Source organism: Gopherus evgoodei, chromosome 5 (genome assembly GCF_007399415.2).
Source record: "Gopherus evgoodei ecotype Sinaloan lineage chromosome 5, rGopEvg1_v1.p, whole genome shotgun sequence".
NCBI classification, from domain to species: domain Eukaryota; kingdom Metazoa; phylum Chordata; order Testudines; family Testudinidae; genus Gopherus; species Gopherus evgoodei.
In genome coordinates, this window is record NC_044326.1 from 7,326,879 (window position 1) to 7,398,967 (window position 72,089).

General features: G+C 46.2%; 1 protein-coding gene across 2 annotated transcripts; it reads left to right on the forward strand.

Moving 5' to 3' along the window:
* The first annotated feature begins 19,718 nt into the window (after nucleotides 1-19,718).
* LOC115652874 (5-hydroxytryptamine receptor 7-like) lies at nucleotides 19,719-38,473 on the forward strand. 2 transcript variants are annotated; one of them, XM_030565486.1, is made up of 3 exons: nucleotides 19,719-19,841; nucleotides 20,755-21,326; nucleotides 36,555-38,473. In XM_030565486.1, exons 2-3 carry the CDS (start codon nucleotides 20,818-20,820, stop codon nucleotides 37,324-37,326), a joined length of 1,281 nt encoding a protein of 426 aa, XP_030421346.1. In that variant the 5' UTR covers nucleotides 19,719-19,841; nucleotides 20,755-20,817; the 3' UTR covers nucleotides 37,327-38,473. The 2 variants fall into 2 exon arrangements, with proteins under 2 accessions (XP_030421346.1, XP_030421347.1); XM_030565487.1 differs by lacking the exon at nucleotides 19,719-19,841 and adding an exon at nucleotides 20,306-20,382.
* The last annotated feature ends 33,616 nt before the right edge of the window (nucleotides 38,474-72,089 follow it).

The following is a 72,089-nucleotide window of genomic DNA, read 5'->3' on the forward strand; positions in this document are numbered from 1 at the left end:
GTATAGAGAATTTATTCTTCCCTTTTCTAAATGTAGTTGTGCACAACACAGCTTGAAGAGCACCACTGACTGTGCAGGTAAGTAGCCGTTTTTTACCCGGTGTTCTCTGACCCTTCTGCCCAATGCCTGACACAGAGAAGAAACATGGCTGCTATCACAATTAGGCAGAGAACTTGCCTCCAAAGCTTGAGCTGAAGGATTGTGAGCTTTGGCTTGGAAGGTCCTGGGTTCCTATGCAGGAGGTCAGGCTAGGTGTTGTGGTGCTCTTGTCACAGCCTGGTGGCCTTTTATAGACTCATAGACTCATAGACTCTAGGACTGGAAGGGACCTCGAGAGGTCATCGAGTCCAGTCCCCTGCCCTCATGGCAGGACCAAATACTGTCTAGACCATCCCTGATAGACATTTATCTAACCTACTCTTAAATATCTCCAGCGATGGAGATTCCACAACTTCCCTAGGTAATCTATTCCAGTGTTTAACTACCCTGACAGTTAGGAACTTTTTCCTAATGTCCAACCTAAATCTCCCTTGCTGCAGTTTAAGCCCATTGCTTTTAAGAGGGATGAGGCCGGTGCACCTGTAACTGGTCAGTTGACCCTGAATTAGGCTTATGAGAGGGCACCTGGGCCCTGGAGGGCAGGAGACTGGGCAGCCAGGCACAGTCAAAGCTGCTGGAGACTCAGAGAGACAGGAAGCAGCCAGGAAGAGGAGGCATGAGTTGCTGGGGCAAGAACTACAGGAGATCCAGTAAAGGGAGCTGAGCTTGGATGGGAGCTGGAACAGGGCTGTCAGTGAGAACCAGCCAGCGCTGGGGGGCCCTGGCGAGTGAGCATGTCAGGCAGTGCCCCCTGGGCAGAAAGGGAAGATCCAGAGTGGTCAGGGAAGCTGAGCCCAGAAGCAAGAGGGTTGTTGCGGGAGGGTGGCTCTCCCTGACAGGCCTGGAGGAGAGGAACATTATAAGAGGAAGAGCCCTTGGGAGAGCCCTTGGGGCAGAGAGCTGCAGGAGGACTGGTCAAGCTCAGGCAGGGAGGGTTGGGGAGCGGTACCCTGGAATCAGGGTGATGCTATTGACTCTCGGGGGGTGATCTGGAGGTGGTATCCCCAGAGAGGGCAATGGAAAATCTGCTGTATTTCGCATGATTACTGTGGAGAATTGTTCTGCCAGGCTTCCAGGGAACTGCTGAACTGGTGTGTACCAATAAATTACACCCAGAGGTGGGCTTTGATTCTGACACTGAGAATGTTCTTTTCAGGGGAGGACAAAGGGAAACTGAGACAGGCTCTGTCACAACCTGACTCCTGACTGCGACCCCAACACCAACCCCCAGCTCTGACCACTAGGTAAGACTGCCCTGTTATGGGCCCTGAGAGCTCCAGAGAGCTCTATTATGCATTCACTGGTAAGATAAACGCAGCTCCTAGCTGAGTTCTTCTGAGTGCCAGGGATTTGTAGTTGAATTCTTCTGTGCCTAGGCTCCATGGAAATGAGACCTTGCCACCAAGCTTCATCCCAGGCTGCCTTTGTCCTCCGCCCGACATTCCCCAACAGGATTTTCTCCTCCCTAATCCATCACCCCGCCTGCCATTAGGCACTGCCATGTCCTTACTACCTATAACCCTCCTTTGTTCTGAATCCAAGATCCGTTGACATCAGTGTGCGGGGGCTTTATTCTTTGCATCTTGCAGAAGGCCCCTATATTAAATTGTTGCTCTAAATCTATTTACCTTCGTGGGTTGCATCCAATACTATCTGTATGGCCCTGAGGATGCCACATGGGCTGCAGCTGTGCTCTGACTGGGCCACAGGCTGAGAACCGCTGCTCTAAAATATTTCTCTTACTCCCACCAGTGCAGGCGGAGAAAGGTAGAGAAAACTATCAAGGCAAATGTTTGCCTTAAGGGTGCAAGGTCGGGCTCTAAATGCCTAGGTTACGTAGAATGAACAAGCTAAGGAAAGCAGGGTTGGGTTGGAAGGGTTCTTGGATGTGTGACCTCCAAGAACCATTGAGGTTCTGCAGGAATTTGGTACAGGTAGTGCAACAGCTGGCATTCTTCTCTCTGAATCAGCACTCAGAGCTCCAGCTTTGGGCCAGTGGAGGGGCTGCCTTTCAGATGAGTCATTAAGCTGTGGGCCTGACCAGTTGTCCTCAAAGACCCCCGGGCAATGTTTGTAAGAGTACAAATATGAACTAAGTACTCTTAGCCACATTCCAGTGCAGGTGATTCATGGCATAGTCTGTCATAATTCCCCTAGCAGTTTCAGCTGGACACAACACTAGTCTTTCGTTTCTATCCTGACCTGTTGTATAGTGTCGCTCGGCTTTATTGACCCCAGTGCTGGGCAAAGTGATTGCTTTTATTACTTGCCTAGTAGGTTTAGCTTTAACCTGCTTTCAAAGTGGATGAAGCTGAACAGGAGCAAGACACTGTTATTCTGGAATCAGAGTGTCCACACATGAAATTAATCAGGAACAGTGAAGCAGGAATAATGCCATATGTAGAGGAGCCTGTAGGGCCTGTCTATGCAAGGCAGGCATTGCAAATTCCATTGTGGTGTGAATTTGAAGTGTAATAGCTATTTCCCACTAGCTCCCTGTGAGGATACTCTTATTCTGCTCGCCGACTGCTTTTGAGCTTAATCTGCTTCCAAAGCAGACAAGCCCTTGGTTAATGTTAGCAAAGCGCTTTGAGATCCTCACTTGAGAAGTGTTATAGAAATGCAAAGTAGGAATAGATCAAAGGCAGTGGAAATGAGACGCTTGGTAAATTTCAGGGAGAGGTTCCTCTGTCTGGAAAAAATGCCATCAAATGGGGAGACAGAGAAGATTGCTTTTGAAGACTAATCCTAAAAACATTGGGAGGTTAAAGACTTGGGATTAAGGAGATTTTTTTCAGAATTTGCATATTAATAACTATGCACATGACTTTGTCATTAAAATGGCTAAACCCTATTAACTCTAATGTATTTATCTATCTAAAGTGTAACAAGGGGACTGCACGGAAAGAACCAATGCTGGCAGAAGACCGCATCTCCTGGAGGATGCCCCGTTTGTGTAGCAAGAGCTCTTAACTCTTATCCGAAAATGAACACAGGAACCAGCATTTGCTGAAGAGTCTGATTCTGCCCACCCTGTGGCACGAGGCTGCTGCAGAGCAGAAAAGACTACAGATTAAACCGGAATCAATCAGGATTAGTGCCACTTGGTGGGCCCGTGAGATAATTGACTTGGTAACATGGCAGGAACAGGCAGTAATGGAGATAGTGAGCTGGATGGAGGAGGGAAGCTGCAGGCTACGTTCTGCCCTGTTTGGAGGGACCTAGGATTGAAGGTCCTGTGGTGGAAAAGAAACAGACTGTGTGTATTTGGGATAATTCCTTTCAGTGGAAGGTGAAAAGATCACCCAGACAGTCCTCTTATGCTGTTTATCTTAGTTAGTGTGAGTTGTGGCCTAATGGATAAATCATAGAATATTAGGTTTGGAAGAGACCTCAGGAGGTCATCTAGTCCAACCCCCGGTTCAAAGCAGGACCAGGACCAACCCCAACTAAATCATCCCAGCCACGGCTTTGTCAAGCCTGAGCTTAAAAACCTCGAAGGATGGAGATTCCACCATTTCCCTAGGTAACTCATTCCAGTGCCTCACCACCCTCCTAGTGAAAAAGTGTTACCTAATATCCAACCTAGACCTCCCCGACTGCAACTTGAGACCTTTGCTCCTTGTTCTGTCATCTGCCACCACTGAGAACAGCCAAGCTCCATCCTCTTTGGAACCCCTCTTCAGGTAGTTGAAAGCAGCTATCAAATCCCCCCTCACTCTTCTATTCTGCAGACTAAACAATCCCAGTTCCCTCAGCCTCTCCTCATAAGTCATGTTCCCCCCCCTAATCATTTTTGTTGCCCTCCACTGGTCTCTCTCCAATTTGTCCACATTCCTTCTGCCCCCCCCCCATCCCAAGGAGGAGCTGTGGAGGGACTAGTCCTATGACAGGGCGTGGCACGGCCACCTTGCCCCATCCCATCCCACTTGCTCCTGACCACCTGCCTAGGAGAAGGATGTCGTGGCAACAAGCCTGAGCCTGCTTCTCCTGCTGTGCTGGTGCTCGGGACATGGGCAGCCTATCCCCAAGAGTGAAGAGTGTCTTAGAATGATAGAATGTAGGGCTGGAAGGGACCTCAAGGTCGTCTAGACCATCCCTTGCACTGAGGCAGGACCAAGTAAACCTAGATCATCCCTGACAGGTGTTTGTCCCACCTGTTCTTAAACACCTCCAATGACGGAGATTCCACAACCTCCCTTGGAAGCCTATTCCAGAGCTTAACTTCCCTTAGAGTTAGAGAGTTTTCCCTAATATCAAACCTAAATCTCCCTTGCTGCAGATTAAGCCCATTACTTCTTGTCCTACCTTCAGTGCTATGGAGAACAAGTGATCCTCATCCTTTTTATAACAGCCCTGAACATACTTGAAGACTGTTATCAGATACCCCCAGTTTCCTTTTCTCAAGACCAAACCTGACCAAGGTTTTTAACCTTTCTTCAGAAGCCATGATTTCTAAACTTTTTATTCTAAACTTTATTTCTCTGAGGAGAGAAATTAAGACAAAGAAGAGAGATGTCCAAATGAGGTTTGAAAATTGATGGAGAGAGACCGGTGCTGCTGCTTAGAAGAATTCTGGAAAACAGAGCCATGCCCTGCACTGCCAATGCTATAATGTTACTTTGCAATGGCTGTTCGGTGGATTAGATGAGATGATTTGTGGGGGGTCTCAGGTAAGTACCTAACTGTGGACAGGTGTCGGGAGTGCCAAAAATAATCCCAACCTCACCACCAGTATAGCATCATTACTGGCATTCTCAGCAGAGGCGCAGAGGACTGAATGGGTCACAGAAATCAAATCCCGCTCTTATGTTGGTAGTGCAGGGGATGCTTGCTGTATTGAGGCCTACGCTGTTCCTGTTCTGTGGGATAAATACAGGACACCAGCTCCCTGGGGCTGTCAATCTGACTCCATTACTGATGATGAAAATTTGCAGTAAAAACATGCCCCCCCCCCCAGCCACTTATCTACAGTTCAGAAAATAGCAATCAAACTGATTGCAGCCTCACTATGCTGGTCTTCGCAAAGGGAATACACAGAGGTCTGTCCCGTGTTCCTGTTCAGCCCGCGATGTGCGTGTCACATGCTTTTTATTATGCACCAAAATCCCTTCAATGGACTCTTTTGAAAAGAGCTCTTCCTAAAAGTCATTTACATACAATTATGCGTAGTTCAGACAGTGGACAATGTGGACGCTGAGAGTAGTTTTGCTTCATGAAAGGCAATAATGGGGAAGCATTTACCTTCCTTTATGGAGACTGAGAGCCTATTCTGCAGGGAAGCAGGGCCAGATTCTGCAATCTAGCGGTTACATTACCCTCGAGTTTACAAGTGAATTTGTATAAGTAACACTGGGTGCAGAAATGGTGAAATGCGCCTGTCCTTGCCCAGTATATGCAGGAAATGGATATTCTCGAAGGAGGATTTTTATTTTTTTTTCTTTTTACTGTGCTATCAGAGGCCTTTCTGTAGGTTGTGACAGACCCAGGCCAGCTGGAAACAGCAGAGTAGTAGAAGGGAGATATACTGGCCACCGGATAAGCAGTTTTCTGTTTCCTGATTGACCAGAGCAGGGGCTGCTCCAGGCTAATGAAAACACCTGACTCCAATTAACCTGCTAAGAGTCAGATGAGGCCATTAAGCACCTGACTCTAATTAAGGCCCCTCTGATGCTATAAAAGGGCTCACTCCAGTCAGGCCAGAGCGGGCCAGAGGAGAAGAAGTGTGTGTGGAGGAACTGGGTGCAAGAGGCACAAGAAGCTGAGAGTGAGTAGGCACACTTCAGGAGGACTGAGAAGTACAAGCGTTATCAGACACCAAGAGGAAGGTCTGGTGGTGAGGACAAAGGAGGTGTTGGGAGGAGGCCATGGGGAAGTAGCCCAGGGAGTTGTAGCTGTCATGCAGCTGTTACAGGAGGCACTCTAGACAGCTGCAATTCACAGGGCCCTGGGCTGGAACCAGGAGTAGAGGGTGGGCCTGGGTTCCCCCCAAACCTCCCAACTCCTCATCAAACACAGCCATGAGGATTCTCATCCTTGGTTGTTTATTTTTCTATTACAGTGGCACCTAGAGGCAGGAATTTACCAGGGAAGGCCACTTCATGGCCAGTGATCACATGGTCTCCAGAAAATTTGGTGGCATAAGATTGCCAATGATCAACATAAACTAGATATCCAACCAGAGCACCTTAAGGACCTAACTAGAGATGGAGCCGGGTTGCACACAATTTTCAGAGAGTCTTTGGCCCTTTGGGGTTTGCATGATGATGATGGTGAGCACATAGAAGCCTTAACTGTGATCAGGGCCATATGGCGCGGTATAAACCCAGTGTGTGAGGCAGTCCATGTCTTGTCAAGCTGATGATCTAAATAGACTAGAGGGATGCAGGAAGGATGTACTGTCTCCATTTTACTGCTGGAGAATGGAGGCTCAGGCAAGATTGTGATTGGCCCAAGGTCAGACAGGGAGTCTGTTCCAGAGCTTGGAATAGAAGCCAGATCTTCTGTATCCAGTGTCTTAACCATAAGGCTGTCCTTCCTCTCACCTCTAATGAATGCCTCTTTTCTATATCACTTGTAGCTGCTGATCATCTCTGCCAGTTTTCCAGGATTACACCGCCCTTCTGATTCCATGTCAGAGAAAGTTCACACTGTGCAACCATCTCCATTGTGTAGATTCCTTCTCCTTACATTGCTCCCAATGATCCTTCTATTCTGGCTAGTCATCCTGGAAGCTGGGCCAGCTTGAAAGTTGAAGCTGCCATGAACATAGTTTCCAATATCCCCCTGGGACTGCAACTCAGCTTAATGGGCTTTGCTTTAGTAAATGTACCGTAAAGTTCACCAGTTTTTAAAAACAACTCTTTCCTCCTGCCTTTTCTGTGAGATGCTGACAGCTTTACTTCACGCCATGAACTCTGCAGCCTTGAGCTACCTGGAATCATAGCTGTTGTTTGCAAATGGTGCAATTAAAAAAAAAATCCACAGCCACTCAATGTGTAGTCCACTCAAAATACAGGCAGTGCTGTCTCCTCCAATACTATATTGGCTGCAATAGGAGACTCCAAGGTTCTGGGGGATGGGCGGGGATGGAATATTATTCTGAGCATCCTATAAATCTCTGGCCAAAAATAATCACACAAGAGAAAAGCAAAGCGGAAGGTTGCATTGTGTATGTGTGAGACTTTGTCCTGTTCTTTTCATCATTGGTGAAGTCAGAGCCTTTGCCACCTCCTCTCACACTCTCCTAACATCACCACTAAAACAACCCTTCCTAGAACTTCAGGGAAGCAGAGCAGAACCCAGTGTAGCTGTGCCTTTCATGGAGAATGTTGTGCATGTAGCATGTTCAAATGACAAGCTGTCACTTTCATTTGTAAGTGGTTTCCTGGTCCTGCTTGCAGGCAGGGGGCTGTGTAGGGAAGCCTGCAATTAGAATCAGTTCTGCAGAGAGCCAGCTTCAAGTAAAGTGGGGGTGAGTTGTACCTCTGTTTTAGGGAGCAGTCTGCTTTGTCTTTCTCTGCTTATTGTTCTGAATTCTATGAAATAAAGTGGTGTTATGGCCAGGGCGGGCACAACCCATTAGGCGACCTAGGTGGTTGCCTAGGGCACTAACATTTGGGGAGCAGTGACCGTGGCAGCCAGATCTTCGGCCGCCCCATTTGTCGTCAGTATTTCGGGGTGGGACCTTCCGCCGCTTCTGTCGGGGGCACCATTTTGGGGGCGGGACCTTCTGCCGCCTAGGGCACCAAAAAAGCTGGCGGCGCTCCTGGTTATGGCGCAAGCTTTCAGCAAGAATAGTTTGTTTTTATCTAACTACTTGGTGTGTATACTGTGAACGTAACAATGTGAATGTGAGCAGCTATAATCTTGGGCCTGGATAAAGCCGGCATGAACACTTAAGGGACAGATTTGTGAATACCTTTGTGAACTAATGCGTTGAGTTTGACTTGCTGATCTTCACAGGGTCATTTTTACCGCTAGCGAATATTAGGAAAATGTTTGTGAAACCCCCAAGTTATATCTGGAAGAGCATCATTTGCTATTTATCAGTCATTATTCTCACGTTTGGAAAAATTTCTTCTGCCTAGATGGAGAGCAGGAAATATAACCTGTGACCAATCACCCACCACAGACTATGACTATTAGAAATGAACTGTTTGGGAAACAGCCAATAGCATGGAATATACATAGTCAAGTTAGTTAGCACATACTTCTGAATAACAGATACAGTCACAGGAATGGCTCATGAGCCAAAAGCAAGGCCTAAATTTCTCAAAGGTTCAACAATACTGTTTGACCAGCTTTACCTCTTCCATGCATTAGCGATGGGCACTCTAGACATACGTGTGACTGATAGAAAACCGTTCTCCAGTATGCCAGCCAGACCAGTGCTTAGGAGCACTTTCTATCTACTATAAGTATAATCAACTTAGGTAGAGAGATTAAATGTTTGGCCATCGTTAGTGTGCCAGACTGCTAGGCGTGCTTACAGCAAGCTGCATCTTTAGTCCTTTAGGCAATGTTAATGGAAAACTCCACTGTCCTGAGAAGCTGAAGTAAAATAGAACTTTCTCTGCTTTGTGAAGGAAAGATACAACCCCTGAAAGAGGATCTGCCCCTGATTCTGTAGGCAATGAGAATGCTACCGAACATCCATGGTCACGGTGGTGGGGCATGTTGTTTATTCTGCAGAAATGAGGCTGCCAGTTAAGAAAGGCAGGTGCAGTTGCTGATCAGTAGCAGGTCTTTAACTGGGACTGTCTGCTCTTTGCCTGTCTCTAATCAGAGCACAGGAAACACAGGAGACATTGCACAAATAGGTTCCTAGGCAAAATCTTGCAGCAATGAAGAGCCTTCCTGTGGCTTGAAGTCCCACTCTTACAATCTCCTAAGAGGCGAACAACTGCACCTCAGTGGTAGCAGTGCCGCCCAGAGGATTCAGGGGGCCTGGGGTCTTCGGCGGTGGGGGGCCCTTGAGTCCGAAGACCCAGCACTGCAGCAGGGGGTCCTTCCAAGCTAGGACCTGCCGCGGGTCTTTGGGGCACTTTGGCAGCGGGTCCCGGAGTGGAAGGACTGTCCTAGATTGTGTTATGTATCGTTCACTGTTAACCACTCAAACACTATATATGTTCATCATTAGCTGGACATCCACCCAGCACGCCAGCTAATGTTCCCCAGCTATAGGGCAATTGCATGATGCTCTTAAGCTACGATTGTGGTATTGTAAACTGATGTGCGTGTCTCTCCCCCTTTTATCCACATGTATTTCTGTGTCCCAAGAATGGTGCTATTGGCTGCTCAGTATAATTTTTCTCCCACATGCTCGCAAAAGCTGTTGGGCTCAGCAAACCTATGAGACAGAAATCCTGTGTGTTTTCACCACAGTGTCCCAGGACAGTCACTAGCAGTGCAGGCTTTTCCATGCCACCCTGTGACTCCACAACCAGCTCTTATGGGGTGGGATTATAGTGTCACCGTGCCAGCATTCGTGCCCCAATCCTCCTCCGCCCTGGATGTCTCTGAGGAGACAACCAACAAGGATGATTGTTTTAAGGCTGCAAACCCCTTTTCATTATGAAGTAGGACGAGGGCACCCACTCAGTTAGTGTTCATTTCGCACTCGCCATCATTACCCACACAGGCAGCATTTGAACCAGCCACCATGAGGTGAACACCTCTAATGGCTATGCCCAAACCTTTTACCATCCAGTTTTCCAGTAATACGCACCCCGAAGGCGTATTTGATGTGGATTTCAAAGCTGTCCTCTATTTTACATCATCGAAGGGAAGAGCATGTGTCTCACTGTAAAATAGTCAGTGCTCTCCCACGAGAAGGCACTTCTAGCAGGAGGTAGGGCACCGGACCTTCCAAGAAGATGAACAGTAAAATTGCCTCAATGCATCCCACATCTCCTTTGCTCAGATACTTGCACATTCTTGGGGAAAAAGAAGCAGAACACACCCTGGATATTCCCACCATCAGCATGCTTGGTGTGTACAAAAAGCCCAAGCCACGGGAAGTGCACCAGACTCTGTCCACTGCCCTGACATGGCTGGCCAGGAAATGGGTTTCATTGACTTTAAACCCTTCCCCTGCTCAGGATCGTAAAATGACTGAAGACATTGCAGCATGGATCTTCGAAGGTATCCAGGCACCTAACTCCCATTGAAATGGATGAGAATTAGATGCCTAAATACCTTTTGAGGAGCTGGGCCTATTTCTCGAGCCAGGAATCTTTGGAGAGATGGTTGTTCAGTGGTCCCCTGGGCAGCTGGTTCTATTATCTAGCTGCTCTTTTTTAGTTGCACAGACAAATCCTGCTCTCAGCTATGCCCCGTCTTTGTTCAGAGTTGCCTGGGTGTAACTGAGTGAGCGTGGTCCATAAAACACTTCCTCTCGTTTAACCTGAATTTCCCGGCTGCATCTGAAGCCCGTTTCAGCTGTGTTTTGTGCACATCTTGCTGAATGACAATAACGGTGCCCTGTCCTCTGTATCACAGCTGGACAGCTTCATGTTTCCCCCTCTGTCTTTCTCCAAACTGTACCTGCTCAATTCTTCCTAACCTCCCATGGCAGGTTGTATTTTCCGGCCCCTTGATCAGTTTTGTGTCTCGCCTCGGAAACCTCTCCAATTTGTCAGGCTTCTATCTGGTGAGCAGCGGAGCTCCGTATTCTAATGGCATCGTAGCGAGGCTGCCTAGAGTGGAATAACTCCCTCACTTGTTTCACACATAATACAACCCAGTGTAGCATTTGCCTTTTTGTGCAGCAGCGTTGCCTGCTTAATGCAACATCCTTTCTGTGGGCCATTTGTCCAGCAATGTTTTCCTTTTCCATTGTCTCCAGTCACACTGACTCCCGCAGTCCATCCAAAGGGCAGCCGTCAACATTATCTTCCTCACCTGTCCATCTGACCACATCCCACCCCCTCTCTGGATCCTTCCACTTGCATGAGCACTGCTTCCAGGCCAGCTGAAAATTCTCAGCCTTCTCCCCATTGCCAACAGCTCAGAGCGGGTCTCTCATCAGGTCTCCTCGCCCCCTGAGCCCTCCACTCCATCCCTAATGTTGATCTTGATGCTCAGTTTTGGTTTTTCCTCCACACTCATTATTCAAATTCTAGTGGGGCCAGCTGAGGTCCAGGCTCCATTGCACCAGAAGCTGTGCTAACTCATAGTAAAAGACAGCACCTCTCTGCATTTTTTCCGTGCTGTCTTTTAATCTCCTCTCACCCCAGGCCACCATCCTTCTCCATTCAACTCCCTGCTAGTCATTTAATATTTTTCTTAAGAGACATATGTCGATTGTATGTTCTGTCCTTGTCTCCTCAGACTGTGAGCTCTCAAGGGCAGTGACAATTATCCTGTGTGTGGACAGTATCTAGTAGATTGCGGGCGCTGCTGGAATCCATGGTTAATAGCGCCCTGCAAAAAACAAAACAGCGTCTTTTGCAATGTTCACCAGCAGCAGCATTAAAATAAAATAGAAACCCCACCCTAGGGCTTCCCACTTGAGCCTGTCTTCTCCATCTTTGGTCATTCTAAGGAGGCCATTACCAAGGTATCTGAGCACCTCACAATCTTTGATGGCTTTATCCTCATCCGCTGTGAGATTTGACAGACGGGGAACTGAGGCACAGAAAAACAGAGTGATTTCTACAAGGTCGCAAAGAAAGTCCCTGGGGGAACAGAGATGAACTGAGAACTTGCAGGCCCTAGACTAGTGCCCTAACCACTGGTCCATCCTTCCTTTGTCTAACTCCTAGGGCTTGTCTGCATGGGGCGTTATTCCTGATTGACTCCATAGATGGACGCTGTAATTCCAAAATAAGAGCATCTTATTCTGAACTAGCTTAATCCACGGTGCTTTTACCTAATTCAGAACAAGGCACTCTTATAGACTCAGACTTTAAGGTCAGAAGGGACCATTATGATCATCTAGTCTGACCTCCTGCCCAATGCAGGCCACAGAATCTCACCCACCCACTCCTGTAACAAACCCCTAACCTATGTCTGAGTTACTGAAGTCCTCAAATTGTTGTTTAAAGACCTCAAGCTGCAGAGAATCCTCCAGCAAGTGACCCGTGCCCCATGCTGCAGAGGAAGGCGAAAAACCTCCAGGGCCTCTGCCAATCTGCCCTGGAGGAAAATTCCTTCCCGACCCCAAATATGGCGATCAGCTAAATCCTGAACATGTGGGCAAGACTCACCAGCCAGCACCCAGGAAACAATTCTCTGTAGTAACTCAGATCCCACCCCATCTAACATCCCATCACAGGTCATTGGGCATATTTACCTGCTAATAATCAAAGATCAATTAATTGCCAAAATTAGGCTATCCCATCATACCATCCCTTCCATAAACTTATCAAGCTTAGTCTTAAAGCCAGATATGTCTTTTGCCCCCACTACTCCCCTTGGAAGGCTGTTCCAGAACTTAACTCCTCTGATGGTTAGAAACCTTTGTCTAATTTCAAGTCTAAACTTCCTGATAGCCAGTTTATATCCATTTCTTCTTGTGTCCACATTGGTACTAAGCTTAAATGATTCCTCTCCCTCCCTAATATTTATCCCTCTGATATATTTTATAAAGAGTAATCATATCCCCCTTCAACTTTCTTTTGGTTAGGCTAAACAAGCCAAGCTCTTTGGGTCTCATAAGACAGGTTTTCCATTCCTCGGATCATTCTAGTAGCCATTCTCTGTACCTGTTCCAGTTTGAATTCATCCTTCTTAAACATGAGAGACCAGAACTGCACACAGTATTCCAGATGAGGTCTCACTAGTGCCTTGTATAATGGTACTAACACCTCCTTATCTCTGCTGGAAATACCTCGCCTGATGCATCCCAAGACCGAATTAGCTTTTTTAATGGCCATCTCACATTGGCGGCTCATAGTCATCCTGTGATCAACCAATACTCCAAGGTCCTTCTCCACCTCCGTTACTTCCAACTGATGCCTCCCAAGCTTATAACAATAATTCTTGTTATTAATCCCTAAATGCATGATCTTGCACTTTTCACTATTCAATTTCATCCTATTACTATTACTCCAGTTTACAAGGTCATGCCCAAGCTGTATCAATGGGCAAAAATTGTCTGGGCAGTTTGAGCAATGCAAGTGAGTGTTGAAAGAAAGTTCCCAGGCCTCAAAAGTATCTTTTCACTGCTGAGTCCAATAGGAAGAAGCAAATGTTTAAAGATGTTACTTTAGGTGATTCAAACAAATTGCTTATTACAAAAATCAAGTTTTTCTGACAACACATAACACTTGGAAAACTCATATAAAGTTAAAGTTAAAAATAAACAAACAGTCAAAATCAAACCTGTTTTCATTTGAAGTTGCAGCTCTCTTTTATCAATTTACCTCTACCGAGATTAAAATAGGATTTAAACCAGTGCCTGAACTTCTGTTTGTGTTTCTTTGGGTGGCCAGAACTGGAAATGAAACTGAACATATTGAATGTAACTGAATCCGAACCTGAACCAAATCAAAACAAACAGCAGCAGGGCTCCTTGCCTGCTGTTGCTCTCAGTGACTCTGGTAGGACACAGAATCCTGCTCAGTCCTGTCAGCCTCAAACACGTCACATTCAGGAGTCAGACCCCAGAATAATGAGATTGCCTGGAAAAAAAATCAGAGACTAAACTGGGAGCAGTGGGGGGGGGAGAGGCGGGTGATGGGATATTTGCCTTGTTGGGAATAAGAGCATCCACATGTGACGTTAATCAGGAATAGTATCAGAGGGTAGCCGTGTTAGTCTGGATCTGTAAAAGCAGCAAAGAATCCTGTGGCACCTTATAGACTAACACGTTTTGGAGCATGAGCTTTCGTGGGTGAATACCCACTTCCTCACATGCATCTGAGGAAGTGGGTATTCACCCACGAAAGCTCATGCTCCAAAACGTCTGTTAGTCTATAAGGTGCCACAGGATTCTTTGCTGCTAATCAGGAATAGTTAATCTGCTTTAAATTCACACCCTACCTTACTCTGGATAATGCCGACGTGTAGACAAGCCCTAGACAGTAGCCCATTCAGCACACAGCCTACACTAACCAAATCTATAATAAGCTTCACTGAAAGGGAAGGGAATAGTGATTAAAAAAACTGGAGTGGTATCACGGGCCAGTCTCTGTGACCTTGTTCAGCAAGTGCTTCAGTTCATCCCAGCTCAGTGCTAAGTTCACTTAGTGCTTCAGTTCATCCCAGTTCAGCAAAGCACTTAAGCGTATGTTTAACCTGAAGTCCCATTGAAGTCGTTACGACTTAAGCACAGGCATAAATGCTTTGCTGGATCAAAATTAGATACCTGCCATTGTTGTTTGTAGTGTAGCTGTAGCTCTGCCAGTCCCAGGATATCAAAGAGAAACAACTGTTTCTCTCACCATCAGAAGCTGATCCAATAAAAGCTATTACCTTGCCCACCTTGTCTTGCTGAATCAAGACCTGTAAAACCAAAGGTGTTACCCTGGTCATCAGGCTAAATTATATCTTCCGGCTGTAGCTTCACTAGGATCAAGTGTTCGTAATATCCCAGGGAACTTCCCCCTGCAGCCTGGGGTACAGATAAAAGAGAGATTCCATGCTACAGCTGCTATCTTCCAACACAGTATAAAAAGAAAGAAAGAGTTTATACACTGCCCCCCGTGCATGTTGGGATATATCTGAGCGTTTGGCTAGTGCAGTGTGAATGCTGCTCACGTCTGCACTGCATGAGTATGGCTCAGAGTCTCAGTGCTCTGATTTAAAAAGCGCCTGCTAGTCTTCTTCCCTTTCTGCCCTAAACTCCCTGGGTGGTTTTGCCATGTGCTGTTACGCAGCTGCTGTTTTTCAGCCACTCTGGACATGGCTCCACTGCAGCAGTGAATGAAGGGATCTTGGTGCACGTCTGGCCAAATGCCACTTTTTTATCAAATTTTTACAGCGCACATGAGGCCTGGTCTACAGGTGGCGCACACCTAAAACATAGCTTGAGCTAGCCACATCGCTCAGGGGAGAGAAATTGACACCCCTGAGAGATGTAGTTAAGCCCCGGTATAAACACAGGTGGGGCAATGGAAGAATTCTTCCGGCAACCTAGCTATCGCTGCTCTAGGGGATGGATTTACTACAGTGGCCAAAAACCCTTCTGGTGCTGTAGCAAATGACTGCAAACAGTCTACACTAAGTAAATCTACAATGGCATAGTTGCAGTCCTGCCGCTGTAATGTTTGTAGTACAGATATGCCCCGAGTTTCACCCAGTTTGGTCCAGTGTTTGTACAGCTATTTGTTGTGTTGGCAAAGTGCTGTGGGATTCTTTATGGTTCAGAAGTGTCCCATCTGCACCCCTGGACAAGAATCCTACTGCAGTGAATGGGCATGTTGGCTGAGTAAGAACTGCAGGACTGGGCCCATGGATTTCTCATGGAGCTTGACAAATTTATGAATAATATGATGGGGTTGCCCGTGATAGTTGGTGTCTGGACTTCTGATGACCTTTCCTGTCCTATGTTCCTAAACGTAAGGTCAGGCTCATTTCCTGGGAAAATGCAGCAGATCCCAGCTAATCCCACATTAGTTCACTTCCGTAACAATCAACTGCAGCAACAGCTCAAGGGTGCTATGTTCAAGCAGAAAAAGAGTTAAGTTACAGCTGCATTTCTCATGCACTGATTTCTTGCTGTGGTTAAGTACGGTGGCAATCTCAGGCTCAGTCAAAATGCACGTGAAATGTCTGACAGAAAGGGAAGGTGGGTAAATCAGATCTTTATTCACTTGACTGATTCATTTGTTCTACTTGTTGAGATTTAAAGAACACCCATTAACTAGCACCTACCCCAGGCTCTAGATTCCCTTCCCATCTGTTCTCATTACTGGATCAAACCTACAGCACCTTCCCCCACCGCTTCAGTCAAACAATTAAAAACCTTCCAATTCCCATAGGTAACCCCACCCCCAACTCTCTCAACTGTGCAGCTCAACCACAAGGACTATGCAGCACGCGGCGAATGTCAGCACAGTTGGGCTATTTCTGCCCAGCGTGCAAAATGAAGTACAGAGTGGAGTGGGTCTCATAGCCTATACCTGCCACCATCTCTCCTCTGTGCCAGGGGAGCTCAGGTGCCTCTGCTGTGGCAGCAGGGCAGGGGCAGAAGGGCATCTCTCAAGTACGAAAGTCCCAGACTATTTTAGGACGTTGTAGGACAATTGCAACACCTTAAACTCCACCTGGAGGCCAGCAAGGCTCCAGGTGGGCTTAGGGTCTGTCAAAATGGGTCTGACTGCAGGAGCAGGGCCTAAATTGAGACAAGATGTAATGACTGGGTGTAACAGACTTGGAAGGCATGGAAGAGGGAGGCCTAGTGGATAGACTCAGGAGAACTGGGTGGATAGACTTAGGAGTACCGGGTTCTACCCCTAGCTCTTCTGCTGCCCTGCTGGGTGATCTTGGGCAACAGGGCCGGCTTTAGGCCAATTCACCTAATTCCCCTGAATTGGGCCCCGTGCTGCTGCCTAAAAGGGCCCCACGCTGGTGCCTTTTTAATTTTTACTCACCTGGTGGTGCTCCAGGTCTTCAGCAGCACTTCGGCGATGGTCCCTTCACTCACTCCGAGTCTTCGGCAGTGGGTCCTTGAGTGCCACCAAAGATCTGGAGAAAGTGAAGGACCTGCTGCCAAAGTGTCACTGAAGACGCAGAACGCTGCTGGGTGAGTACAAATTGGGCCCCACACTTGCTAAAGCCGGCCCTGTTGGGCAAGTCACTTCACTGGCTTGTGCCTCAGTTTTCCCATCTGTAAAATGGGGATAATGATACTGAGGACCTTTGCGAGATGCTTTGAGACCTACAGATGAAAAATGCCGTATAACAGCTAGGTGGTATTATGAGGGTAGCAAGGACAGGAACAACTGGCTACATAGACTCTGCACAATTAGCAGGTTTCAAGTCAGAAGAATTATTTTATAACCAAGAAATATTCAAGTGCTCAGTAAGCCCTACTGGCCGCCAGCCTTGGCAGTGTGGTCCAGGGGCCAGAGCAGTGGTCTGGGATTCAGGAGAGCTGTATTCAGTTCTCACCTCTGCCACTCACCAGCTGGCTGACCTTGGGCAAGTTACTTCTCTTCTCTAGGCCTCTGATGCCCCTCACGTATGTTGCTTACCTTGTCTATTTAAATTTTAAGTTCTTTGGGGCAGGGAGTGTGTCTTACGGGGTGTATGTACAGCGCCAAGCACAGTGGGGCCTGTAGGCACTACTGTAATTATCATAAAGGTACCGATTTTAGAATCATCAATGAAATGTGGATGGGTCCTTGAGAGATCATCACATCCGGCCACCTGCGCAGGCCCAAGTAAACCTAGACCATCCCTGACAGGTATTTGTCCAGCCTGTTCTTAAACACTTCCCATGACAGAGATCCCACAGCCTCTCTTGGAAGCCTGTTCCAGAGCTTAACTCAGGGCCGCCCAGAGGCGGGGGCAAGTGGGGCAATTTGTCCTGGGCCCCACAGGGGCCCCCATGAGAGTTTTTTGGGGCCTCTGGACTGGGGTCCTTCACTCACTCCGGCGGCCCTGGAAAACTCTCGCAGGGCCCAGGCCTATGGAGCTTCTTCCGATCCGGGTCTTAGGCGGCAATTTGGCGGCAGGGGGTCCTTCTGTTCTGGGATCTGCCACCAAAGTGCCAGATCTCAGGGTCAATTTGGTGACAGGGAGCCCCCAGGTCCCCTGAATCCTCTGGGTGGCCCTGGCTTAGCTCCTCTTACAGTCGGAAAGTTTTTCCTAATATCCAGCCTAAATCTTCCTTGTGGCCGGGGAGGCCCATTACTCCTTGTCCTACCTTCACTGGACAGGGAGAAGGATTGATCCCCGTCCTCTTTATAACAGCCCCTACCGTATCTGAAGACTGTCATCAGGTCCCCTCTTGGTCTTTTCTCAAGACTAAAGGCTCAGGTTTTTTAACCTTTCCTCAGAGGTCAGGTCTTCTAAACCTTTTCTCATTTTTCTTGCTCTCCTCCGGACTCGCTCCAGTTTATCCACATCTTTCCTCGAGTGTGGCACTCAGAACTGGACACAGTCCTCCAGCTGTAGCCTCACCAGTGTCGATTACCTTCTATGTCTTGCATACAACATTCCTGTTAACACACCCCAGATCATAAGCCCTTTTCATGGCTGCATCACATTGCTGAGTCTCAGTCATTCCGTGGTCCACTGTAACCCCCAGCTCCTTAGCAGTACCACAACCTACCCAATTATTCCCCATGCTGGGGTTGTGCGTTTGCTTTTTCCTTCCTAAGGGATTTTGATGCAGAGGTCACGTTTTCAGGGTAAGTGTGAATTTTAATAAAATCTGGGATCCCCGCAGTGGCAGCTCTCATAGGCCCGGAACCCTGCTCCAAGCATCATAACCTGGCACCTGGGTTGCAATGCCACTCAGGCTTGGCGTGTCCACCTCTCCAAAGATGGGGGCTTTCCCCCCACTCCTCTGCCATGAGGTTTGCATGACAAAATCACAGCCTTAATTATTACATAACACACAGTCAAGTAGTAAAACATACCTAGAAAAGGACAAACACGTTTTAACCTGCACCATCAGTGAGACGCTGTGTCAGTCAGGGCTGCCTGAACTTATTTTCATTAAGGTAAACTGGCTTCTGCTTGATCTGCAGTCACTTCCAAGCAGTGATGCTCTCCCACAGAACAGCTAATACTGTCGCACTGATTGTAAGTCTGCTCTTTTTGTAGAGTTGTGCTGGGTTTTTAAAAAAAAAAAAAAACATCATCAAACCCTTCTGGGTCTTGCTTTGCTGGCCCAGGGATTATCCACCAGGATAATGCTCTGAACCTCCAGCCTTGCTTCTGATGAGATGTCTGCGAGCAGCTTCACTTAACAGACATACGCTGTGCTCCCTGGGGCAGTTTTAGTAAAAGCTTTTCCTTTAATAGTCAAAGAAGCTGCTATTCCTTATGTCCATTGCTTCTTTTACCTTGCTCCTCTTTGCAGCCCCTCCCCACACCCTGCAGGCTTAGAGGTCAAGAAGGGGCTAAAAAGCATCCTTAGATACCATCATCCTCATGGCATGATTGTGTCTCTCCCTAGCCTCAGCTAAATTCGCAGCAAACCCAGCCGGATCAGGGATCTACCTGTGTAAGCCTTTCTCCTGCTGCCCCCTCTCTTCAGATCCCAACCGCCCCCAGCTCCCCCAGGCCTGGCCCTTGCAGAGGAACCTGTGCTGGGTTTCAAAGCAAGGCACTTTTCTTGGCGTGTTTAAGGAGGGCTGAGGTGGGGAGAGGGAAGAGAGCCTCCCACCTCCCCCTCGGATCGCTGGGAAGGCACTGGTAAGAGGGGGAATTTTTTTTTTTGCAAGATCCCCCTCCCTATACAATGTCTTCCCCTGCTGGGGGGTCCAGGAGGAGGCTGGTAGGGCAGGGGGCGTGGGTGAGGGGGGAGGAGTTTAAGCACCACCCCAGAAGTGCTCTGCTGGGCGGTGAAATTGACACGTCCCCTCGGCTCTCCAGCCGCCGCTGGGGCTGGCTCTGGGGCGCGTGGCGGGTTTCTCGGGGGGCTGGAGAGCCCGGCGGGGGCGGCTGCTGAGCGGCGCTCCAGGGTTCCTCGCCCTGCCCGGGGAGGGAGGCTGGGACCAGCCGGGCTGCTCAGCAAGGAGCCGGGGGGGACCTGGCAGGCGGCTCCAGCGAGCGCCCGGCCCGTGGCTGGAAGATGTCCCCGGCAGGGGGGCGCAGCAGGCTCGTCTCCCTCCGCAGAGGTAAAGCGCTGGGGCGGGGGGTTCAGCCTCTGAGCTGCGCGGGGTGGGGGGGTTGCAAGCTTCACCTGGGGCTGGCACTGTAAGGGGGGAAGGAGGAGGTCTCCCTCCTGGACCCGGGCCCGATCGCAGGGACTGCTCAGCTCAAGCCAAGCCCCCAGGGTTACCCTGGGAGGGGGTGTTAACCGGCCGGGGGGGTGGTTACCCTGTGGAAAGCAGAGGGAAAGTCAGTAAGTGAGCAGAGGTGCGCGGCAGCTGATGCAAAGCGCTGTGTGTTTGCATAGAGCGCATAGGACTTTGTGAGTGTGTGTGTGTGTGTGTGTGGAGAGAGAGAGATGCGATTTAATCAATCTCCCTCTGTGTAGCACATGGGATTTAATCTGTGTGTGCGTGTTAGTGCATTGTACTTTTCATATATTTGTACACACACACACACACACACACTGTGTATTGGTTGCAGTGTCTTTTAGAAACACATTCGAATGCCAGAAATTGACCTATGGAGTAAGAGGTTGACAATTATGCAGCCTTTGCATAGTAAATGGTAAGGTTTCTATTCGTTATTAATTTAGCATTAACAACAAGGAGTCCTTGTGGCACCTTAGAGACTAACACATGTATTTGGGTATAAGCTTTTGTGGGCTACAGCGCACTTCATCGGATAGAAAATACAGAAGGAAGACAGATATACAGAGTATGTGAAAAGATGGGGGTTTCCTTTAACAATTTCACAGTTTAGCATTAACTCCCGTTCTTGCAGGCTAGCTGGAGGATAACCTTTTCCAAAGCAGGGGATGACTTGGGCTCCCAAGTCCCATTGCAAGTCATTAATCAATACTAGCGAACGTTACAGATTTAAAGGCAAAGGAGAGATTTTTTTAAAAAATCATGTGGACTAAAATGCTGTGCTTTGTAGGTGATGCCGGTGAGAGCTGTGGGAGAAAATTTGGGTTGCTCCTCCTTGCCATGAGCCGAAAGAATGATGCTGAGGGTCATCCCCAATCAGATGCAGGAGCAGCATCCTCTGTTTGTGGAGAATACGGAGCACGAGTATCCCACTCCGAAGTCACTCCCAGATCCATCCATGACTGAGGAACCCTCTGCGCCAGCTGAGCCAGACCTGCTGTCCTCCAACCTAACTAACTCTACAGACTGTGGAGAGGAGATCCTGCTCTATGGGGACACTGAGAAAATCGTGATTGGGACAGTGCTCTCCATCATCACCTTACTGACCATCGCTGGCAACGCCTTGGTCATCATCTCGGTGTGCATTGTCAAGAAGCTCCGGCAGCCCTCCAACTACCTGGTGATCTCCTTGGCAGCAGCCGATCTCTCCGTCGCCTTCGCGGTCATGCCCTTCGTGATCATTACGGATCTGGTGGGAGGGGAGTGGCTGTTTGGGAAGGTATTTTGCAATGTGTTCATCGCCATGGATGTTATGTGCTGCACCGCCTCCATCATGACCTTGTGTGTCATCAGCGTGGACAGGTAAGGATGCCCTGGCACCCCTATATGTAGTCATGCCAGCAGTGGGTAGGTGAAGGGCACTCAGCAAGTGCTGAGAATCTGTGTCAAGGTGGGTAAGTGTTGCCATCTCCATCCTACAGCTGGGGAAACTGAGGCACAGAGCGGCTAAGTCACTTGCTCAAGAGGAGTCAGTAGGGAAAGGACCACGGTCTCCTGCTGCTAGCCTCCTCCCAGGTAGCTCCCTAAAAGTGGGGGAGCCATTGGCACCCCAGCCATGGCCCCACCTCCTGTGCTGTCCCTTCTCCCCGAGCCTCCACCCTCGTGCTGACCCACCCCTGGGCCCCACCCCCACGCCACCTCTTCTCCCCCAAGACCCCACCCCCGATCACTTCTCTCTGCCCCCACTTCCGTTACTTGCCCTTATGGCAGGTAAAAAGTGGGAGGGTATAACCCTCCCAGTTTTAAAAGTGATGGGGACATGACCCCAGCCCCACCCCATTCTGGCCCCCCTGCCGCCACCTCTATCCAATGGACAAGAGTCACTTAACCTCTGTGCCCTAGTCCAACCAGGTGTGGAATAGTGTGAAAAAGCAGAAAGTTAATTGAAAATCTAGATGATGCATTTGAGCTGATTTTTTTCCTCAGCAAATAAGCAACAACATATATTCTAAAGTCCTCTTTGAATATTAACTGGCCACTCATGCTAATTTACCATTGTACCTGACTAACCAGTTTTGCTCAGCATTTCTAACACAGCAAACTGCCCTTATATTAAAAACAAAATGACTAGAAAAGCACTTATATAAATTGAAATCTTCATTAGTCCCAGCTTCAGTGTGTAAGTGTTGGGTTTTTGTGTGTGAAAACGCCAATTAATTAAAGGAAACACATTAAAATACAGAAGCCCACATTAAAGAAGGAAAAAAATCCATATCAAGGGTGTGAAAAAATAAAATGCAATAGTGGAATATATGAATTTTTGCTTTTCAGGGATTATCGACAAGTATGGTAGATCAAATGAAACAGAATTGCCTTTAAAACACACCCACTCTCTCTCTTTCATTAAATAAAGTGGACAAAATGGAATTTGAAAAATGTGTTTTTTAAAGCCACCGTTGCAAGGAGCAGTAGGGATCAAGATATGAAAGTGAAAAAGAACAGACCTCTTACTAAAATTAACAGCAATTGATTGCATCCATTAATTATGACCATCTGGGTCAAACTCATGGGTGGCGTAGGCAGGCACGAATCCAGAGCAAGCAATGAATGTGTGGAATTTGGCCTGCTCTCTTTCATCACTGATATATGAGCAGACACAGGATTTCAGGGAAATGTGGATTAATCTGGCCAGAAAGCATTTAAACCCAGAAAATGCAACAGGGCCAAATCCTGAGAAGGGCTGAGTGCCTGCAACAGCCATTGAAGTCAATGAGGAAGCAGTTGCTCAGGATTTGGGCAATGGTGATTATAGAGCAGATTGTGAGTTGCATCTGAGCTCTCTGCACGGCTCGGGTGTAGAGGGTGAAAGGTGCTCGTCCTATCCGCAGTGTAAAATAGAGCAACCTCGGGGCTACTCTAAATTACATTGGTTGTCAGAGGGGCCATTCTGGCAATTAGGTTCTCTTATGCACCAGCAGTCCCCTAGTTATTGTCCCTTTCTCTGAACTACTCTCTGCATAGATGCAGGGGGGAGGAGAGTGGGAAGTTGGTAAATGAGTTGCTGCAGCAGCTCTGCATCGCCTACGCAACTGGGAACAAGCTTTACTTATGTCATGGATGACGCAAAGCTGTCGTAATGCAGGGCAGCACCAGGCCCTATGATCCATCCATTGAGAAACTCCTGATGCCAAAATCAGTTGGTAAAAACAATCCACCCACCCGTTTCCCTCCACTCCTGCGCCTCGTCCACCTCCCCCCCAAATACATCCTCTCTTTCATCCTCTGCAAAAGTCAACCGCTGAGTCTCCTGGTATGGACTGAAACGAATCACTCATCTAGCCTTGATTGCTCTTTCCCTCATGCAAGGTAGGGAGCTGTGTTTTAGAACAAGAGAGTAGAAGAGAAGAAATAGCAGGTTGCTGATTTGGAGGCTGAAATACTGGGTGATGTTCTACACGATTTGACCTCCGAGCTTTCAGGCAGTTCAGCTCGGTGGCTGAGTAAAGAGCTGTGACAGTCACATGCGGCAGTTGAGCTAAGCTCTCTTGCCTCTCTCTTCCGAATGCTTAATCAGACGTACTGTACCATTAAGTTGCTGCCTGTTCACGATTATACTCCCCACCCCGTCGCTGCTAATTTGTAAATCACTGGATTTGGGAAATACGGAGAGAAGTGCAGGGGGCTAACGAACCAGGAAGCAATTCAAGGGGGAAAAACACACCAGGGGTTTAAATTATAACTGGAATGAGCAGCTCACCAGAGAATTGTATTCCTGCGAATAAGCCTCCCGTAGACGTGTATGACAACAGGCATGGGTCTCACTGCCCATGTGTCAGTGGGGTTTGTAATAAGGTCTATTTCATTATATCCATGAAACACAATTTTAATACATCTATGAACACAGTAACAGCCACCTGTGGGTGTGTGTGTCAAATGTTCCTTCTCTCCTCTGACTACCCCTTAACTGTTTGATAGCTCCGTCAGTTTCATCCTGAGCTCCTGCCCCTCCCCTGCGTGCAGGAATCAGGTGGGAGAGGGAAGACGTTGGTTACTTTTCCAGGCTCAGCTGACGTGAGTCTCCAAAACGCAACGCTGCTCGCCGCAGAGAGTGCAGATGTTCCCAAGTTGATTGTGCGTCTCCCTGGGCTCCCCCTCGGTGGTGCGGCTTGAATGTGCTGATAGGCTCTGCTAGGATCCTTTGCCTCAGCTCCTTCTAGATGGGAGGGGGGAAAACGTGATGGTGGAGAATACATGGTGGTGTTTCCCAAACGCCACCTGCCGGTGACACCAAAGGGAGATGTCGCTCACTGTATCTGGCTCAGAGAATTGTGGCCTGCCCCATCCGTCTCTGTGAGGGGTTAACCGGGAAGTGTGGCGATGGCACTGTTAACTATTTCATCCCTCATGTAAGAAAGGAGTGGGAGGGTCAGAGACTTGCACTATTCTTATGTCATTGGGCTTCTGAGTTAATCCCGTATGAATAGGGCAGTTCACACCTTCCCGATCTATTGCACCAGGCTCTCTGCAGACTCAGGTAGACCTTTCTGCATCACTTAGCCTTGCAAATGGGAACCAAGTGTTTCTTTTCAACCACAACAGCTAGAGACTTCCATTTTGGTTTAGATGACAAAGAAGTTAGCAAAATCAGGGAGGTGCTGGTGTACTGTATCACTGAGTACCGCTGGATCTGACTTCTCTCTTTGAGTGCCTTTAGTTTAAAATAACTGTGCCCGGTGCTCACTCACATACCATTGAAGGCTCGTACCCTAGTGGCTTGGTTTCCAGGCACTGCTCAATTAGGCTACTTTAGTTCCTGGGGAAATGGTCAGCAATTCCCCTGGCAGCCTCCTTCCTCTGTAGGTTGCCTTCTCTTTACAGATTATTTCATTAGCAATGAAGAGCAGCTGCTTTTGGTGGATCATGTCCACTGGGACCCATCTGACTTCTCTCTGGGGTTCTGGCTTCTCCTGGAACTCTCTTGTTCACTAACTAAATCTATGCTGCTTTCCGTGATGGGGCATGTCTGTGAAGGTCCATGAATGGGCTGTTTGGTTCACATCCAACTCTCTATTATATACAGAAATTCTTCAGTTCTAGTCCTAAATGCTGCGTTGCTGTGCACTGTTAGTCAGCTGCCCCACTCCTCCAAAGAGGTGGCTGCATTTCATGGATACATATAAGCTAACAAAACATGCAAAGGACTTTCAGATCCTTCAAGATGGAATGTGCTATAAAAATATAGGGTGGTATCATTGATTACTAATGCATACTTTTTTTTAAAAAAGCCTCTTGGGTGCAGCTGGTGGACATTTCTGTCCTGAAATTCTTTTTTGTATGGAACGTGTTTTTTTTCATTCAAACAGACTTTTCTTCAGGAAATGTCTATTTCCATTAAATTTGAGGAGTGGGTGAGGTCGTCACAAAACCCAAGAACCTGCAAAACCATGCATCTGAAGAAGTGAGGTTTTTACTCATGAAAGCTTATGCCCAAATAAATCTGTCTTGGCCTTTAAGATACCACCAGACTCCTTGTTGTTTTTGCAAATGTTTTGGTCGCCAAAAAAAACAAAAAAGAGTTTTGGCTTTTGGGATCTTAGACAAAAACTTAGGGAGGGGGATTTATTTTTTTACAAAAACATTTTTTTTCCCCAAAATTTTCATGGTGGGAAGAAAAAAAAAACCAATTTCCCAGCCTGCTTTCCTTTCTGGGTGTCCAGCAATTCTCACTGTGAAAAGAAAACCCCTGAGAGAGACGACATCTGAAACAGCTGCTTTCCGGGATTCCTTCTTACTACTTCCCCTGCTCTCAGTTCAGAGGATCCCTCTCTCCAGGTGGGCCTCTGTAGTTATTACATAAAGTCAGAAGATCTGTAGCAAACTGAGGGGCAATCTGGCTAATTCCTAATAATGGCTCAGAACAGCCTTGCTAATTTCAACATCTGTCTGCATCCCCCCAGAAATTGCAGCCTAATAATGTTAGCAATTAAGATAAGATTTTTTTGTAGCTGTGATTCCTAGGACAGTACCGATGACTTTTAAGCTATTTTGACTAAAAAGTCATGTTGTTTAGCACCCCAACCAGCCCTGTGCTGATCAAGCCTTCTCCATGGGAGGCAGGGTGGTCTTGTGGTGAAAGAGCTAGCCTGGGGTTCAATTCACTATCCTGTATGACCTGGGACAAGTCACTTTAATTGCTCAGTGCCCTGGTTTTCCCATCAGTAAGAGAGAATTAACATCATTTCCCTACCTATCAGAAGCGCTCTGAGGAAAAAAACATTAATGTTTATGAGATGCTCAGATATGGTATGGTAATAGAGACCATATAAGTACCTGCATAAAAGAAACTTTACAAATTTGTTTCTCTGTTTGTTCAGTCTCCAGGCATATGACCTGGTCTTTTAAATAGCTTTAAATCCTCAGTTAAATATTAAGTGGCTGTAATATAAAGGAAACTTAATCTTAATTCTGACCCAAACATTTACAGATACTTTCCACATCTACACCACTAATACATGTATATCTCAGACTAGGGAATCAGTCATGCATATGTTGAAATAATTCCAACGTATGTTTTGTAGGCAGACTCCAGTCTGTTCCTGAAATAGACAAGGTGAATTTTTACAAAATAAGACTCTTAATGAAGCTCTGGTTTCAACTTTAGCTCTGGAGTTTGAGACCCAGCGCCCCCACAACATGCACTATCGATAAATTCAAAAGGGCTTTTACTTCAAATACTCAATGGCTTTTCCTTGGGTAGCCTGTGCTGCTTGCACCATATTGCTAAATAAGCCTTTAGAATTATATTGACTTTTATTAAAGGAAAGAAATAGATTTTTTTGGAGGGGGTAAAAAAGAGAAACAAATTACCCCTTTTATTGGCCAGCAACAATATAAGCCAGACACTTGGGAATTTGGGACGCTAAGGACTGAATGTGAAGTTCGCTCCTATGCAGAGACACAGCCAAGGCATGTGTGATGAGTGCTGTCTCCCACTATGCACCCCTTTAAACAGTGCCTAGGCCTCGTTCTGACCCTCATTTCGAAGTGTTGAAATCCCCTCAAATGCACACAGACTCATGGGCATATATGTAAAGGCATCAACGACAATCTTGAATATGTCTGGATTTTCCTCCGCATATATACATGACGTGATAGGCTGAATGGGTAGTAACACTTCTAGGCCTTGTCTGCCCTTGTGGTGGCGCGTAGGCTATGTGTAGCTACACACGGCGGGGAAAGGCTCTGGCACTGGGACGCTATATGGCTAAAAATAGCAGTGTAGAGATGCTGCTTGGGCATGTAGAGAGGTGGGTGGGGAACGTACGTTCAGGCATGTTTATACTCTGCTCACCTAAGCAGTGCCTCGCTGTCTACAGTGCTAGGGAGGGATAGCTCAGTGGTTTGAGCATTGGCCTGCTTAAACCCAGGGTTGTGAGTTCAATCCTTGAAGGGACCATTTAGGGATCTGGGGCAAAAATCTGTCTGGGGATTGGTCCTGCTTTGAGCAGGGGGTTGGACTAGATGACCTCCTGAGGTCCCTCCAAGCCCTGATATTCTATTTAGACCCTTGCTAGCTGGATGTCCATGGCTTGTGCTCTGTACACCATAGTAAGTGTAGACCTATCAAAAGTTATGGTTACCTGGGGCTCAAGGGATAGACAAAGGGGAAACAAAGGCACAGTGGGGAAGTGGTTTGCTCAGGGTCAACCTAGCAGGCTAATGCTAGAGCTGGGACTAAACCCCAGTCTTTTGACTCCCAGTTCAGCATACTAGCTACTAGACCAGTGGTTCTCAAACTTTTTTTCCCCGCAGACCCACTTGAAAATTACTGAGGGTCTCGGCGGACCACTTCATGATCTTTCCAAATGTTGTTTGTACCATTAACCAACTATTGTAAAGCACTTTGGATAAAAGCACTATACAGAAAAAACCTTAATAATAATTAACTTCTTTGTTCTACAAGTAAAAGCACACAACTCATATTTTCATATCAGTATTTTTACCTTTCTAATGCGATGGATGTGTCCTCTCCCCACCACCGTGGCAGCCCCCGAGCTGGGGCTGGGAGGAGGGGAGTGTCTCCCCCTGTCACAGAAGCCAGGGAGCTGAGGCCAGGAAGGAGGGCCGTCTCTCCCCGGCAGCCACAACCCTGGAGCCAGGGCCATCCTTACCCATACACAAAGTACGTACGCAGCTGCGTACGTACGGCACCAGGAAATTGGGTGCCCCAAGTTTTACTTTATTTATAGGCATTGAAGTGAGTGTGTGAGAGAGAAGGAATAAGTGATGCTGGGGGAAAACAGGACAGGCAAACAAAGGCTTCTGTTGTGCCTGAAGATATTAATTATTGCACTTCATTGTTATGCAGATTGCTATCGACCTGACTAATGCAGTCTGAACAGTAACTCAAGAAGGCAGTCATCCCCGGAGAAGCCTGCAGCTTAGACAATACCTGAGGCCTGGGCACACTGGGGAGGGGTTCAAACTAAGCTACGCCACTTCGGCTACGTGGAAGTATCTTAGTTTGACTTACCTGGCTGTCCTCATGGCAGCGATTCGACTGCCATGGCTCCCCCGTCAACTCCGCTTACTCCTCCTGCCGAGGTGGAGTACCGGCGTCGATTCAGGGATCGATTTATCGCGTCCAGATGAGACACGATAAATCAATCCCCAATACATCAAACGCTACCCGCCAATCTGACGGGTAGTATAGACGTACCCTGAGAGACTGGTGTAAGTGGATTCATAGACCCAAAGGCCGGAAAGGACTATTGTGATTATCTGGTCAGACCTGTATAACACAAGCCATAGATCTTACCCAAAATAATTCCTAAAGCAGAGATATTAGAAAAACACCTGATCTTGATTTTAAAATGGTCAGGGATGGATAATCCATCACAACTGCGGTAAATTATTTCAGTGATTAATTACTCTCACTGTTAAAAATTTACACCTTATTTCTGGTCTGAACATGTCGATCTTCAACTGCCAGCCATTGGGTCATGTTATGCTGTTCTCAGATAGATTTAAGAGATCTTCATTAAATATTGGTTCCCCACATAGGTGCTTATAGACTGTAACCAAGTCACCCCTTCACCTTCCCTTTGTTAAGCTAAATAGACTGAGCTCCTTGAGTCTATGACCTTAAGACATGTTTTCTAAACCTTTAATCATTCTCGTGGCTCTTCTCTGAACCCTCTCCAATGTATCAACATCCTTCTTGAATTGTGGACATTACAGCTGGATAGTGTATTCCAGGAGTGGTCACCAAATACAGAGGCAAAAGAACCTCTCTACTCCTATTCGAGATTCCCTTGTTTATGCACCCAAGGATTTCATTCGCCTTTCTGACCACAGCGTTGCAGTGGGAGCTCATGTTCAGCTGATTACCCACTATGAGCTTCCAAATCTTTTTCAAAGTCCCTGTTTCCCAGGATAGAGTCCCTTGTTGTGTGAGTGTGGCCTATATTTTTGTTCCTAGATGTATACGTTTACATTTAGCCATATTAAAACACTTATTGATGGCTCTGCATTAGTGATCTGTCCTCTTCATTATTTACCAATCCCTGATTTTTGTGCCATCGGAAACTTTATCAGTGATTTATTTAGTTTTCTTATAGGTCACTTATCAAAATGTTAAATAGCATAGGGGAAAGAACCAATCCCTGTGGGACCCTACTAGAGACGTACCTACTTGATGGTTCCCCATTTAAAATTACATTTTGAGATCTATCAGTTAGCTAGTTTTTAATCCATTTAATATGTGCCATATTACTTTTATATTTTTCTAGTTTTTTAATCAAAATGTCATGTGATATCAAGTCAAATGCTTTAAATACATAACATTAACACTATTACCTTTATTAACCAATTTGTAATCTCATCAGAAAAAGATATCATGTTAGTTTGACAGAAGCTGTTGTCCATAAACTCATGTTTATTGGCCTCAATTAAATTACTCTCCTTTAATTCTTTATTAGTCAAGTCCCATAACAGCTGTTCCATTATCTTGCCTGGGATCAATGTCAGACTGACAGGCCTTTAATTACCTGAGTCACCCCATTTACCCTTTTAAAATATTGGCACAACATTAGCTATTTTCTTCAAGTCTTCTGCAACTTTCTCACTGTTCCAAGACTTAATGAAAATCAATATTAATGATCCAACAAGCTCCTCGGCCAGCTCTTTTAGAACTCTTGGATGTAAGTTATCCAGTTCTGCTGGTTTGAAAATGTCTAGCTTTAGTAGCTTCTATTTAACGTCTTCCTGAGATACTAATGAAAAGCAGCAAAGAATCCTGTGGCACCTTATAGACTAACAGACGTTTTGGAGCTTTCGTGGGTGAATACCCACTTCGTCAGATGCATCTGATGAAGGGGTATTCACCCACGAAAGCTCATGCTCCAAAACGTGTTAGTCTATAAGGTGCCACAGGATTCTTTGCTGCTTTTACAGATCCAGACTAACATGGCTACCCCTCTGATAGTGAAAAGGAAAGAGTGTTATCATCATCATATGATGACAGTACATCATCTTTCTTCCCCTTCCTCCCCCTTAAGTTGGCTCTGTTCCTTCCCTCCAGTGAAGGGTCACAGGGGAAAGTCTTTGAATGTGGCTCACCCACTCTCCAGCCAAGACAGCTCTTTGTCATTGCATTATGTCATGCAAAGGCTGAGGGAGTTACAGCCTATAACTGTGCTGTGGTGCCATCAGCAGTCTAATAGCACTCAGCTCTGTATCTCTCTTGAGTCAGAGACAAAGAGAGCTGCTTTCCAAGATCCTCGGCAGGGCTGTGTCTACACTTGATCCATGGCAGTACTGCCGCTGCACTGCTGTTTTGAATCCATATAGCAACTCACTACCATGAGGTGTTCTCCCCTCGCTGTAGTTAGTCCACCTCTGTGAGAGGTAGTAGCTGTCTATGCTGAGGGTTAACTGCATCACTCAGGGGTATGGATTTTTCACACTCCTGAGTGATGTAGCTGGGTCAACTTAACTTTTTAGAGTAGACCTGGCCTGGGATAAGGGAATGGATGAGAGCAAACGGGCTGAATCTCAGCACAGACCAGGTGGAGGCGATGCCAGTGGTTACAATGATACTTCTGTTGACATTGGGTTGTGCTCACTGGTTCTCAGTGAATCTCTTGCTAGAGCTCCCAGATTCTCAGGTAGCAGTGGTGGGCATCTGCAATTTGCTAGGTGGTTGTGACTACTGCTGGCTGAAAAAAATAATTCCATTTTCAAGAAAAAATTCCAAAGAAATTACCACTTTCATTTTGGGTTGAAACATTTTCTTTGTGGACTTTTGAGTTTATTTAAAAGGTTTTCTCGGGTATGGGGGAGGGAGGCTTGTTTTTCCCCCATGTTCTATCACTTCCCCTCCCCTCCCCTTTTTATTTCTGTGCTGCACTGGAAAAGGAAGAAATGTGAAGCCCCACAAACTTTATGAACAACAACAAAATTTTTATTTAAAATGTTGCAGTCAAAACCCCCTAAAATTTCACCCACTGTGAAAATTCTTTACAGACATTTTCCTTCTGGTGGGAAAAAACATTGTTCATCAAAAGATGAAATTTTTTTCTCCTGCTCTAGTGATGCCTTTTCCCCTCGGGTGGAAAGTTTGCCAAGATTGACAAAAGGAGCACCATCTATTTAGTGTATCAAAGAGAAGGTTAAGAGGTGACCTCATCTCGGGCTATGAATATGTACACAGCGAAGAGACGTCTGAGAGCAGATAGCTCTTTAATCTAACAGAAAAAAGCATAATAAGAGCCAGTGGCTGGAAACTGAAGTTAGACAAATACAGACTAGAAATAAGATTCACATTTTTAACAGTGATGGGTAATTATCTGCTGGAACAACATACCTAGGGATGTGGTGGGTTCTCCATCATGTGGCGTCTTTAAGTCGAAACTGGATGTCTTTCTAAAAAATCTGCTATAGCTCCAACAGAAGTTATGGGCTTGATGCAGAAATTATTGGGTGAGGCCAGTGGCCTGTGTTATGCAAGAGGGTCAGCCTAGATGATAATTATGGTCCCTTCAGCCCTTTAAACCTATGAATTCATCAATTACCCAGGCCGTTGCGAGCTCCCGGTTGGAACGTCTAAAATATGACTCGCGTGGGGATACCACATGGAAGCTACCTATCGCATAGAACAGAGTTTCCTGATTAGCCAGCAAGCATTGGCTTGCTTGATGCATATAGCACCAGTCCTCTGTGGGGTGCTCTTGCTTCAATTGTGTTTCTGGGCACAATTTAAGATGTTGGCATAGATCCATAGAATCCCTACAAGTTTTGGTTCCTTAGAGAATGCAGGCTAAGTTGAGAGGTGAGTGGTTAGGTGGTAGATGTTTCACATAGGTGTGTGGGGGCAGGGGCTAAAAGGTGGTGTAAAATAAAGGGCTTGTTTACACTACCGGCCAGATCGACGGGCAGCAATCGATCCAGTAGGGGTTGGCTTATCATATCTAGTGTAGACATGATAAATCAACCACCCATCGCTCTAGCGTAGACTGCGGTACTCCACCTCAGTGAGAAGCGCAAGGGGAATTGACGGGAGAGCGTCTTCCGTCGACACACCACAGTGAAGACAACGTGGTAAGTAGATCTAAGTATGTCGACTTCAGCTATGTTATTCACATAGCTGAAGTTGCATAACTTAGGTCGATCCGCCCCCCGCCCCACCATAGTGTAGACCAGCCCATGTAGGAAAGGCTAGTTAATCCTGCGCTTTCTTCCACTATCCTATTAATAGCATTTTCTGCCCCACCTCTTTTTTTCAATCCCTTGGCATATAAATCTCACCAGTACTCACCAGACTCTCTTACATTCACTTGCCAGATGTGGGCCTGCCCCTCTGTGACGGGTTGGATCATAGAATCCCCCTTGGGACTGCCATCTGATGTGTCAAGACTACCTCTGAGCCCGTTTTCCCTGCCAGCTTGAGACTCCAGCACCTCGCCCTGGTTAAGCCTGCTGCAAACACAGATCCAAGTCTGAACCACGTCCCGCACAAGCTGCAGGTTTAACTGAAAATGGCTTAAGAAGTGCTCCTGTCTCCAACACTCAGATACCTAGCTTCCAATGGGGTCCAAACCCAAAGAAATCCGTTTTACCCTGTATAAAGCTTATACAGGGTAAACTCATAAATTGTTCACCCTCTATAACACTGATAGAGAGAGATGCACAGCTGTTCCCCTAAGTATTAATACATACTCTGGGTTAATAAGTAAAAAGTGATTTTGTTAAATACAAAAGGTAGGATTTATGTAGTCCCAAGTAATAACAGGCAGAACAAAGTGAATTACCAAGCAAAATAAAATAAAACACACAAGTCTAAGCCTAATACAATAAAAAACTGAATGCAGGTAAATCTCACGCTCAGAGATGTTCTAATAAGCTTCTTAGATAGACTAGCCTCCTTTTAGTCTGGGCCCAGCAATCACTCACACCCCTGTAGTTAGCCCTTTGTTCCATTTTCTTTCAGGCATCCTTTGGGGTGGAGAGGCTATCTCTTGAGCCAGCTGAAGACAAAATGGAGGGGTTCCAGGGGCTTAAATAGACTTTTTCTTGTGGATGGAAACCCCTTTCCCTCTCCTATGCAAAATCCAGCTCCAAGATGGAGTTTTGGAGTCACATGGGCAAGTCACATGTCCATGCATGACTCAGTTCCCTACAGGCCGACGCCACATTCCCAGGAAAGCTCAGATGTGGATTGGCGTCTCTCAAAGTCCATTGTTAGCTTAAATGTTTCTCGATTGGGCACTTACTGCGAATAGTCTTTTCTCAAGGAGCTGACCATCTGCTTCACTGAGGCTACTTAAAATCAAACACGTATGCAGCCAGTATTCATAACTTTGAATATACAAATGATGTATGCATACAAATAGGATGAATATATCCAATAGATCATAATCTTAGCAGAGATATGTTACATGGTATATCTAGCATAAAACATATTCCAGTATGTCATATTTACACTCATAAGCATATTTCTATAAAGCATTATGGGGTGCAACATCACACACCCCTCCCCTGCACTGTGCTGAGAGTTGAGAGCTGGGGTGCTTTTGCCAGTCGTCTGTAGATTTGAACTTTGGGGGCCTGAAGGGATCTTAGTTCTGGAGATCTCTTCCATTGTGGGTTAGGCAAAGCCTGAGGGCTGAATTCTGCTCTCCGTGACACATGGGTACAATGCCGTAGGGTATGTCTACACTATGAAATTAGGTTGAATTTATAGAAGTCGATTTTTTAGAAATCGATTTTTTACAGTTGATTGTGTGTGTCCCCACCTAATACCATTAAGACCATTAACTCAGTGGAGTGCGTCCACAGTACCGAGGCTAGCATCAACTTCCAGAGCATTGCACTGTGGGTAGCTATCCCACAGTTCCTGCAGGCTCTGCCACCCTTTAGAATTTCTGGGTTGAGATCACAGTGCCTGATGGGTCAAAAACATTGTCACGGGTGGTTCTGGGTACATGTCGTCAGACCCCCCTCCCTCTCTCCGTTCCACCGTGAAAGCAATGGCAAACAATCATTTCTCACCTTCTTTCCTGGGTTACCCATGTAGACTCCATACCATGGCAAGCAAGGAGCCCACTCAGCTTACCGTCACCGTATGTCTCCTGCGTGCTGGCAGATGTGGTACTGCATTGCTACACAGCAGCAGCTCATTGCCTTGTAGCAGCAGACAGTGCATTATGATTGGTAGCCATCATTGTTGTCTCCTGGGTGCTTTTTGAGCCAACCTCAGTGAGGTGGGTTGGGGAGCCTGGGCAGACATGGGTGCTCCTGGCAGACCTCATGAGGGCTGTCAGGGGAGCCTGGACATAAATGAGAGTGACTCCAGGTCATTCTCTTTTTAACTTTCGGAGATTCAGCCCTGCCTGCAGTCGTACTGCACCATCTTCTGGCGAGCAGCCAGGAGACGACAATGGCTAGCAGTCGTACTGCACCGTCTGCTGCCAGCCTAAGATGTATAAGAGAGATGGAGTGGATAAAAACAAGAAAGAGACCAGATTTGTTTTGTATTCATTTGCTCCCTCCTCCCTCCCTCCGTGAAATAAACAGCAGACAATAATTTTGATGAGGTCTGTCAGGGGCACCTTGAAATGTTTAATGGAGATTCAGTCCTGCCTGGGCTAGTTGGAGGAGGGCTAGCTCAATGGTTTGAGCATTGGCCTACTAAACCCAGGGTTGTGAGTTCAATCCTTAAGGAGGCCCTTCTTTGTGACAGTTGTGTGTGTTTCTCCTTGATGCAAACCCACCCTCTTTGTTGATTTAATTCCCTGTAAGCCATGTAGTCAGTCAACCCTCCCTTGGCACTGTTGCAGGCCTATTATAGTCTCTGTCCTTCATGCCCTTGGAGATTTTTTCAAATGTTTGGGCATTTCATTTTTGGAACAGAGTTCTGATAGCACAGATTCCTCTTCCCATACAGTGATCAGATCCCATACCTCCCATTCGGTCCATGCTGGAGCACTTTTGCAATTCTGACCCTCCATCATGGTCACCTCTGCTGATGAGATCTGCACTCACCTGCAGATTGCCATGCTGGTCAAACAAGAAATGAGATTCAAGAGTTCATGGGCCTTTTCCTTTCTACCTGGCCAGTGCATCTGAGCTGAGAGTGCTATCCAGAGCAGTCACAATGGAGCACTCTGGGATAGCTTCCGGAGGCCAATACCGTTGAATTGCGACCACACTACCTCACACTACGCCAAATTCAACCCGGCAAGGTCGATATCAGCGCTAATCCCCTTTCAGGGTAGGAGTGCAGAAATCAATTTTAAGAGCCCTATAAGTCGAAAAAAACAGCTTTGTCATGTGGACGAGTGCAGGGTTAAATCGATGTAAAGTTGCTAAATTTGACCAAAACTTGTAGTGTAGACCAGGGTGTTGACTTCACTTAGCATTATTTCTGATTTACATTGCTGTAATGAAAGAGCAGAATTTGGCCCTGTGTCTGATGACTTTCTAGTCATTTTTCACGTGGGTTTTTGCTTGCTGGGGTGATTAGATGGTCTGAATAGCTGTGATTAGAGCTGGTTGAAAATTGTCCATGAAAAAAAGTTCAGTGGAAAATTGGGGTTTTGATTAAATGAAATTTTTTACAAAGTCTTGATTTCCAGCTGAGTCAGAAATCGAACTACAGTTTCCATGATGCACCTTGTCAATGTGATTCTTATGTACATCATGGTGAATACTCTGGTGAAAGGTTGAAAGTGTAGTCCAACTAGGGAGCCTGGCCTATAGAGGAGAAGTGAGCGCACGAGACACCCAGAGTACAACTCCCATAAGGTATTGCACTGGCATTTCTGAACTGACAGTTTGGGATTTGGGCTGAAATATTTTGATTTTTTTTTCCCCGCAAAGCTGGAATTTTGCATGGAAAATCTCAACAAACATGGAAGAATTTTCCTTTTGGGGCAAAATATACCATAGGGGAGCAAAAAAAACATTTTCCAACCAATTCTCCTTATGACTGAGGTGACACTTACAATAGCATTTCTGTAAACGTATGACAACCTTCACCTTCCTGTGAACCGAAAAGCAAACCTGACCAGCTTTGAAACTGTTTTGCAGGTACTTGGGGATCACACGGCCGCTGACATACCCCGTGAGACAAAACGGGAAACTAATGGCCAAGATGGTGTTCATAGTTTGGCTTCTTTCTGCCTCCATAACTCTTCCTCCGCTCTTTGGCTGGGCCAAGAACGTCAATATTGAAAGGGTCTGCCTCATCAGCCAGGACTTCGGATACACTGTCTACTCCACTGGGGTCGCCTTTTACATTCCCATGACAGTCATGCTCATCATGTACAGCCGGATCTACAAAGCCGCCAAGGTCAGTGCAGAGAAACACCGGTTCATGAACTTCCCCAGACACCAGGAGCAGGAGGGGGTGTACTGCATGGACGTCAGCATCCGAGGCCATCACAGCTCCAAACGCAGCAAAGCAGTGGAGGAGTGTGCCACCTTGTCCAAACTGCTGAGGCAAGATCGAAAGAACATTTCCATCTTCAAAAGGGAGCAGAAAGCAGCCAGGACCCTCGGCATTATTGTGGGGGCCTTTACCTTTTGCTGGTTTCCCTTCTTCCTGATGTCCACAGCCCGGCCTTTCATTTGTGGCATCCAGTGCAGCTGCATGCCTCTGCGGCTGGAGCGGACTCTGCTGTGGCTGGGTTACACCAACTCCCTTATCAACCCATTGATCTATGCTTTCTTCAACCGTGATCTAAGGACTACTTTTTGGAACCTTCTGCGATGCAGGTACAGGAACATCAATAGGAGGCTGTCGGCAGCCAGCATGCATGAGGCCTTGAAAGTCACTGAAAGACATGAGGGCATCTTGTAAATCTCCAAGAAGGCCACGTTCCTTAGCCTAAAGCAAGTGCTGCGTGCCTAATTAAAGAACTCCTGCCCATCCATCTAGCCTACTGCAGGGTTCCTTTTTCAGTTGCCTGTCAGGCATGGCAAATATGTGCATTTTTGTTCCTCCGCCAGAGCTAACCATCGCCAAAATTGCACAAATGCTTGTCGCCCAAGAGATGCTCAAGCTTTGAGTAGCTGAGGGCCACACCTACAGGAGAAGAGATCATAGCCCTTCCTTTTTCATCTTTGATAGGGAGAGGCAGCCCATGGAGACGCAGTTCACGCCAGTGTTTGGTGCATGAGAAGGCAAGTCAGGATCTCCTGGGTTCTCTTCCAAGCTCTGCCACTGACTGACTGTGTGACCTTGGGCCAGTTATTTATGGCTCCGTGCCTCTGTTTCCCAATCTGTAAAAACAAGAATACTACTCACCTTCGTAAAAGGCTTTGACATCTGCGGAGGGGGAAAGCACTATGGATCATCTCATAGGCTGCATTTCCATAGCAAACAAGAGAGCAGCTACAGACTGCATTATAGATGTCAATGGAATGCATTGGAAGCCCTACACTTTGCATCCCTGCTTATAAACTGTTGCAACTGGCTTGGTTCCATTGTACACTCTCAAGCCAATTCTCAGTTTGCATGGCAGGAAACCATACCAATGACCCTATTCTGCAAGCCCTTGTTGTTACAGTACCTGAAACTGGCATGCTTAAAAATAACAATGCAAAACCTTGTTTAACAGCCTATTTATATCAGAGAAGTGAGGAGCAAGTAAAGACTGCTGTATTTACTGGGATATATTATAGAGTTCATTCACAGCCAAGTGATGTGTTTTCCTAATTTTGTGGCTAATTGATTAATCAAGGCAGTACATAAAAGCACGCTTTTGTCAACAAGAGACAAAAATGTATTATTTCACTGACTGCTATTCAGTGCTGCTCTATAATGTATGGCAAACGGGAAAAATATCATACTGAACAATGTGTCATTCTTTTTAAAAGTTTCTTTATTTCAATCTAGATTTTTTTTTTACGTAGTAAGACTTTTGGTGCATTTTTTTCCACCCTTTGACGTAGCTGTATTTGACTCTGATCCCAGAAGTCAATAGAAAGAACATCCACTGATTTCCCTGGGCTTTGGATCAGGTCCCCTTGTGAATTTAAAATTATTCCTGTCAAGGCTGCAGAAGAGATTGTACTAACACAAGGGGGGTCATGGTCTCTTCTTTCACAGGGATTTCCTTTAAGCCCTACAAAAAGGCAAGGCTGGAGTATGAAATAAAGGAGCTCCTATTACTTTGAGAGACAGAAAATAATTTCAACAATTCCCGTAAGTCAAGATGAGTTTCCTTAAGGCTCATTGCCATCCTAGCCGTTAAGTCAATGGAAGTATAGTCAATGAACCTGATGGATCATTGTAGCACATGATCTGCTCTGAACACGACAGGCATTCACAACTGGGCTTAGAAGGATCTTTCAGAAAGTACCCACAAAATACAATGAATGATATCCTGGCCTGACTGAAATCAGTGGGAATTTTTCACTGACCCGGGGGGGGGGGCACAGTGTGAGTGTGAGTAAGAGAGAAGTCCTCCCCCAACCCAATACCAGCTGGACATTCCATGTCCAGCCTCTAGCATTGGCTGATAATTATTTAGAAACTGAGGGCTCCCAAAGTGGGCTAGTAAGCAGGCCCAGTCCCTTCCCCAAGAACAAACAGTCCACAATGACAAAGGTGGATGAAGGACAGAGGAGACACAATATATAAATGAAGCCATGTGGATATTGACAGGCAGGTGGCTAATTAGTTACACGTGTGTGTTTCTTTTAACATCAAATGCACTGTGCTCCCTGCTCATCAACCACTCTCCACAATTTGGGCCACTTATCTTTTTGCTTCCCCTGGTCCCCCATGCATCCTTACATGTCTTACCCCTTCCCTCCAGCAGTTCACTCTCAAGATACATACCTGAAATAGCTACATAGATGACTTACTGATGTAAGATGTGAAAGTGCCCCTGTGATGGGCACCAAAGGCAGGCCAAGATCCAGCTCTTTTGTAGCTGTTCTGGAGTTTTAAAAAGACAAGGGATCCTCTTTCATTGTAGAGCCGCATGGTACATCACCTTGACCAGTGGTTCTCAAACTTTGTACTGGTGACCGGTTTCACATAGCAAACGTCTGAGTGCCGCCTCCCCCCCCTCCAATTAAAACCCCTTTTTTATACACCTCTGCCTCAATATAACCACCCTCCCCTCCCCGGAGCACTGCTTTACCGTGTTATATCCAAATTTGTGTTATATCAGGGTAGAGGTGTATATTTAACACTATTATAAATGCTGGAAGCAAAGCAGGGTTTGGGGTGGAGGCTGACAGCTCGCGACCCCCATGTAATAACCTCACGACCCCCTGAGAGGTCCTGACCCCCAGTTTGAAAACCCCTGATCTTGACTGTTAAGCAGATGTGCTGGCTGGGTTGTGTGTTGGGTCCAGTGGTGTTTTATGGTACAGTAGGGTGTATAGTATAATATGTGGATGTGGCCAGGCCCTCAGCCCAACTGTGTGCTTGGCTTAGAATATATGGCTGGGTAAAAACACAGCCTCACTCCGAGGTTTTACAATCTCATCCAGACAAGGACAGTTCAATCCACACACACCCAATGCTATAATTTGGCAGCAAACTCCGAACAGAAAAATAAATGTGATGTAACTGACTGTTGTTTTCTGTTCTGCTTTCCACCTGAATCTTGTGCACACGTTATATTTTCCTCACCTTACAAATCGTCTCTGAAAACATCTTGCTTTTGCCACATGTTTCTTCCAGAGAGACAGGGCAAGAATTCATTAGGCTGGGGATTCTGCATGGTCTCCACACTGACAGGAGTGGGAGGTATTCCCTTCATCGCTCTTCCCAGCACTTCCAGTTTCACACCATTGATTCTAGGACACGAGGAATTTTAGAGAGGCAGAGTGGGCTGTGACTGCCCAGTCGGGAATTGGTTGCAATATCAGTGATGCCAACACACCAATTCTGGAAGAAAATAAAGAGTCATGGAATTTTCAGTGACCATAAATATTCAGGTTCCTGGTTTTGTGTCTTACCCCAGGGATGATTCCACCAGCCAGTGAAGTGATGCAACAATTTTAACACAGAGTCCATTATTATTAGTTATTTTTATTATGATAGCACTAAGCAGTCCTAGTCATGGATCAGGCCTGTATTGGGCGAGGTGTGGTAAAAACCCAGAACAGATGGTCCCTGCCCCGTAGAGCTCCTGAGAACAAAGAAATCACTGGTCAGCATGATAGTCAGCGGTCTCAGCACACCAGCAGCTTAACTCTCGTCATTAAAAATATTGCCTTGGTCATGAGCCACTCCCTGATTCATTCACCCCTCAAAATCCATCAGTTCCAGATGCTCCCCAGTCCATAAATCCTTGTTCCATGTAACCCCGTCTCAAGCCGTTTCCCCTTCTCCAGCACCTCCTGGGAGATCCTCTAGGGGTCAGCACAACCTGGCAGCAGTGCCCTCTGGTTATGGGGGGGTGGGTCAGGTGTGACTCTCGTCTCCTGTGGTGATGAGCTGAATGGGAATTCCCTTCTGCTCTAGAAGTCGGTTAGGGTGACCAGATGTCCCTATTTTATAGGAACAGTCCTGATATTTGGGGCTTTGTCTTATATAGGCTCCTATTACTCCCTTCCAGTAGGTCCACTGAAGGTTTCTCCTAGCTCGTGTGGGGCAGAAGGTCTGCCCTGGATGCAAGGGAGGGTAGTTGGAAGAGTTACAAGTCTCTAGCGAGTGTAGGTGAACAGGGCCGCCTGCAAGCCCCTTCCCAGAACCAGCTCAGCTCGCAGGCTCTGGTAGAGACCGGCAGGCTGCCAGCTTCCTAACTGTATAATAGCAGCTTGGCCCTGGCTCTCTCCAGCACTTGTGCTGTTGGAGTAGGGAGACCAGATGTCCCGATTTTATAGGGACAGTCCCAATTTTTGGGTCTTATATAGGCTCCTATTACCCACCACCCCGTCCCGATTTTTCACACTTGCTGTCTGGTCTCCCTATGTTGGAGAAATGGCAGTAGGGTGGCGGGTGGGAGAGGATGGGGTGTACCCCTAGTGGCTCTGGGGTACGTGACATTCAGATACAATCATAATGCATGGAACGGTCCGTACATGTCTGTCTCTCTCACACACACACACTCACTCTGCTGCTTTGGTTAGGTGCCTATATTCAGGAAGTGATTAATTAGTGAAATAGCAGGGTCCTCACCCAAGGGCAAGAGCCTAGTCACTCTTCGCCACAGGCTGCTTAGCTGTTGGCTTTCAGATTCACTTAGCGCTTCTCTGCTCACAGCTGGAGTAGTGCCGCAAACACAAACAGGGTTGGTAATTATAGTCTTTATGCAGGCGTCTTCAGTAGGCATTGCTTATAGGCAGGAAAATGAAGAGATCAGCTAACAAGAACCTATTTGAGATGAGGCCTTGATGCTAATCTGAAAGAAACCAGCAGGAGGCCACACCGGAGGGGTCCAATGTCTTCTGATCTCCTATCCAGGCGTTCTTTGGATTACAGCAAGTGATTCTGCAGAGCTGGCCCGGGTTTTTTATTTGATCTCTGTTACCTGCAGCTGTAACTCCCTTGTTAGCATGTTCTATATGTGCCCACTGCACCGAGGAGATGAGTCTGTTACAGACTGTGCTACAGAGCTAGGATCTTTCACTGGTGCTGTAGTCTTGGGTCTCTAGCTGGAAGAATTCCTAGTTTGATCCCTGGTGTCAACCAGATTTGTATTACTGTAGCAGGTAGGAGCCCCAGTCAGAGACCAGGACCCCAATGTGCTAAATACCCATTTCCACTAGAGCAGGGCAAATACTGGAGTCTTTCTGGGTCACTGGCGATTCCAAAATATCAAGGGGTGAGGGGAAATCATTTGGCTTGAATCAAAACCAACCTGTTTTGCAATTTTCAGCAAAGCAAGAAAAAGTTGAAAAAAAAATGTTTCAACACAAAGCAAAAACGCTTCATTTTGCTTTTTTCAGCATTTTTTATGTTTTTGAACCACATGGAAGGAAATTTCAAAACAGCCATTTTGCCTCGAAAAGGCTGAATTTTGGGGGGATTTTTTTTCCCAAGAAAGAATTCAGTAAAATATTTCAGAGTGTCCAGATCTGCATTCCCCCCATCCCCTCAAAATGTCTCCAAACATTAGCTGCCATGTTTTCTTGCAGATGTTAATTTAGCACTCATGCTTCCTGGCCAAAGTGCCCTAGACAAGTGGGACTAGCATGACCATGTGCAAAATGGGTTGTATTTTACCCATGGGTTGTGTTCAGGGCCTGTCCCAGTTACTTCTGCCTTTAAAGCAGTCTTGTCCTGGTTCTGCTAAGCCCCTGCGGCCCCCGTGAGGACCCCTTGTTGAACTCCCCTCAGTCAGCACCAAGCCGCCAGCCAGTCCTCCTCAAGTCACAAGGGGAAGGGGAAGGAGCGGGAGGCATAGAATCCTACAGTCATAGAATATCAGGGTTGGAAGGGACCTCAGGAGATCATCTAGTCCAACCTCCTGCTCATGCAGGACCAATCCCCAACTAATGTGCATTTCTTCTCTTGCAAATCTTTTTGTAAACCCTTTGTTTCCCCACCATTATCACCACCCCTCTGGCAGCTGTACTGGTCATTCTCTTTGAAATACCCAACTCACTCTAAGCAGAACAATCACTTAGTGGGTTTTTTTGGTAAAAGTTTGCCCTTTCCAGAGCAGCTGCACTTCAATGAATCACTAGCATCTTCACTGCCAAGTGACTCGCAATAGGGGGTTTTTTCACTCCAAATTTCTCTTGGGCCACAAGCCAGCTGCTCATCTTTGGACCTTCTTATAAAAAACGGCCTCGCTGCTTGGCTAACATAGTGCTGATCTTTCACAGTATTTTATCAGATGCTGTCCTTCACTTCGAGCATGGTACAGAGAGGCCCAGTTGGTTTTGGCTAACACAAGGTTATGCAGCCATTTGGGCCATTTTTCTTTCAATGGTATTACTTGAAACTGAACTTAAGGGCTACTGCTTTTGACAGTCACTCCAAGATGCAAAAGGGGCAAACTAAGACATTCAACACACATTAAAAGACACAGCTGGTCTGACATCACTGCATGCACACATGGCTCTGTTAACACAGTTTTATTATGTACCACATCACAGGGTCTTTATTTACCTTTGAAATATGTCACATTTTTAAATGCTGCTTTGCATTATTAACATCCAGATTTTGTTGGTGTTTTGCCTACAGCAGCCTAGAACACAGCTGGGACCAGACCTCACATCTCCAACAGGGTAGGATCATAGAATATAAGGGTTGGAAGGGACCTGAAGAGGTTACGTAATCCAACCCCCTGCTCAAAGCAGGGCCAATCCCCAGACAGATTTTTTGCCCCAGATCCCTAAATGGCCCCTTCAAGGATTGAACTACCCAAACCCTCAATTTAGCAAGCTAATGCTCAAACCACTGAGCTATCCCTCCTTGGGCTGTCCCTTATCCACAAAACCATCCAGCCTCCTGTGATTAGGTTAAGTTTAGAGAAAATGAAAGATATGTACGCAAAGAAATGAACAGCTTGTCCACACACAAGCTAGCACCTAGCGATTAGTTGAGCCCATGAAAATGTGAGTCCTTACCTTCTATGTAAAGCACTTTGAGATCTAGTCTTAAAAACTGGATGAAACAAAATAAGAATGAACTTACAAATGGGTCACATTCCTTTCCTTGCCAAAAACCTGAGCCCTGCAACACAAGCTGGGCCATCCATGCATTTGGTCTGAATAACTACTGCGATGCTATTTCTTGCCTGGCTTGAAATGTCCCACAGCAATCAAATCAAGCACACAGTTTCTAGGCTGGGAAGTTGGCAGACTGGTTACTGGAACAAGGGGAAAATGGCACATGTTGCTGCTGTGGAGAATGACGCAGATGAGCATTTCTGTGCTGACCTCTCCCAGAGGGTGGAGACAGAAAGCAGTATTGAAAGCAGAGGACTGGGAGCCTAGAGTCCTCAAGACCAGATTCATCCACCATAGGACATGAGTAACTCCCATTCCTCCAAAGGAAGTTATGTTGTCTCAATGGGTAGCGATCAATGGTTCCATGTCTAGTTGGCAGCTGTATCAAACGGAGTGCCCCAAGGGTCGGTCCTGGGGCTGGTTTTGTTCAATATCTTCATTAATGATCTGGAGGATGGCGTGGACTGCACTCTCAGCAAGTTTGCAGATGACACTAAACTGGGAGGAGAGGTAGATATGCTGGAGGGATAGGATACAGAGGGACCTAGACAAATTAGAGTATTGGGCCAAAAGAAACCTGATGAGGTTCAACAAGGACAGGTGCAGAGTCCTGCACTTAGGACAGAAGAATCCCATACACTGCTACAGACTAGGGACCGAATGGCTAGGCAGCAGTTCTGCAGAAAAGGACCTAGGGGTTACAGTGGACGAGAAGCTGCATATGAGTCAACAGTGTGCCCTTGTTGCCAAGAAGGCTAATGGCATTTTAGGCTGTATAAGTAGGGGCATTGCCAGCAGATTGAGGGATGTGATCATTCCCCTCTATTCAACATTAGTGAGGCTTCATCTGGAGCACTGTGTCTAGTTTGGGGTCCTATACTACAAGAAGCATGTAGAAAAATTGGAAAAAGTCCAGCGGAGGGCAACAAAAATGATTAGGGGGCTGGAGCACATGACTTATGAGGAGAGGCTGAGGGAACTGGGATTGTTTTGTCTGTGGAAGAGAAGAATGAGGAAGAGGTTTAGGTTGGATATTAGGAAAAACTTGTTCACTAGGAGGGCGGTGAAGCACTGGAATGGGTTCCCTGGAGAGGTGGTGGAATCTCCTTCCTTAGAGGTTTTTAAGGTCAGGCTTGACAAAGCCCTGTCTGGGATGATTTAGTTGGGAATTGGTCCTGCTTTGAGCAGGGGGTTGGACTAGATGACCACCTGAGGTCCCTTCCAACCCTGACATTCTATGATTCTATGACAGAAGTTACTTGTACATTGCAGAGGCTGGATTCTTTTCCCAGTTCCCACTCAGCCTTTCTGTGTGTAACTGACTGAAAGGTAGAGACATCAGCCGAGGGCTGGAAGGTAGGCAAGGCTGGCCATGAAAGCCCTCAACTCCCTTGCTTTCAAAGGAAGCTAAGGATGCTCAGCACTTATAGGAGCTAGACCTTGGGTCCTGACCCTACTCCCACTGAAGCAAAACGCCCATTGCTAGTGGTGGGACAAGTTCAGCCCTTAAACTCTGTGGGTAATGGGGCCTACTATCTCCTGGGTGTTGAGTCCACTCAGTCTAATGCTCCCTAGCAGAGATGACCCATACCTACCGATAGTAGGGGAGCAGAGTGAGGGCAGTGGCTTCAGCAGATGTTGCTGAGCATGCTCAGTCTGTGTGAGCATGCTCAGTACAAGCCAAGCAGGACATCTAGGGGGCGAAGTAACCCTGATACACCCCTAATACACGTCGCCTGGCTCCCTAGCTTCCTGATGATCATAATAATGCTGCCTCTAATAAAAACAAGGGCCCATAGCAGTGCATGTAGGCTGGAATTATTGTATTCATTGTTTAAATTCTGGTGGCACAAGTATTTCATGTAACTTGAGAACAAAGACAGGGCCTCCCCTTTCTTCTTGCCATATCCTGTATGCCTATAGTGGAAATAGCCACAGTCACCCACAGTACCTGTTCCAAAGTCCTTCCACTTTGCCTGAGCAACATTCCCTCTTATGCTAACCAATGAACTACAGACTGGCTTTTTAAAGGAACGTGGACATAGCGATGGAAGTTGGGCACCAAACTTTCCCAGGTTCCTTTGCAAAGCCCTAAATCCCACCCCTAATCGCCTCTCCCAGACTTGAAGCAGGATCCGTCAATCATGCTTGACCAATATTGTCTCCTTGTTTCCTATACTCCTATCTCTGTCTGGCTCTACCTATCGTCTCTTGTCTTATACTTAAATCGGAAGCTCTCTGCGGTAGGCACAATTTTATTTGGTTCTGTGTTTGTACAGCTACTAGCACAGGGAGGGGCCTGATCCAGGCTGGGGCTTCTAGATGCTACAGCAATCCAGATACATTGTAATATTTGTTATGTATGCTAAGTTTGGAAGCCAAGATGGGCACGTGACACTTCCGGGGGGTTCCCAGGGTTCCTTTAGCAGGAGGAAGCCATGTTTGTGCCTGCCAAGAGTCAGCTCCCTGACTCCACCGGCCATGGGCAACACAAGCATGCCCCTCTCTCTACAGGTTATCAATAGACACGCTCCAACCATCTCCCTGGGGTGTTCAGCCCCTGCTCACTTGCAGTATTCCCAGAGTTGCTGCTTCCAAAGAAGCCATGCACCCCAGCGGACCCATTCCACCTCAGACCACCACTCCGCTTAACAAACAGCGCTTATAAGTGTATTTAACAAAGCAGAGAGATTCCAGTAATAGCAAGCAGGAATATTAGAAACAAATGGTTATATGTCAAATAAAATCATAACATACATGCTAGAGCCTAGACTTCATTAACCAGATACTCTCATGTCTTGTGGGATAAGCTCAGCTGAAAGCCTTGCAGCGTTTTACAGCCAGTCTGGCTGGGCTCCTCCTTTCATGAGACAGGAATGCTGTCAGCCCGCCTCCCCACTGAAGGATGCCTCTTTGCCCCACAAGATAGATCCGTTCCAGCCTTTGTCTTAGTTGCTAAACAGGACACACCCTTGCTGTTTGTTTCAGCCTGTGAACTCCCTCCCTTGCAGATTTTGCAAGCACCTCTTTTGCTTGGGGCTCAGCGTGAGGCACACAACACACAGTCACCAATGACCAGACAAGGCGCCAGGTGTCTATCACTGGCCTGTAAGGAACAGTTCTGAGCTCACAATTTGCATATAGAGACATTGCTCCTTAAATAGTCTCTGTACATATATTGTGCAATGATTATGATGCCCAGAGGGCTACCGGCTCTTGGTACAGCCCTCACATTCAACCTGTCGGTGAACTGTTATGCCCACATCCAAGTTAGGGATCCCCGTAAAACTCCTGCACTCGCTGTGCCACTGCCAGTTGGCACCAAGGAGTCGCAGGGTCACAGCTCCTGACGTCACAGGGCAGAAGCTGCTAGTGTGCACTCTCCACTCCCTTCCTGATGGCATATTGCCCATCCCTCTCACTCCCTCAGTTGCTGCTCTGGGGCTGTACACCTTCGTTTATTCACCGTCGAATGTCTCTGTCGTCTCTAAGCCAACCACCGTCTGTTGTCCGCTGTCTTGTAAGTAATTCGGTGACGCATTCTGGGCTACGGTTTCTGCCACGGATAATAACGCCAAATAAACGGGCAAGCTACCACCCTACATTTGTCTTGTGGCGAACTATTAACTTAATGAGATGCTGCTTCCTGTGCTGCTCGGCACTGACACATGGGAAGGAAATGAACTGTGTGCAGAGGTTCTTTGAGCCTTCTTTTTAACGGGCGCTAATGCTTTGATGCATCACATATGCAATAAAAGGGAAAAAGTATAGACTGTACAAACGAAGGGCTGGATCCAGGGGAAGGATGGGGTGCAGAATGCCTCTTGTGAGAGGTCAAATGCCCTCAGTGGGCATTGAGATTAGTGGGAGTGGAAGGAGCGCAGTGCCCTGAATTCAATTGTATGATTTGAGTGGCCACATTACTAATCCCATCAGGTAGGTACTATGCAGGGAGAAGCATGTTCCCTAGCTACACCCTGCTATGGGCATATGTTCCTCACTACACAATAAGGACGGGCCAGCGAAAACAAGTCACGCTCTATACAGAGAGTAAGAGAGACAGAGATTGGGCACACCCAGCCACCAGCAAGCAGGGTAATTTAGGAGTGGTGGGGCCTGGCTCCTCATGTGCCCAAGATCTGGCTTTCAGCCAGCACTATCATTTGGTCTAATTAGAGTGACCAGATGTCCTGTTTTTAAAGGCACAGTCCCTTTTTGGGACTTTTTCTTATGTAGGCGCCTATTACCTCCAAACCCTCGTCCTGTTTTTCTTTTCACAGTTGCTATCTGGTCACCCTAGGTTTAATGCCATTGCTTCTGTGTACGAGCGCTCCTCTGACCCTTCTCTGCCTGACTAATCACTAGCTAGATTTTTGAAAGTAGAGCGGCTGTTCATTCTAAGCCATTTGCAGCGAGCCTCTCCCAGCTTGCTGAAGTGATACTATTTCTGGAGCCCAGTTTTGGAGAATTCAGGGTGGTTTCTGTGTTGCTGCAGTCAGGGACAGTACACAGGAATTGCTAGACTGGCTCAGACCAGTGGTCTGTCCAGCAGTGGGCAGCTGCCAGAGCCTTTCCCCTTCATTGGAGCCTTTCACTGCTGGGTGTAACTCCACACCACAGGGACCATGGATGCAGCCTGCCGTTCTCTGCAGTGTGTAGCTACCCCTACCCTACATGTTATACCAATGTAATAAAAACCAGCAGGATCTTATTAAGAGAGATAAGGCAAAGATGCCACATTTATTGTAAATATAATAATAAAGCAAAGATAAAAGTAAACAACATTGTTTGACTACTTATTCCTATGACTACTTATTCCTTATACACACACACACACACACACACACACACACACACACACACACACACACACACACACACACACACATATATTCATTCACACAATCATTCATTCAAGTTCTGCATTGGTGTTATAGTTACCAGCCTAGAAGTTACTCATGCCAAGTTACTGGCCAGATATCTTGGTCATGAGGATGGAGCCGAGTCTGTCTCAGATGCACCTGATGCTCCTGGAGATTGGCAGCAGAACCAGAGACTCAAAGTCCTTAGTCTTTGGAGTTCATTCTTATAGAAATTAATTCCTATGTTAGTCTATGGGAGCTGTTTCATCCTGCTGTTGCTGACTCAATCAGCAGATGGCACATTTCTGGTGGCTCCATACTGTTTAAAGTTTGTGTTTCTCATCCTTCCAGGTGTTGGGGTGGATCCCGGTTTACCCTCCAGTTGTCTGGTGATCCACTTGACACATTCTTCGGCTGATGGATACTCCCTTTCTAGGCTGGCACATCCCTAATCATTCATGTACATCAAGCATTCATTAACATACATTCCAAATTAATGGCTTAAGGCTCACAGCAGGGGTGGTAACATAGTGTTTACTTTAAGAACAAAGTCAATTAATTTGTTTGTAAGTTTTACATAGTAATAGAGTAGCTTTCACAGGACAGATACAATCAATGTTTTCTGCAGACAGGAGACTAAAAGATTTTTGTACTTGGTGAAACTGGGGGGTCACTGTCACTTGGGGGAATCACTGTTAGTACCTTCTTTAATATCCCTACATACATACCACTGCAAGTGTGGACAAGGCCTTTGTGGAGCTAGCCCTGGGTGATTTGCCCCAGAACGTCTGGGGTAGAGGGGGGAATTGATGCTAGGTTTTACGAGTCCTAAGTTAGCGTCCTAACAGCTGAACTAGCCTTCCTCCTCGCACAGTAGAAATCAGGACTGTTTCCTGAGATCAAGGAGCCTGTTGCGTCCAGACCAGCTGTTACCTGTCATCAGCTACTTTGTCTTGGATTGGAAGTGGCACAACTAGATTAGTTCCCAAGGATGGTGTTCGAGTACATAGTTTTGGATGTAAGGTCATCCTTTCATTTCAAGATGCCCATGGACTTTTCATTTAAACGGTATCCTGTGTAATGCATCTGCCTTTCCTGGTGTGTTTTTTCAACCAGGAGAACTGCAGGAAAACATGCCTAATTTCCAAATAAAATCCTTTGCCTCACTGAAGATTAACATGTAATTAACACCTTTTAGAGAGAGTTTCATCGATATGCAAATGAACAGCTCGTCCTGTTCTGTGATGCTGGGTCTCTAGTGCTCACTCCCATCTGTGCTGTGAAAAGGACACCTCTTACAGAGTGGAGAAATAGACAATTAAAACTAATAAGCATAGATACTAAATAAAGTGCCACCAGACTAGTGAGTGAGCCAGTGGCTAGGTCAGAGAGCCACAACTCAAGACAGCCGGATTCTAGTCCTGGTTCTGCCACTGACCTACTATACAGGGTGGAGGCCAGTCCCTTCTTCCTCTGTTTCCCCTTGCACTCTTTATCTGTCTTTTCTATTTACACTATCAGCTTTCCAGGGCAGAAGTTGTGCTTAGCACAACGGATCTCAAGGTGCTATTGATGAACACAATAATGTGTGATTAGATGGGAGTTTGGGGCCCAAAAGGAATCAGGATTAGACCCTAAAACACAAAGTTCCAAATTCATGCTTGGTGTACATTAATGGAGTTACATCTGAAACTAATAGATTTACCGCCGGGATGCTTTTTCCCACACCCCCATCTAAACATTCCTCATGATCACCAACCCGGCTACCCTCCTTTGGCCTATTAGTTATGTTGGGACCAGGGGACAGAATCATTACTTCTCATACCGTATCGCTATATGCAGTTGACATGCTGAGATTCAAGCTGAAAGATAGATGTTTTGAGAACAAATAAAACAAGGGTTACATTAACCGGCAAGCAGAATAATCTAATGGTTTTGCTAACCAGTAAAAAAAAAAAAAAGAAAAGAAAAGAAAAATTATACACTCTGAAGAAGCAAGACACCTCAACGCTCAGCATCTCCCTGCCTAAATGTAGTTCTATCTGGTCAGCTTTTTACAGGCATTCATTCTCTTTGCTGTACAAAACACGGAGGCTACTCAATCTCCAGGTTAAATCACATGTGTCTTTTCACTGGGACTAGCCTTACGTCACCTTGGAATAAAACAAAAAGAAAGAAAAAAACATTTGAGACCAGTCCTCTAGTAAATGAAGACAGGCTACATCCCTCAAACCAGATACTAGTGAATGTGTTGGATGGGACTAGGTGAAAGGGAACGTCTCTGTTTTGTTATTAAAACCGCTCCATTGATTGAAGCTTGCAGTGACTGATGTGTTAATTGACTGGCACAATTTCATGCCACAATAACTCCAGGCCCTTCAGTTCAGCCATGAATAAATTTGACCATTAAGTCCTTGTGTATAAATCCTTAAAGTCCCTAGCCATCATTCAAAATGGAAACGTGGGTTGGAGAATCTGGATAATCCATCCTGAGCCCAGCAGTTTAATCTACACGATCCACCCTTGAATATACAGAGTAGCTGTCATAGACCCCGTTCAGCTTCCTTCATTCACCAGCTCCTCTGGCTGCTCAGATATAGCACTACGTGAGATTTAGCTGCATCTCTGTCTGACGGGTGCTTCCATACCAAGTACTGAGCACCAGATTGATAGCTAGATAGAAACTAGTAAAAGAAGTGTGCACACCCAGAGGCAGAAACTTAGGCATCTAGGGGACTTTTAGAGTGAACATGTAGGCACCTATAAGGTTAGGCATCAGCCAAGCAGTAGTTTTATGGATCATAGCAGTGTCTATATCTGGGGTTTGGATGCCTAAGACCCTTTGTGGATCTGGGCCATAATCAGTATATAGTTATAATGGTGCTAAGCCCAACAGCAAAGCAACCTCCTGCCCAAAAAATCTTCCTTGGGGAGTTTTAGGCCCCTGTGTACTCTTCCCAGTGTAAGGATAAGGGTAAGGATTCCCTCCCTCCATCTCCCAGAATGCCTTGCTGGGTCTGTCCTTTTAAATTTGGCAGAGTCAAACAGCTGCTGCCCTAAAGTGGCCATTTTGCAAGCAGCAGTTGCTGGCTCCTTTTCATTCTCTTCCAGATGGTCAGTCCTTGTTACGTTTTCCCTTTCTCATTGCTGAGGAGATGGTACATTCTCTCAGATATCCCCTAGTAATTCACATGGGTTTTATTTAAACCCTTATGGGGTGTCTAAATGGGTAGTTATATGATTTCAAACTGGCGGCTGCCTCCTGTCCAATTCGTTCCTCTTAGTCAATTACCACAACTGTACGTGTCCAATAATCTATGTGATCCTGGACTACATTACTATGAGGTCTTTGGATTCAAGGCGCTGATGGTTGTGAAGAATATATTTTTATACTGATCCCCACATCAGAAGGCACATGGGATCAGCCTTAAGGTTGTTTGTGCAACCTTAATGCTGAATTGGCAGACTTTCATAACTATGTTTAAAAAAAAAATCCAGGTTTTTCAAACATTTGTGTTTGACTTTAAATTGCTATGTTCTAATTATATTTGTCCTGGAGCAATTGGTGCTGTATGTATTTATAACCTTATCTCTCTGTTTTAAAAGGGCTTTGTCTGAGAATAATCTCTGTTTAAAATGTTAACATAGATCCTGGTTAAAGGTGCAGCCTTAAAAAGTATAGTTAGGTTCTATGGTTCAGGCAGCCATGGGACAGCATTTCGAGCTTTCTCAGCCTAAATCTTTGTACATGCTCAATCACTTAGCCTAATGTGGTGGTCCTCAAACTTTTCCTCTTGTTCCCGCCCTTACCAGGAATAGAATGTGTTTGGTAACACACACACACCCGCCCCCCCCAGGCTGTGGAGTGAAGTCACGGCAGGGCTGTGACAGGAGCAGGAGCCAGGAGCCAGGACCACAGCTGCAGCCGGGGGCTTGGGACCGGGGCAGAGCTGGGGACAGAATGGGGCTGGGCAGTGCTCCCTCCCTGTGTCCTTGTGGGGGCTGGCCTGGGCCCCACTGTCCCCCCAGACATTCTTCTGTGCCCCCACTAGGAGGATGTGCCACACAGTTGGAGGACCACTGGTCTAATGAGTACAGCGGGTATGCTGCTTTCTGATTTCTACTGCAACTTTCCCCAGAAATGTCCACTGCTCACCGAGCTGAGCAAAGGATTTTAGGCTACCTCCAAGCCCAAAACAAAAGAAAACTCCAGCCAAAAATTTGGGCAAGGTTCTGAGCCCAGTATTACTGGTGTAAATTCATTGATTTTAATGGTGTTTCTCTGGATTTACACTGGCATAGAAGAGAATACATTCTGATCCTATTTTCAAAAAGTGACTAGTGATTTTTGGTGCTCAATTTGAGAATCCTTAACAGGATCTAATTTTCAGAAATTTGCTGAGTGCCACCCTCTGAAAAGCAGGCCCCTTCAAGGGTGTCACCTTCTGAGTCACCCAAAATCTGCTAGTTGCTTTTGAAAATCATAGAATCATAGAATATCAGGGTTGGAAGGGACCTCAGGAGGTCATCTAGTCCAACTCCCTGCTCAAAGCAGGACCAATTTCTAACTAACTAAATCATCCCAGATAGGGCTTTGTCAAGCCTGACCTTAAAAACCTCTAAGGAAGGAGATTCCACCACCTCCCTAAGGAACCCATTCCAGTGCTTCACCACTCTCTGAGTGAAAAAGTTTTTCCTAATATCCAAACTAAACTTCCCCCACTGTAACTTGAGACCATTGCTTCTTGTTCTGTCATCTGGTGCCACTGAGAACAGTCTAGATCCATCCTCTTTGGAACCCTCTTTCAGGTAGTTGAAAGCAGCTATCAAATCCACCCCCATTCTTTTCTTCTGCAGACTAAACAATCCCAGTTACCTCAGCCTCTCCTCACAAGTCATGTGCTCCAGCCCTCTAATCATTTTTGTTGCCCTCCGCTGGACTCTTTCCAATTTTTCCACATCCTTCTTGTAGTGTAGGGCCCAAAACTGGACACAGTACTCCAGATGAGGCTTCACCAATGTTGAGTAGAGGGGATTGATCACATCTCTCGATCTGTTGGCAATGCCCCTACTTATACAGCCCAAAATGCCGTTAGCCTTCTTGGCAACAAAGGCACACTGTTGACTCATATGCAGCTTCTCGTCCACTGTAACCCCTAGGTCCTTTTCTGCAGAACTATGCCATTTAGCCCCCAACTGTAGAAATACTTGAGCCCATAAGCAGTTCCACCAAATTCAGTGGGACTTCTCAGGCACATAAAACGAAGCACAAACCTATCAGCAAGAGTTTGCAGGGTCGGAGTCTTAGTTTGGAAAAGTCGCAGTGTGCAAACGACCTTCACAACAAAAATACAACCACCTGCCAACCCCTAAGACATTTATTGGCACTGTGACAGTGTACCTCATAAGGCTTTATGGGGTGGGGGTGCTCATAAATGTATGTATGATATAACTGGAATATGGTTTTGCTACATATGCCATGTAACATATCTATGTAAAGGTTATGATCTACTGGTTATATTCATCCTAGTTGTATGCAGGCACCATTTGTGTGTTCAAAGTTATGAACACTGGCTGTATAATTGCTTGATTTCTAAGTAGCCTTAGTTAGAACATTTAGTCACTTCTTGGGAAAGGAATGTGCAAATTAGGTGCTCAATCAGGAAGCACTTAACAGACAAAAGAGCTTGGAAGGCTCCAGTCCACATAAGAAGTCTTCCTGGAGACATACAAGATACCACGTGGACAATGGCTTCTGCCTGTAAAGACTGAGTCATGCATGGACCTGTGACTTGCCCAGGTGACTCCAGAACTCCATCTTGGAGCTGGACTTTGCATAGGAGTGAGGAAGGGGGTCTCCACCCACAAGAGAAAGTCTATTTAAACCTGTGGGAGACCCCTCCATTTTGTCTTCAGCTGGCTAAAGAAGGAGCCTCTCCACCCCGCCCCTCGCCCCATACTTAAAGGAAACTGAAACAACGACAGGGGGTGTGAGTAATTGCTGGACCCAGGCTAAAAGAAGATTAGCCTGTAAAAGGGGGCATTCTGGAACTGGTGAGGATCTTATCTGTATTTAATTTAATTAGATTATATTTGTGCATTTTATTTTATTTGGTTTAGTGACTCACTTTGTTCTATCTGTTACTACTTGGAATCACTTAAATCCTACTTTCTGTATTTAATAAAATAACTTTTTACTTATTAATTAACTCGGAGCATGTGTTAATACCTGGGGGAGCAAACAATTGTGCATCTCTCTCTATCAGTGTTACAGAGGGCGAACAATTTATGAGTTTACCCTGTATAAGCTTTATACTGGGTAAAACGGATTTATTTGGGTTTAGACCCCATTGGGAGTTGGGCATCTGAATGCTAAAGACAAGCACACTTCTGTGGGCTGTTTTCAGGTAAACCTGCAGCTTTGGGGCAAGTAATTCAGACCCTGAGTCTGTGTTGGAGCAGACGGAAGTGTCTGGCTCAGCAAGACAGGGTGCTGAAATCCTGAGCTGGCAGGGAAAACAGGAATAGAGGTAGTCGTGGCACATTGGCTGGCAGCTCCCAAGGGGGTTTCTGTGATCCAGCCCGTCACAGGCATCATAACCTGCCTACATTTATTTAGAATAATAGCACCAACTCTTCCACTTCCTTGCACGAATTCCATCAAACCAGGGATGCTCTCCGAGTCCTCTCACTCCAAAGTGCTCTGTTCGATGCCATATCTTGTATTGTACCATGTGCTCACATGTCTTTCTTTATGACTTCCCACAACGACTACTTCTTGGGTCAGCCTCTCTGTCTTTTTCCTTCAATCTTGATTGGTTGGACTCTGTCAGCAGTGTGCTTTATATGATCAAACTATCTGACCCTGCACTCCCTTGTTTTTTTCCATTTATGGGTGCTACTTTGAACATGTTTCTCTCAGACACATGCCTCACATGATCTTTCTTGCTTACACCATTCATCCATTTCAACATTCGCATTTCCGAGAAACTTTTCGTTTGCTCGTGTTTCTTCTTTGTTGCCCAGACATTCGAAGTGGACGGACCTCTGTTTATAGATTTTCCCTTGAAGTCTTACAGGTATCCTCCTGTCACATCGTACACTATCTCATTCCATATATTGGCCTTTCTTTAATTTCATGCTCTGCTTCCCCATTTCCTGGATTCTGGAGCCCAGATACCCAAAACTCTGTATTTTCAAATAGTGTCTGTCTATCTAGTTTCAAGGATAATTCTTCAGTGTTCACATTACTGAAATTACATACCATATACTCTGTTTTTCCTCTCCTTATTTTGAGCCCATGTCTCTCTAACACATCTCCCCATTTATTATGATCCTCTTGTAGGTTAGCTTTCTCCTCACTGCACAGAATGGTATCATCTGCAAACAACATGCTCCAAGGTGCTTCTTTCTGTATGTTCCTTGTGAGAGAATCCCAGACGAGGGCAAACAAGAAAGGGGTCAGTGCTGATCCCTGTTGCACTCCCATCATTACCAATGGTTCATCTGTTTCACCACTAGAAGTTCTTACTACTGATGCTGCATCTACATACATGGCTTAAACAAGCTGCACATAAAGTTCTGGTGCCATTTTCTCTCTCATATCTCACCAGATGACATCTCTTGGAACTTGATCAATGTTTCCTTTTCCCATCTCATAATTTAATTGAACAGGGAAGTCAGCAGATGGATGCCTCCTATTCCAAGCTTTCCCTATACCTCTCTAGGGAGGAATAGCCCCAGCTATTAATAAAGATAATCTCCCTCTATGTCTCCAACTCCTTGATAAAGTTCTGAAGGCTTATATTCATCCAGTAGTTTTCTTCCAAGACTTTCCATTCACCCTGGCACAGTGATTTCTAATCATATTGCACAACATGCGGTGCTTGGCATGTCATCATTCTTATTAAGCTTCAGGCTTCCTGCCATACTCAAGATAAAAAAAACAACTACAATGAATACTCATTTGGGAGCCAGCATTAAAACCCCAAAAAATGACCAAGGCAAAGGCTCTTTTTCAATAAAGTTTTTAGGTTAATAGGGCCTAATCTTATTTCCTGGTTTGATCTTTTATTTAGAAAAAAGATTTCCAGCAGGGAAGCAGTTATTAATGACGCACTATGTAGAAACTAGCATAAGGGTTGTGGGACTAGAGATGCATTGCGGATGGGAATGAATTAAATGATATAGGTATTGAAAGTTCCAAACTCTAATTTCTATTAGATCTGGGAAGCAAGAGTCATAGAGTATTCAAATCAACTAGCTAGCAAGTACATCTGTTTCTGCCCTCTACTGGATGGACACAGAAATGTATTGTTGTGTATCGGGCCCTATGGGTACATCTACACTACAATAAAAGACCTACAGCGGGGTTCTCAAACTGGGAGTCGGGACCCTTGAGGGGTCATGAGGTTATTACATGGGGGAGTCACAATCTGCCAGCCTCCACCCCAAACCATACTTTGCCTCCAGCATTTATAATGGTGTTAAATTTATAAAAAAGGTGTTTTTAATTTATTAGGGGGGGTCACACTCAGAAGCTTTATAGGTGAGAGAGGTCACTAGTACAAAACTTTGAGAACCACTGAATGCTTGAAGCTGGCCCAGGTCAGCTGACTTGAGCCCAATAGGGCCCGGGCTATGGGGCTAAAATTTTTTTTCTCCTGCTGATGATAGCTCATCTCAATTGATTGGCCTCTTCCAGTTGGCTACTTCCACCTTTTCATGTTCTCTGTATGTATAAATATCTTCTTGCTGTATGTTCCAGTCTATGAATCTGATGAAGCTTCTGCTCTAATAAATTTGTTAGTCTCTAAGTGCCACAAGTCCTCCTGTTCTTTTTTTTTTAGTGAGAACAATGAAATCTTAGGTGGCCATGGGCTTGATCCAGTGTGCAGGACGGGCAATGGGGTTAGAAGGAACCAGGCCAAATTTTTCATTTGGACTATTCCTCTGTGTAGTGGGGTGGTTACCCACTCCTGCCCTGCGGGACTTGAAACAGCCCAGGAGAAGGCTGCAGCTGGGGAAGGGAGCAAAGCCCTGCCCTGGCTGATTGGGGAAGTGGCTGCAGCTGGGGCCACACCCCAAACAGACTAACTGGGCCTTATAAGAAGGCCTGGGCAGTCAGAACTCAGGCCTCTCTCTCTGCTTGTAGAGAGAGAAGGGTCTGGCTGCTGGGGAGCTGAGCAGGGTACTGAGAGTTGAGCTAGCTGGAGGAAGGCTAGAGGAGCTGGGGGGGCTCCAGCCTGCAAAACCCCTAGGCTGTGGGCCTAAGATCAGTACTGGGGCTGCAGAGGGGCAGCCCAGCTATAGAAAGAGGCAGCAGGTCCAACCCAACCTTGCCTGTGATCAGTGGCATACGCTGCAGTCTGCCCCAGGGAATGGGGCTAGATAGTGACTGGCAGTAGCCTTACGCTAAGGCAAGGTGGGGTTAAGGGGTGAGGGTTCCGCTGGGTGGGAAGACCCAGAATGTGGGGGTACTGCCAAGGGGGTAGCAACCCAGAGAAAGGGGCACTGGGGTCCTGGGAGGGACACAGGGGCCAGCGGTAAGGCAGATAACCAGCCTGCAGGGGGCGCTCCAGGACACTGGAAGAGCTAATTCCCATGGATGACCAGCAGGAGACGCTGCAGGGGTGAGTCCACTCCCTCCCCTCCACCCCCCAAACACCCACATTTGTGGAACCCAAATCTCAGCCACTCCTAAGAGAAGAGGGATGACCTTGCGGTTAAGGTACTGCCTCCGGACTCAGGAGATGTAGATTCAATTCCGCATGTGAGCTTGGGCTAGTCACTAAGGCCTTGGCTACACTCACACTTTACAGCGCTGCAACTGGGGTGTGAAAAAACACCCCCCTGAGCGCTGCAAGATACAGCGCTGTAAAGCGTCAGTGTAATCAGGGCAGCAGGGCTGGGAGCGCGGCTCCCAGCGCTGCGCGCTACACCCGTAAGGGATGTGGTTTACATGCAGCGCTGGGAGAGCTCTCTCCCAGCGCTGCCGCTCTGACTACACTCACACTTCAAAGCGCTGCTGCGGTAGCTCTCCCGCAGCGCTGCCGGGGCAGCGCTTTGAAATTCCAAATGTAGCCATACCCTTAGTCTCTTTCTGTTTCAGTTCTCCATACAATGGAGATGATAGTGCTTCTTTTTGTTTGTCTCACCTGCTGTAAGCGACTTGGAGTAGGGGCTTTGGGTGAGATTGACAAAGGGGACATAGGCGGAGCTGTGAAAAGCCTCACGCCCTGCTGCCGAATGGAATTCGCAAACTTGAGTTGGGTGCCCAAGCTCCATCTGTGATTCATGGGGACAGTTAAGGACCTAAGAATGGGATTCACAAAAGCCAGCATCCTGAGCGGGGAGCTGCCTAAACAAGTCAACAGGCAATGCCAAGGAGAGGGATGGGGCAGACGTCCTAGCCTGGGTGCCTGCATCTGCTAGGGAGGGCCTAAGACCAGTACTGGGTATCACCATCTAGCCTGCCTCCCTCCCTGGGGCAGACTGCAGTATACGCCATTCATCACAAGCGAGGGGGGGGTTGGACCTGCTGCCTCTCTCTCTAGCTGGGTTGCCCCTCTTCAGCCCCAATACTGGTCTTAGGCCCTCTGTTTCAGGGAGTCACAGCCATGAAAACCCAGGTTCAGTTCCCTCCTCTACCTGACACAGAGCAGGGATTTGAACTTGGGCCTCCCACCTCTAAGTGTGCCCTAACCACTGGGTGATGGGGAAGGCTGCAAATCATTCACGGAGATCACGGCTTCTGTGACTTTCCATGACCTCCATGAATTTAGCAGCGCTGGTGTGGCTGATCTCAGGGCCACCATAGCAGCTGGGGAAGCCCAGGGGCTAGGCACACTGGATGCTGCTCTGGCAGCTGGTCCACGGCACTGCCTGAAGCAGTGGTCCAGGACTGGTGGCAGTGGGGCCCGACGCCGCCCACACCAGGACCAGCAGCGGCAGGGCCATGGGCCATCCCCCCCAGCAGCGGCAGGGGGCCCCAGGCCACCTCCAGCTGCAGCAGGGCCCTGGGATGACCCTCCCCCAGCAGAAGCATTGCTCTGCGCTGCCCCTCCTCACCCCGAGCATCAGACTTCACGAATGCCCCCTCCCAGCAGGTAAGAGTTAGTCACAGGTATTTTTAGTAAAAGTCATGGAGAGGTCATGGGGCCGTAACTTTCTGTTTATTGCCCATGACTTGTCCATGCCTTTTACTAAAATACTTGTGACTAAAATGTAGCTTTAGCGATGGGGTATTTTGGGTCAGAGCTTTCTCAGGCTCTCCCAGTGAAGCTGTTTTACTGTGTATAAAGACTTCAATTGCCATTGGATCACAGAGAGTGAGCACGACTCTCCAGCCCAGTGGGTCGGGCATTCAGTAGGAGTTAAGTAGCTATACAAAGTGGAACAGCTTCAACAGGACGGACTGAGGGAGTCCTGGCTCAGAATACCACAGAGCCAAGCAGTTGGGGTTCTTCACCCAAACAGTGGGAGATCCAAGTTCAAATCTCTACTCCACTTCAGGCAGAGGGGGAACTGAACCTGAGGTAGTACCCTAATCCCTAGGTTGACGGTTATAAGGGCTCCTCCTGCAACATCTTTTGGATGGGTTTGGCCCCCAATGCTCTGACGTACTGGCATGAGTTGGGGGCTGGCCAGTGCGTGCTCAGCCGCTGAAATGTAGGTGCCTTAGGGATTTTAAGGGTGCTTAAAAGCTAGGCAGCAACTGAGCAGGGTTTTGTGAATGCCAGCAGCACCTAAATGTTGGACATAGACACCAAGGGCCCTCTGTGACCCTAGCCTTGTGTGTTCATATCGTACCTAGGACAAAGAGGTCCTGATCTCTAGGGATGCTTCATGGGATTTCATACAGTGCATACAAAAATGTCCGGCATATACCAGAGATCCAGAAGGAAAATGCTAGATGCTGAATTGTGGAAGCTAGAAGGGGAATTTAGTCGAGAGTGGGTTATGGGTGAAGGCAGCTCAGAGCACCACCAGAGTTCAGGCTCTCTAGGCAGGCTTTACGTTGGAAATCCATTTTGGAACTACTCCTTCTTTTGCCTGTTGTTCCAAATCTCGTGCACATTTTTTCTTAACCATGTGGACACTGCTACACAGTTGTGGAGAGCAGAGTCTTTAGAGAAGATTTCTGGGCACAGTATGCTGAAGGCCAAGACCTAATAATTCTCTAGCTAAATACATCACATAAACAAGTTGATCTTAGAGACTTAATTCTGCTTTCAGTTACACCATTTTCACTAAACACGCAGCTTGCAGCAAAAATCCCCCAAACACTTTAAGTAGGATAATAAATCTGACTGTGTTATGAAGTGTGTCCAAAACATATTGCATATTTGGGGGAGCAATGGGGTTGCAAGAATAACTGAGGAAGCTGTGGGGCTTTCCCTTCCCCCCTACCCCTGGTTCTTGTCACGCAGACAGAAAGCAGATCAGAAGTCTGAAGTGCAGGCAATGCCATGTTCACTGGGGTTAGCTTCAAGCAAACATATTCATAGCTCTGACGCCGCAGAGCCTTTACCAGAGTCCTCATTCCCAGCTCTGATACTGCAGAGCTTTATGGGTGTCCTCGTTTTCCTAGTCCCCTCTCCTCCTGTTTAGCAGGCCCAAATATACCTGCAGTGCACACCCCTTACAATTTATGGTCATGTTCCATTTTGGGGGGTTGTGAGTCTGGGGGCTTCATTCCACCTTTTTTGTATTCAATGAGAGGGGTAAAGAGTGAGCTTGTATTTCGGTGAGGGAAAGGCATTTCTTTAGCCTTAATGTTTATTATACCTTCCCCCCTCACTCCCCTTTGCCCCTCCAGACTGGTTGCTTGACCCTGCCTTGAGATAGGAGTTGAGGCAGTCTTCAAGTGCACACTCAGATATTATACTCCCACCGTTCCCAGTAACACTTTCACAGTTTTTATCTGTTCCCATTATACTAGCTAACCCTGTGACTAAGCAGAAGCGACACACAGTGTCTTTGTTCTTTGTTCACACATATTAGTAAGAATATAAGAGTATCAAAAATCAAACCCAAAATTCTATCTCAGGCTAACAAACAGGCCTATCTACTAACAAGAGAGAACCCGAGAGACACGTTGCTTGATAATATAGAGTCAAATTCTCACGTGTTGTACCAGTGTAAATCCCAAGTGACTTTGACTCCACTGGAATGCCTCACCATTTATCCCATTGTAAATGAGAGCAGAATCACACCCACAAGCCCTTAATGGATCAATATAGTGCAGTCAAGCAGTGGCTTTCAATTTTCTGTCTCAACGTCTGTCATCATAACCGAGCACATGCAACCTGTTGCAATCCATTAATGGGTCATTTCAATATAGCTGAGCTGTGGCTTGCAATTTCTGATTGGAAGTATCTGGCATCAAGCATAGCCAAAAGGCTATAATACCTTAAAACACCCTGCCAGGAACAGAAACTCCCCATTCAGCATACCGCATTTCCTTGGCCATTCCTGGTGACAGAGACTTGCAGCCAAAATCCGCAAGTCACAGCTCAGCGGTATGGTATTGATTTACTAATGCAGAGACTCTGCAGTATCCCTGGTTCTCAACCTTTCCAGACGACTGTACCCCTTTCGGGAGTCTGGTTTGTCCTGGGTACCCGCAGGTTTCACCTCACTGAAAAACTACTGACTTACGAAATCAGACATAAAAATACAGAAGTGTCTCAGCACTCTACTATTGAAAAATGGCTGCCTTTCTCATTTTTATCATCTAAATATAAAATAAATCAATTAGGCTATAAATAGTGTACTTACCCGTCAGTGCGTAGTATACAGAGCAGTATAAACAAGTCATTGTATGAAATTTTACTTGTACTGACTTCATTGGTGCCTTTTATGTAGCTTGTTGTAAAACTACGCAAATATTTAGATGAGTTGATGTACCCCCTGGAAGACTTCTGCGTATCCCCAGCGGTACCCGTACCCCTGGTTGAGAAACACTGCCTTAAAACACTTTAGTCTACATGGGTAGACAGTAGATGGGTGCTTCCTGTAAAATCCACGTACTTGCAAACATGACTTTGTCAGGGATCTTGTCAGACGCTAGAAAAGGGATTCTTAGCTTGAGAGAAGTTTTGAGACTCAGTGGATAAAAGTGCTGGCTGTTCTGTTCTAGAAAAGGGCAGTGGAAGCAACTCCCCCTTACATGGTGCATCTGCCCCCTATGAGTCTTTGTATTCTCTTGTCTTGCTCCTTCTAGCATACGGAGCCAATACAGAGAGCAAGCTGTCTTCTGTTCTCCTATATACATGTTCATCAGCCAGGATTTGATAGTTTGTCTGCGTCTCTCTCTCTTCTTTTTAACTGGGGATGATGTCGGAAGAAAAAACAAAATAGCTTTTTAGTTTCTTTTTTAATGTTAATCTCTGGTTGACTTTGCACTGCAGGCAGTTAGAAAAATACACCCCAGTTCAGACCTGAGGGCAACAAATCTGGGCCTGCTTACACCAGGCCTGAATTTGGCCCATGATCGCCTTGGCTTGTGTGTTTTGGGTGTCACTGAGATAGGAAACCTTCCTGTGTTCCTTTTAGAGGTGCCTAGAGGTGCTTTTCTGCTTATACCTGTGTGATTTGCGCTCCATATGATTTTATGGAAATATGCTAATGAGTGCGAATATAAAGTAACTGGAATATGTCTCTTGTAAAGCGTCATTAAAAAATTTATAATCTACTGAGTGTGTTCATCCTATTTGTACGAATGTATCATCCTTGTATCTGAAACTATAAATATGAAAAATAACTTGGAGGTACTATTGTAATTATGCAAAGTGTGGGCCATTAATGGTGGTTTCAAATCTTGATGGCTCCATTAACCAGGACAATTGACTGTAGATGGCTCTGTTTACTTGCAAGCTTTCCTGTTAGTCAAGCCATGACAAATGAAGGCTTATGGTCTCCCAGGAATCCTCGTGCTTTTCCATTTAGAAGGAGGGGTGGGGACCCAGAGAGACAGAAGATTCCCACCTTGTGCCAAAGCTGTAAAAAGGGGCAGAACAGAACAAGGTGGTTCCAGTCATGTGAAATCCCCTGCTTTTCACCTAAGATGCCTGCTGGAACTAACAAGATCTGTACCAGGTGTTAGGATATAGATATTCAGGCCTGTCTGCAAAGGCCTATACTTTAAGAATTTAGGTGTATTCCTATCACTTAGCTAGTTATAGAGGTATAAAAGAAAGAATTAAAATTACCGTCTCTCAGTGTAAGGGCCTTTTCTTACTGTGACAGTCTGAGAGGCCCTGTTCTTAGGCTAAGGCCTTTCGCTAAGTAGCAGAGGCAGCCATAAGCTGGGAAGTTTATGATCACATTCTTACATTCCAAACTAGTCACATTGAAATAAGGTGCTATTGGGCTGTTAGGAATACAATCCTGCCCTGATATTCCTATCATCTCCAGAGAAAGGGAAGAAGGAATATAACTGGTCAAATAATTATGTTACAATGTGTTAGAATTGGTTAGTTCCTCTTTGGAATCCCATTTTAGGTAGTTGAAAGCAGTTATCAAATCCCCTTACTGGGATAGCTCTGTGGTTTGAGCATTGGCCTGCTAAACCCAGGGTTGTAAGTTTAATCCTTAAGGGGGCCATTTGGGGATCTGGGGCAAAAATCCATCTGGGGATTGGTTCTGCTTTGAGTAGGGGGTTGGACTAGATGAGGTCCTTTCCAACCCTGATATTCTATGATCCCTCAGCCTCTTGTTGTAAGTCATGTGCTCCACTCCCCAAATCATTTTTATTGCCCTCCACTGGACTCTTTCCAAAGACTCATCTTGAGTCTTTGCTTCTACAAAGTGCATTCGGGAATGCCCACTGAGAACTGGCGAAGGGGAACGTTCTCCTTCCAATCTGTGGAGCCTATTTGGGAATGTTCCAACTCCAGCACAAGACAGGAAGGAAGAGCTTGTGGTTAAAGCTCTGGAGTAGGACTCAGGGGAGCTCTGGCACAAGTGATCTTGGCTAAGTCGCAGCTGTTCAGGCCAGGCCTCTCTTATAAGGTGTGTGTTCAATACCTAGCCGAATGGGAACCTGATCTTGCTTGGCAGTCTCTCTTCAGTACATTAAAGGGATGCTGCCAAGTAGCTTTAAACTTTGTTTTTTAAAAAAAAATGTACAAACCCTCAGGAGTTAGTATACAGTATTTTTAAGAACATGGGACTGGACACCTGGAGACCTGTTTCTTTTCTTGCTCTCTCTGTCTTGCTGAGTCATTTGATCTTGAGAAATTCACTTTGCCTGTCGGGCTTCAGTTTCCCCATCTGTAAATTGGAGTCAGTGCCAACTCACAGAGCCCATATTTAACTGGGTGATTATATGATACATTGGCTTCTTCAGAGGAAAGGCCCTATGGAAAAAACCAAAGTCCTGGGGAGCCAGTTCCTAAGAGTGTGCTGAGCACTGACAGTTCCCATTGATTTCAGTGACATGGAGTGCAGTTCTGACTGTATCCAGTAGAGGGCAGTGGCATGTGTGCACACATGCACGCACACAAACACAAACATTAGTTCATTGCGATATTTATACAGAACAGACCTTGTTCCACTTCTCACTGATCAGCCACGTTCCAAGCTCACTAATTTTGTCACCTCAAAACCCCTCACAGCCAGCATAGGGCTGATCAGAGTGGGGTACTGATATCAAGGAAGCAATCTACTAGATGCCTGTAACTAGATTATCAATTACCATTAATTAATGATCTTTTAGAGGTAATGGATGAGGAGAGGGAGTTGATCCTTAGATCGGCCTGACCTTTTGGAGAGCGTAAAACCAGAGGTTGTAGTTAAGTGACTTTGCACAGCATTCTGTGCGTTCGATTAGCTGGCTCTGCTCTGAGGTAACTCAGAGTTGTGTCACATGTTTATACACACGCTAGCACTGAAGAAGCTTTATTGGTCAAAACCACAAACATCAGACGGATCTAGCTTTCTAGGAGTCCATTTGTCTGCAGACCGATGCTACATCCTGTTAACAGAGATACTATTTCTCTTTCTAAGGCTTCCTCCTGCTATCTAGGAAAGCAGCTCAGTGAGATAAAATCCCTGTGTGCCTCTTAGCCTGGAGATCACCTGGTAACCAGGAGCAGTTCACCCTGCTCAGACAGCATCCTTACCGGGAAAGCATCCCATTAAGGTTCACTTTAGCAAATGGGGTTTATTTCTCTCATGCACTTGTTTCCATTTAGAATTGCCAGGGACAACCTTGGACCACAGAGGACAGCAAGCCATTGAACATCCTGACCGGTAACTGCAACGTTACAGATGGAAAAGTGTGGCCTAGATCATGTTGCCGTTGACACTTTAGCTCAAAATGTTCAAACTCGGGTCCCTAAAACGAACTGTCTTAATCCACATTAAGGCACAAGTGATGTATTAGCAGAAATCCTCAGTGCCTACAACTCTTCTGGCCATCACGGCATCTCACTCTTCCTCCCTGTCCCCCTCTGTGCTGCTGTCAGCGACCATCCACCCAACTACTTCCTGTCAACCTTCCTCTGATTTATAATCCTCTGTCTTCTCTCTGTCTCCACCACACATCCTTAGTGACTTCACCTTCCATGTTCATGACCCGGCCAACCCCTTCAGTCATCTTCCCTTGTCCTCTCCTCTTCATTAGACCTGCTGCCCTGGTTCAACTCCCCCTCTCGCCAGATGGGTCGTTCACATGAAATAGTCTGCACTAAACACTGCTGCCTTTCTGATCTCTGTTGTGGAGTTCCCCCTCTCCAGCCATCACCTGGTCTCTTTAGCATTGCCCATGAGTGCCGCCTCCCCATGCCTCATTGCTCAGTCTTTCCGTGACTTCCAGTCCACCAGAAGTGTTGACTTCTCATCTGCTCTCACCCCTCTCACTTCCTTGTCTTCCATCAAGATGGTGGTTGATTCTCTCCATATTTCACTCTCCTCCACTCATGATTCTTTGTGTTGCCTCTTTCTCATCGCAAGGTCCACCCTACCAATCCTCCCCCAGCCGTGGCTCAGCAAATCTTCCTCTCTCTTCTTGCACTGTGACAGGTCTCTGGCAGAAATCCTGTCATCAGACAGGCTTCGTTCTCAGCTGCCTATCTGCCACCTATGACTTGCTCTTCAAATCTTCCCCTCTTCCTGCCTCCCCTTTTATCTCCACAGAGGATCTCACTGATTTCTTCCAAGATAAAACTGACAAAATACAAGGTGACCTTCCCTTCCCTCCCTACGACTTTCTACTCCTCGGTCACAGATGCAGACATTTCTCATCTGGTCTCCTCATCTAAACCCCTCACTTACCCCAGGGACTCCATCCCATCTCCTCTTGTCCACTCTCATCCCCACTGCTAAAACGCTTGTCCGTGCTCCCATCACCTCATTACCTCAACATCCTTCTGTCTGCTCTTGACAAATACAGTCTTGTCCCACTCTTAACCATCCATAATGCTACTGCGAACATCATTTTCCATGGCTTTGACCATGTCACCCTTCCCTTTGAATCCTTCCTCTGGCTACCCCTTCTCGATCACATTAAACTTAAGCTTCTTGGCTTCACTTTTGAGGCCCTTTATGGCCTGTTCCCTCCCTACCTATCAGTTCTCATTCAGTATTGACAGCTCAGCTCCTGTCTCCAATCAGCCCATGGTCCCAGCCTCCACCACCTACCTGTTACATTTTCAAACAAGCACCTTTGTGCTTTCTCCCACGCCGACCCTCATGCTTGGGAGGAGCTCCCTGTAAATGTCCACAAAATGAATTCATTATCATCCTTCAAATCCCGCCACACACAAAAATCTCTCTTGCTATGACGCAAAAAATCTTGCTGTGATGTGTGCAAAAAACTTGACAATGGTTAAGAGTGAGAGCACTGCCTGTTTTGCTGACCAATATTGTCACGTTGTTTCCTTTTGCTCCCCCATCTATCTGTCTCTTGTCTTATACTTCTTGGGACAGCAACTGCCTTTTTGTTCAGTGTGTACCATTCCTATCAAGCTGTGCCTTGTCCATGCTTAACAACTCCTAGCCTAGGTGCCAAGAGTATACAGATAATAACAATTAATATCTCCTATAACGTACCATGGTCTCCTGCCTTGGAGATGGGAAGTGGTGCATCCTGGGAGTCATTGACCATTGTGCATCATGGGAGATGTAGTCTTTCTGGGGACCCCCACCCATGGAGGAGACTGGAGACATAAGGCAAACAAGCTATAACTCCCAGGAGGCACTGAAGCAGCATATCCAAATTGAACAAAATATTTAGATTTTCAGGCATTGGCCATTTTTATGAGAAATGGAACAGTTCTGCAGAAAGCAGACACTTTCCCCCCAAAAATATGTTGAGTGGAAAACCCAATTTTCAGTCAAAAACAGTTTTGATGGAAAAAATTTGACCATCCCCATTCATTTCACCTATTCTTTGTATTACTAGTTTTGCAAAAGCACCTTTAGCATTTAATAAATATGTACTTGTGCTAAGAGCTTGTGTGTCTGATCTTTTTTGCTTTCACACAACCCACAGGAAACAGAAGATTTCAAAGTGGCCTCTTATTTCTGTTTAATTGCTAATTTACTGAAAGAGAGGTAACAAGATCAAACACAGCTTTATCTCCCTCCTTCTCTGCTCTTGGCTCAGAGGTGGCTCCTGGCGCCCCAGTCTCTTGCATCCTGATGTTTGGAATACATGTCTTCCAAGTGATGAAGTGGCATTCTCCTTCTGCGAAGGCTGCAATGAAGCGGCAATGGGAACTTGATAGACCGTTAACTGAGAATGTCTCACTTGGCTTATTTTACAAGTGCCTTTATCTCCTTGCTGTGCTTGTTCTCTCATTTCTGCTCATAATGTTGCTAATTTCAGACGCCAAGGAGAAATGCCAGGAATGTTTAAACAAGATCTTTTGTGTTTCTCTCTGAGAAACAGAAGTGTCAAGAACGGGAGAAAATTCCATGCTTACAGGTTAAAGGGGTTGCCATATGGTCTAATGGGTAACGCATATGACTAGGATTCACAATTCCTGGGTTCTGTTCTGGACTCTCCCCCTGACTCACTGTGTGATTTGGGGCAGGGCGTGTCCCCTCTTTATGCCTCAGTTTCTCCATCTGCAAAACCAGGGTAATAATAATTCTTACCTATATCATGGTGGTGCAGGGCCTATTCAAGGACATTTTTGACATCTTTCTGAACCTATACTACCGGAGCCTACCTTTCCATATCATGATTCAATAATCTGTGCTAATCATCAAAATCGTGAGAGGCTGACATGGGAGGGGGGAAAGAAGTAGGATGTGAGGCAGAGATAGGAAGTTGTCAGCTTGCAAAAGGGGAAGGAATTAATGATTAGTGCTCTGGCATAGGATGGGGGAGAGCCATGCTCAACTCTCTGCCCTGCCATGGACTTCCTGTGTGACCTAGGGCATGTCACCTAACATTTCTCTGCCTCAGATCCTCGTCTGTAAAATGAGGATAATATTTCTGTACCTCACAAGGTGTTATAAGGATACCTACGTTAAAGATTGTGAAATGCCTTATACGCAATAGACATTATTAATTGCTTTCAAGCAGCAACATCCAAGCTAAGGGGATCTTATATACCTCTTATATGAATTCCCCTGATGCAAATGTCCCTTTCTAAACAGCTTCTGGGCACGGTTAGGGTCCCTTTCTTAAAGCAATTGCCAACATGCCTGCAGATATAACCACCTTGATCACACTTGGAACTGCTGCACTTAGTTTTCATGTTTTATTTATAGAACTCCAGTGTTCTCAGCCGATCACAATTGACATTAAAAGCTCGAAAGAGCAATTGCTAATTATATTCAGTCTTGACATTCACTGCACTCCCATGGAATCCAGGAGTGGCAATGTTAAATCATTTGTCTCAGAACCCAGAACCAGATTTTTGAAGAGGGATAGGCAGCCTTGGGGTGGGACACTTGCCCCTATCTGGAGGAATTCAGAGGAATCTCTAGACTGGATTCACACAGAATTTCTTCATGCTTGTATGTTTTTCTCTGTCGGGGCACAATTGGGTGCCTTGTCTTAGGCTGCCTGGAAAAATATCTAGGGGCTTATCGGGGCTAGGAAAACATACACAAAGTAGTTACATCAGTGCAATCACTAGACAAACTGTCCCAGTGCAAAATGGGGCTTGCACTAGTACAATTTACCTGTGCAAGTGGTGTCTTACACCAGTGTATCACACCTTTCCTGGGGGGGGGGAGTTGTACTGATTGTAGCAACCTGCATGGAACTTGGAAGGTGGGGCACAGGTTGAAGGGGGGGAAAGCCTGGAGGAAGTGCCAGGATGTCAGTCTGTGTGCATATGGCTGGAATGACAGCGGCAGATGCAGAACCTCAAGAAATACTGATGCAATTTAGTGTAAAATAGAAAAGAATAAACAGGACCCTACTGCTGGCTAAGTCCACTCTTTAGAAGGGCTTTGATCAACTTTTAAAAACAGTAGAGGAGCAATATGCCATTCCTTGACTCTTTAGCACCCTTGAATGTCCTTTGGGATTTGGTCAGAATCCCATAAGGTGTGCAGGATCTGCCTTCTGCACACGGCTTCCACTCCAAATCATAGAGTGTCTGTTTCCCTCTCATGATCAGTCCCCACCCAGTTACCAGACCACTTAGGCAGAACCAGATTTCTTGATTTGGCCACCTTCTTTAGCATATCCATTGTATTGCCCAGGTAGACCTATTCAAATGTCAATGAGTCTGGATAGTCCACTCAACCAAGCAAGACAAGGCCACATAACACACACACTAGCCATTGACTGCCTGTTCCCCACTCCTAGTGAGTGTCTCTGGAAAATAGTTTATGCCTTGAGATCAATAACAAGGCACACATGATTAAATGGGTAAACAGTCACACATTTCATAAAAATATTGCAGAAATTTTCCACATCCTTCACAGGGCTATTTTTCTTACTGCTGTAAACTCTGCTGAATCCCATGGAAGTGTGAAACTTGAAATGTATTATTGTACCAAATTTTATACCTTGAATTCACATATGATTAACCCTACAATAACAAATTAATATAAGTGTTGGACTACTGGCTTTTTCTTTTCTCTTTCTTTTCTTTATGTGCTAGACAAGGTGAAGACAACCTACCTTTAGGGCCAAAAGTTGAAATCCCAACCAAACCAATTAAACTCTACAGCAGGGTTGTCGGATCCTTTCTGTGGAAAGGACAGAATTGAATGTTTAATTATGGTCCATGGACCAGTACAACGAAGTTAGCAGAAGAGCAGATTATACATTTTCTGCCGGAACATTGATCCATGGTGAAATGTTGTTTTGTCTAAATGAAAACTTTCCATGGGAACCTGTCAACGTCAGTGAAATTATATTTGGGAGGGGGTGGACAGGAAGACAGTGTTTTGATAATAACAAAATGGTTTTCAGAATGGAACTTCAGATTTTTTTTTGTTTAAAAAGAAATTTGTATTCTAAAAAAGTCTAACCTGAAAGAAAATATTTCAGTTTTATGAGGTAAAATGTTTCTGTTAACCCAAAAATTTTTGGTGGAAAATTTTGAAATTCCAAATGGGATGACTAAGGAGGAGGAGGAATATGATAGAGGTTTATAAAATCATAAGTAGTGTGGATAAAGTGAATAAAAGGAAGTGTTATTTACCCCTTCACATAACACAGGAACCAAGGATCACCCAATGAAATTAAGAGACAGCAGGTTTAAAAGAAACATAAAGAAGTACTTCTTCACAAAATGTACCGTCCATCTGTGGAACTTGATGCCAGGGGATGTTGTGCAGGCCAAAAGTATAACAGGGTTTCAAAAAGAATTAGAGAAATTCATGGAGGATTGGTCCATTAGTGGCTATTAGCCAAGATGGTCAGGGATGCAGCCCCACTCAGTGGTTGTTCCTAAACACCTGACTGCCAGAAGCTGGGCGTGGACAACAGGGGATGGATCACTTGAAATTGCCCTGTTCTGTTCATTCCCTCTGGGGCACCTGGCACTGGCCACTATCAGAAGACAGGATACTGGGCTAGATGGACCATTGGTCTGACCTAAGATGGCCGTTCTTATGTTCTTATGACATTTTGTTCCATTTTGGAATGAAAACAAATTTTGAAATGGCGCGATTTCTGTAAAACAGAAATACT

What these genes read in the sequence shown, in the direction of transcription:
- LOC115652874 (XM_030565486.1), top strand. Translation starts at nt 20,818, where the DNA reads ATGATGCTGAGGGTCATCCCCAATCAGATGCAGGAGCAGCATCCTCTG. An exon ending in TGTGTCATCAGCGTGGACAG is followed by an intron (nt 21,327 to 36,554) that starts GTAAGGATGCCC and finishes ACTGTTTTGCAG; the next exon opens with GTACTTGGGGATCACACGGC.